Source organism: Festucalex cinctus, chromosome 1 (genome assembly GCF_051991245.1).
Source record: "Festucalex cinctus isolate MCC-2025b chromosome 1, RoL_Fcin_1.0, whole genome shotgun sequence".
NCBI lineage: Eukaryota > Metazoa > Chordata > Actinopteri > Syngnathiformes > Syngnathidae > Festucalex > Festucalex cinctus.
Genome location: NC_135411.1, coordinates 63,493,767 through 63,553,766, shown reverse-complemented (window position 1 = coordinate 63,553,766; position 60,000 = coordinate 63,493,767). Strand labels below are relative to the sequence as shown.

Genomic DNA, 60,000 nt, shown 5'->3' with positions numbered 1-60,000 from the left:
AAAAATCGATTCGGCGATATATCGCGATACTACATCGCGCGATTCTCGAATCGATTCAATTTAAAAAAAATCGATTTTTTTTTTTTTTTTTTTTTTTTTTTTTTTTTTTTTTTTTTTTTTTTTTTTTTTAAGAGCTCAGAATTGTTCATTCGGTAGTCTTACCGATTCAACGTCTTATCATCATTGCCTTTTTTTGTGTGTGTGTGTGTGTGTGAATCGATTTTTAAACTTCCATTTTTAATGGAAAAATATTCAACAAAACGTCTGACTTCGGGTTAGGATTCACACCTTGAGCATGGAAGAATGTTATATGAACGGAACATTCAGCCTTAATATTTTATTTTAATGCTGTTCAAACATGAAACAGATTACAACCTCTATAAGACTGAAATTTCAGATAAATAAATAATACATTTTCATATAAATCTTACACTCTACAAGCTTACTGATTAGTATTTTCTAAATTTGAATGAAAAAAAATCGCAACAATCGACTTATAAATTCGTATCGGGATTAATCGGTATCGAATCGAATCGTGACCTGTGAATCGTGATACGAATCGAATCGTCAGGTACTAGGCAATTCACACCCCTATTTAACAAGATAAAATAAGTATGGCTGTTTTTATTACAGTAATGTACAGAATAATATCTTAATTTATGTTAATTCTATTTAAAAAAAAAATCCACTCTTCAATAGTAAAGTGTTTGAAGCAAGCAAAAATAACCTCTGTTTGGGTATGCAAACTTATGAGCACAACTGTATTTGTTGCTGTTAGTGTCAAAATAAACTATACAGAATGTAACTGCGACCACAACAATCCACCCCAAACATAAATATGCAAGAAAAGAATAGAAATATACAACTGAAAGAGAGGCAAGTGTTGTGTAAAGGTTACATAGTAACCGTCAGCAATGTTGTATCTGCATTTGAAGAGACAATTAGGATTGTTTGTGTACATCCACCATTATGAACATTCCCAAAACTAGTTTTATTCTCCACTGTGCGCTTTGCGGCTGCTTAATAGATGGTTTTGTGTCCTTGTCTGTGATGGAGCGACTCTGCGAATCCCAACAGGCATTCCTGTTGATTGGATAGGCCTGGCTGGCTGACTTACTGGTTCAGCGTATGAATGCATGGCACATCTCGCCTCTCAGCTTCTTCTCTTTCAGCTTGCTCGCACAACAAGTGCACAACCGCATGTTGCACGCAATTCGTTTGGTTGGAGAATTCCACATGGATAGTGGATGCGTATTAAAGTGTGCACGTGAGCCACAAATGTCGGTAGCCTAAAAATTATCCACAGTTAAAGCTCTGTGCTGCAGTTGCTATGGCAACTATGATAGAAATAGACGTGTGTCTGCAAGGGAAAGAAATGCATTGAAGTGTTGTTAAGAAGAGAGAATTCAGCCTTGATTGATGGGTTAAGTGACCAAGTGAAGGTTAATTGTTATAACGACCATTCCCTGTTTGATTGCTGTATTTGTCTCTTCCTTAGTGGGTGGATGCATGTGTATGTAGTTTGTATGGTTCGTGGTGCAGTGTGTATTGACTTGTCAAAGTGACAGCATGCCTCGGCTCAGAAAAAAAAAGAAATCTAATTTTTTTTCTTACAGATTTCTCCAGCTGCTGAGTTTCCCCTATAGGGCATTTGACAAAATCTCCTTTTAGATCCCAAAAAACAACAACAACAACAACAACAAAACAAAAAAAAACAAAAAACATGAATACAAATCAACAAATAAATGAGAACTATATATATATATATATATATATATATATATATATATATATATATATATATATATATATACATATATATATATATATATATATATATATATATAATTTTCACCAGCTTCCTCCCATATTCCATGCATGTTAGTTTCAATGAAGACTCAAATTGTCAAAATTGTCACTGAGTGTAAGTGCAGCTAGTTATTAGGTTTTGTTTTGTTTTTTGGGGGGGTTTTTGTATATGCTCTGTGATTGGATAGTAACCGGTCCAAGGTGTACCTTGCCTCCTGCCCAAAGTCAGCTGGGATAGTCTCCAGCTCACAAAAGACCCTAATGAGGAATTAATCGATAAACAAATCAAATAAATAATCAAATAAAATGCTGGAAGGGCTTAACTGGGGCTAGATAGATTTCTGATGGGGCTATAGCACCCCCTAGCCCAAGCGTAGCGCCGCCCCTGTTCAGCTGGCAGTACATTATCTTTGTTCCAGCACAAAATATAGCACAGTAACTAATGCACTCTACCGTCTTAAATGCAAGCCTACATCTCCTCAATGGGTCATTTGACTAGATTTATTGATTTGAAAAAATTAACAATTAATTTCAACTGGATGGTAAAATCTCCTTCAGAATGTATTAGAAAGTAACGATGCAATCAATATGGCCATTCATACTGTATGTATGTTATATAAAAAAATCCACATTTTATTATTGTTTTCTCAAGTTGCTAAATATATAAATATAGTAATGGCAACAACAAAAAAAGAATCAATTTGGCATTTTTTTTACGGATAAGAAATCTCTCACAGAATGTATTGCACGCCAGTGAAGTTGCAGCCGATTTATTAACAGATGCAAAATACGTTTTTTTTTTTTTTTTTTAAATGTTTTTTATGCTAGAGCATAGCGCTTCTGACATGAAGAGGTGGCTTAAAGCAATGTTATTACAACGACCAGCAGGTGGCAGCAGAGTATAAGAGATCAGCCAGGGCCATGTTGCAACAAGTTGCTTTCCCCAGTGTTTTCAACAGGTTGTGAATAATGATGAATCTTAGCGATATTCTAATGCCAAGTGCTGTAAAACAGAAACAGAAATACATATATATATGTATATATAATTTTTTATTTTTATGTTGAAAGAACAGACTCTAATCTTTTGCTCAGTTCCATGTTTTTATAGCAATAGAACAGAATATTCTGTAGACCTTGCAAAATCAGTCAAAATCCAGTAAAACGGCTGGGAGCGAAGGGGGTTACTTCAGGGAAAATGGCTGGGAGTGAATGAGTTAATATGGTCATTATATGTTATATCAAAATGGAGCAAAATTTAAGAACCATTTTAAACCAAAGTTTAATGTAGTTGTCAGTACAGTACGTTCCAGCATAAATAAAACACAGCAAAACAAAAAACAAAAAACGAAAAAAAACAAAACACTGCAGTCTTACATTCTATGCAAGTCTCTCGTCTCTGCCATTGTACACTGATGACTAATTCACTTTCACTGAAGCTGGCACAAGAACGCAGGAGCTGTGGTGTGGAAAAATAACATCAGCATACATGAGAACATGATGCACTTAGTCCAATCTAATTTTTAATGGGAGAAATAGATGAAAACCTGAGTAATAACAAAATAGATTTTACTGTGATATGGAAGATGAGGGAAGGGGGTGCAGGGAATATGCGTGTGTTTTGTGTATGTATGTATGTGTGTGTCAAAGCGCTCTTTAAAACAGTCTTGGAGGGAAAGGAGAATGTAATGCACTCCAGGGACGTCGGAAAGCTTCGTAAGATCCGGTCGGAGGCTTGTGTGTTTCATTTTAGTTGAAGATAGGTGCAATCACCTCAGCAGCGTGTGAAAAGAAGGAGAGAGAGAGTGAGAGAGATAGAGGGGGGCGGGGGTGTACATAGACCTCACCGCTGACGGGACCCACAGGCACCCTGATTGTGCCCTGCTCTCATCATTTCTGGAGGTGAGGACAAAAGGGAAAAAGAGGGGGGGAAATCGGCAGAGAGGCCCGGCAACCGACTGTCGTGACGGCTCCCGCCCCCCCACCTCCCCGAAACTGGTCGCCGATGGTCGGGGTTTCCTGGACCCAAAACGTCTGCGAGGAAAAAGCGGCGTAGCGTTGGACTCAAGACTGAGATTGGGCTTTCCTGCCACAACAGCGGGATTGTCAAAAGGAGCCATTCACTCCAAGCAGGGCCTTGTGTTGCTACGTTTTCAGGTATGTGTTGAAGGTGTAAGCTAGCGTGCCCTCACCAACGTTAGCGCTTGAAAAACGCCAAGGAGGGTGATGCTAATTATCTCACATCACGTCGCTTGTTCATTTTCTCTACATGCACTAGCTAAAGCAGTTTGTTACAGCTCCACTGAATTGTGAGGGGGGAAACATCTGCACCTAATCACCCCAGTTTTCTAGCCAAAGCAGCTTTTAGCCTGCCGTGGCTGGCTATCGTTGTGTGTGTGTGTGTGTGTGTATAAGCTCTCAAATAACGTGCAAGAGCGTAATAAACCCTAATTAGCTGTCTTGCTAAGATGCTAACCACAGCTTGTAGCGTTGCTAGCTCCCAATTGGCTGTCTATGAGCTAACGCCAACATTACATAGCTAAAAATGCAGCACGACTAAGCTAATCGGAATGCGAAAAGCCTACTGTTGGCTATTGCAGCGACTTAAAAAACAAAACAAAAAAAAACAAACAAAAAAAACAGCATCATGTTTGCTATGTCAGTGGGTGCAACAATATAATTGCGTGTGCAGTTATGTCTTGCTGACATTACACATGCTGTTTTCTATCTGTGTTGTGTTGGTCGTGCTCAGTGAGCTACTGTGATTAATTAGTAATCAAGATACAAGGGTGGAGATCAATAGAATCTCTCCAACTGTACAGATTTCTCTCTAAATCAGCCTCCTAGACTCCAGTGGCATGCTTGAAGACACAACTGCATATGCACTGTTTGCTTTTGTGTCACTGCTCATCACTGGCTTATTTGTGTAAACTCATGTGCAATAGAGTGACAGACAGGGAAATGGTCACAGTTGCATTAATAGTTTAATAATGAGTTTCTTTATAGTGTAATTTACAAAATACAATTGTCCAAATGTGTCAAAGTGTAATTAACCATTCTGTTGGTTAAAAAAAAAAAAAGACAATGCAAGCTTGACACCACAGGCAATTATATGGGCCCTGACCCCATAAAACAGGGTGCAATCCCTCAAATTGTGAGCCGTTATAATTAAAAGAAGTTAACACAGTAACATTACATTTAGTGCCACTATAATGATGCTTGGCTTTATGAAGTTGCTTTATTTCAGCAGTTGCAGTGTGGTTGCATTATGCACAGTGCAGTTGCATTGTGTGACTGTGAATGTTACTTTATTTCCAGAGTTGCTTGCTCCCACTGCCCCACTTTTGTGTCCACCAAACTGGCTGTTTATCACTCAAGAGTGGAACGCTTAGGCATGCCTTTTTTTTAATGTCCAACCCCTGTAAAAACTGTGTCAAAGTCCATGACCAAATGTTAGTTTTCATAAGTGTCTACAATTATGTTCATATTTTTTAATTTGTTTCATGAAATCTGTACAAATCTTGTCTAATAAAGGCTTTTTGCATGCACCTATATTATGTATACACTTAAGTAGACTACAATAACAATTCCCTATGAGTAGACAAATACCAAGCCTACCTAGCATAACCAAATAATACCTTGTGCCAAGCACCACCATACAGCCATAGACTAATAACATTATGACTTGAACCATATAATTATCTAGTCTACGACTACAGCTGTGTCAAATACCCCTCTACCAATGTCAATAAAAACGGAAGATTAATTATTCTTAATCTTCCGTCTTTATAAAAAGCTGATTATTTGACACAGCTGTAGTCGTAGACTAGAGGGGTGTTTGTTTAAAAATATGTTCATAGTTATCCAGGGGGCTTTTCCCAATGTTTTTGACTCTTAAGCAACTGCATGAGGCCAAAATATTAGATACAGATTTTATTCACTACTGGAAACCTCAGGCACAATAATGAATTTTCCTAAAATTTAGAAAAAAATGATAAATGTAACAGTGTTGGTAAATTATGAATTTGACATCATGTATTCAACATGGCTTGAATCAAGATAAAACTGGGGATACTTAAGTACATAATGTTTGTAATATATCAATGTTTCAACAGGCATTAGTTCATATGATCACAGTAATAATTGTTTGGCATATATGGTATTATATTTTACCCCTCACATGCTGACTTATACATTTGTCTTTTGTATCTACAGACTTCTAAGCCTCTGGTCTGTAGCTGCCGGAAAATGAATTTATCTGCATGGAGTTACTGACGAAAAAAACGAGAACTGGAGTTTGAAAGGACTGAACTTGAAGTGGAATAAATGGATTACCTTCCTTTTGGGAAATAAAGTTGCCATGGAGTTTGGTAGAATTAAATGATGGTTGACAGAAAATAACAAAGGTAAGACGACTAAATGCTGAAGTACCTGGACAGCAGTATCAAGAGGAATCTATCCCCAGAAATAATGAAATAAGACACACCAAAGACAGTTTATCACCCGGATGACTGCATGTAGTTACAGGGGGGGGGTGGGAATGATATGAAATGAAAATGACCAAGAAATACAAGAGCTAAAGTGTCACACTGCACCCAAGAGTGGATAAGAATCTAAATGGAGTCCTGGGAAGTGTTTTGTAAAAATCTGTTTTCAGACCTTTTTGACTCAAATCCTCCAAGATAATTTTGGTTCACGTCCTGGCAAAATTTCACGTATTAACAGAAGAAGACTTTTTTTTTTTTTTTTTTTTTTTTTTTTTTTTGGTCAGAATTCTGTCTCAATGGAACAAATATTTCTGCACAATTGCAAATATATCTTTCCATAATCTTTATGTTCAAAAAGCTATGTTTGCTGGAGCTGTTATGGAACAGTATCTGCAATTGAGACTTTTGAAGTTGCCTTACATCCTGACGCATTAGTCATTCATGATATCATATTCTTGATGCCAAACTGCAGATGAATGACGACACATTTTTAAACCCACTGTGATGTGAGCCTTTTTATGTGGAAACAACCATATGCCAATACTACGTTGAAGTGAAAATATGTTTGCTCTTTGATACAACCATTATCTGCTGGTTACTTCAAGTATTCAGTTGTACATTCCCAGTGTTTTAGTGGATTTAACATTTAACAACACATTTCATTTTTAAATAGTTCTGCTCTCTTCTGCATCCATGGTTCCTGCAACCAGCCATTCATTTATACATGGGTTGCATTTCCCACTGACATCAATCAGTGTTGTCTTTCTTTAAGTCAAAGGGAAAACATGCAGAATTTTTCGAATAGCCCCACCCCCCATTCTCTTCCCCCCGGCTTTAGCATGAGGGGTGGAGGGGGACCTCCATATCCTCCTCAAACTGCAGACACCCAGATCTCCCCAAGGATGACAGAAGATTATGCAGTGATGCAACAGCAGAGCCTACACAGAGGCCAGCCCCACTCCAATCAAGCCAGCCCCATGCTTGCTTACAATGCTCGAAACAGAGGCATTGTCGAGCCGCCGCCCACACAGGGTAACCTTCACAGCAGCAGTAACAACCCATACAGGAAGGACACAATGGATTATTATTTTTCATTGGGCGGGAAGGACAAAAACAGAAGAGGAGGTCTGGCGTATGGAACAGGATTTGGTTACCCTAATATTGATGGCCACATACCTGCCCAGTACAGACATTCTGGCACTGGATCTGTATTATCAACTGGCATCATGTCACAATATTCTGTAGACTATGGGCCCAGCACTGGATCAGGTGGAGGCTCTGGAGCATTCTCTCCACACCAATACGGTATGAGTCAGAACGCTGCAATGCAGGCCATGCCAGCTTCTCAGACCCGCCAACATGGACAAACATTCTCTCCAGTCCACCATGGCCAGCAGCATCGGACTTATCCGGGCTCTGGGCATAGAATGAACCCTCAATACCCACAATACTCTCCACAGGCGGGAGCGACCACTGGGTCATCGGGAATGTACAGCCCCCCTCCACAGAGATATGTTGATGGGACTATTAACACCGGTTTTGATCCCAAAGTCAACAGTTCACACAGTGTCAACTCAAGTGCAAACTCTGCCTCTGGTTCAGCTGCTGCTAACAATATGGGGCCAGTGGAGAGTCTTCAACAGCGTTACCATGCATCAAACTATGGCGGATATATTCCGCAGACACAAACACTTCACAAGGATGGCACACTGCAGCACTGCAACACACAGCACAATTTAGGTGTGGGCTACGACAACACTCTTAAGATGCAGCACCAAGGCCCATCTCCAGGCACCGCCTATGGTAAACCTCACCAGGCCTCCACCCCCACTATACCTCATGCAGCATCTCAAGAAATAGCTAAATCCCCATTGCATTCTCAACAAAGTCAGATCAACCAAAACCTCAGCCCGATCTCCAACCCATCCCCAGCTGCCTCAGCAGTCCACTCCCCCGGCTGTAGCTCCACTCCTTCCCCTTTGATGGGTGTTTCAGAAACCTATGTAAACCCCTCTGGCCCTTCCCACCCTTCATCTACTGTCCATAGTAGCAGTCATGGTCATAGATTAATCCAGGCCGTGTCGCAGTTAAGTCCAACACCCAACTCAAACAGTAGCATCAGTAGTTGTGGTAGCAGTGGCAGTCACAAAGGCCATAACATCAGTACTGTTGGAGTAAACAGTGTGCCACCAACAAACTGCAACAAAACTGGTCTAGGTTCAGCGCTTGTGGCCCGAGAGGAAGGTCCCTCTGTTTATTCATCTCCCCCAGTTGGGAAAATGCAGGATACAGGACTAAGTAGTCTTAATGCTTTGAGCTCCCAGGTAGCTAATTTACCGAATACCATTCAACACATGCTCCGCACTGACAATGTGCTGTCACAAAAGAACGGCAAAGAGGGTGGACAGGTGCAACAAGCAACACACCGTGTTTCGACGTTGCAACCAAGGAGTAAAAATGCAAGTTTAGTCCCAATTAAAGATGGAACTGTTGTAGGAGTTGCGGAAGGGGCTGGTTTAGAAACTGTTGCCAATGAGGAATCCTCTTATATGTCAGCTGAGACCAAGATAGAGCAAGAGGATCATTTAATAGAGGTGGGGCATACAAGAGTGAGGCAGATGAGTGGTGCAAGCAGTGGATCTGAACAAATTTTTTATCATCCTCCTCACAGTCAACCCCAGCCACAACCTGGACAAGCATTAAATGCCAAAACATTCACTTACAAGTCACCACCAAACGAAATTGTCTCAAAAGCAAGTCTTCACATTGCTTCTGCATTAGCATCTCCATCTGAGTGTCAGTCGTCAGAGGCTGATCCAAATTTGCATTCAAAGCCTCCAGTGTCAGTTTCCTCATCCATCTCCTGTATTATTCCTCCCCCCCAGCAAAATCGTGGCTCACATCCTAGTTTAATAAAAAATTACTCAAAAGGTGGCCTTAAAAAGAGTGCCGAAATAAAAAATGAACAGATCAAAATCGAACACGAAGACGGGGTTGATAAAATGGAGAAAAACAATAGCCAAATGCTTCGAGATGGAGAAAGCAGCACAAAGCATGGACAGGACAAAGAAAATATGTTGCACGCTGCTTCTACAGCCCATGGAGAGAGTGAAAAAAAGCCCACATCTGAGGAACAGCTAAGTGTTGGTGTGATTGTTTCAGCTCGTTCTGAGGGGAGTCAGGTTGAAAAAGGCAAGCAACCCCAAGACCTCTGTTTGAAGGAGAAACAGTCACAATCCTATTTGAAAGAGTCAATGAGTAATAATGGAGAGGAAGGTATGGACCTAAGTCGATATTCATCTCAACACCCAAAATCAAATATTGAACAGGCTCACAATCTCAACCAGTTTGGATCACATAAATATGGGTTTGTAGAGTCAACCTATGGCTCTGATTTGTCACTGATGAAGAAAGGAAGGACTGGCCTAGCAGGTGTAATGGAGTCAAGTTCCAGAAGCTATCAGCAATCACACTCCGGTTGTGTTCCTGAACATTCAAAAGAATTGAGTTCTCTAACAGAGGCATTCGGAAAGAGAGGCCAAGCAGTAGGAACAAAAGCCCAAGAGGATATTTCTCAAATCCAACAATTCCCGAGCCTTTTACAAGAGGTTCTTCAGGGCTACAATTTAGATAGACGTTATGGAAGACCAGAACAGGCATTTCCTGCACATCTCCAAGTTCAACAACAATTTCAGGCAAGACACCCATATGGTATGACAGAAAATATAAAGATGGTTGAAAGTGGAGCCAATGACAATTTGGCACTCATGGGCACTACTGGAAAGCCCCACCATCAGAATCATCGACTTGGAACTAAAACCAATTTTGCCGCAGTTCTTCAGTCCTCAATTAAGGCAGATGTTTCCAACACCAAGATTTTGCAACATACTGCAAAAAAAGAAGTGGATTTCTCTGAGGATCATTTACCACGGGCCTCAGATGCACAACCAGTCCAACCAAAACATATCAATTTAGCTGACTATTCTCTTCCACAAAGAAAAACATTTCCTAATATGTCCACCTCATCATCTGCTGTACAGGAGCTCCTTTTGCAAGAGCCTGAGCCACTGAAAGGGTGTACTGGTCAAGCAGAATCTCAGAAATCAGAACGGCGTTCTGTCATCTGTGATGTGTCTCCAAATAGGCGTAGCACACCAGAGCGGGAAAGGGAAAATAACAGAGAGCGAGAGAAAAATCAGAGTGCCGCCTCTGTGATTCAGCAGCCATTTTCCTCACCAGCATCAGCCAATGATATGAGTAAAAAGGACATTTTAGAGAAGAAAGTGGTAAAAATTGAAACTGCATCCAAAGAGATCGGTCCAAACCCCGATTTTCATGGCAGTGGTGGAACTAACGACAATGAAATGGAATATTCTTCAAAATCTGCACATTCAGCCATTGTGCTAAATTCTGACCCCTATAGGCACCTGCCACCCCATTCTCTGAGCTCAAATCCTTTGTCAACACCGTCAAGACATCAGTCATATCTTCACGGTGTGGATTTAGCAACAAGCAATTCCAACAGTTTCCCAGGTTATCGGTTTGGAGACACAAGAGAAAACAATATGCCTCGTGGCCACCCTCATTTTCCTTCCCACCATCCATACCACAATATCTCACCCCAGTCTCAAACTACAAATAAGATTCAAATGTACCCTCACCCTCGTGGGCCTTTCCAGCATTCACATGAAATAAACGATTGGGTGAAAGCAATGAACAGGTCTGCTAAGGATATGATGATGATGCCAGTTTCTTCCCCAGGAAGACATAAAGTCAGCCAATTGGAGCACAGACAGAGAATGATCCCTCAAACAGACATCCACAGTGATCAAAATGCAGCCAAAACACTGCTGCATCAACAAAGCGGATACTATGACATGAAAATGTGGGAGTCGCCTCCCCCAGGCAGAGATGGTGTTCGAATGATTGAAGGTGATTCTTGCTATCGGACACAAGCACTTCCTCCACCATCATCTGTTCCTACAGGTTCACAGAGCATTTTGCCTCCCTCTAAGGCTCATGGCCTGAATACAGCTGAACTTGAGGGAACTAAACATCCCTGCCTTCCTCCTCCATGCAACTCTACTAAACCTCAAGCTGACACAACTTCTACTCAACCACAGATGCAGCGACAAACTAAGTCTGGAGGTCCTGGTGAGACAAATCCTCTTATTTTGAGAAGAAGAGTGCGTTCTTTTATCTCTCCTATTCCAGCCAAAAGGCTACTGCAGGATGCATCTCAGCAGAGGGCTGCCACAAATTCATACCCACCTGGGGTGCAACCAGAGTCAAACCATCGCAATGAAGATGAATCATCTTCTTCTGATATTCCATGTCTCTCTTCCCCTTTGCCTGGTGATAATACCTTTGCTAAATCTTTGTCCCCATCAAGTGTAAGTACAAAGGCCTTGCCTCAGAAGAAAGGACGTGGTTTGAAACTCGAGGCAATAGTTCAGAAAATATCACCAAGTATTACAAAGCCTGCCAGCAATGTTGATGATGGAACAAATCATGACCCAGGCTTTCCTCATGCAACAATCCCACCGTTTAGTGATTCACAGGACCAAGACATGATCCATTTTCCTAGAGTTGCAGGAGGGGATGATAATTATATTGAAGACACTCACTCATTAAATGATATGATGTCCTTCAGAGGTGTAGATGAGACTGGCCCATTGCCATTGTCTGGCTATCCATGTGAACCACAAACACAAACTCGCAAACAAAAAGACTTTGACTTTGGATTAGGAGTTGCTGTGGTGTCAGCATCTGGTGACAAGGAAGACTTTGCGCTGCTCGGACCCTTACCCCCTCCTCCGCCGCTTCCTCGTCCAGTTCAGGGTTCTCCACCATCTTCGTCTGCCCTGTCAGACATTCAACATTTCACCAATACTTACCAGCAGCTTGAGACAAGAAGAGGAGAGCAGTCTGCTGCTAACCTTCTTCGACAGAAACTTCAAGAGTCTGGCATGGGATTTGATGATTATACTAGCAGTGACTACTATAGAGCTACCTCACCCCATCATAGCCAGTCTCAAGGACATGTTTTGAGCAGACATCAGATGTCTTCTCCTCTGCCAAATCTGTCGACACAAGATTGTAAGACTCTAGATAACTCTGTGCCTAAAGGCTATTTTCCATCTGGCAAAAAGAAGGGCAGACCAGTTGGAAGTGTGAATAAACAAAAGCGTGTCCAAAACCCTGCCCAAACACAGATCCAGTCTCAAGGCCCAGCTCCAATCTTGAATCAGAATTCTTCTCAACTGCTACCAACTCCAATTACAACTGCCCCTACAATACCCGACACAGTTCAAACTACAAGCAGCACAGCCACCTGCATCTTGGAAAACAAAAGCACTCCTCCTCTGACCCCACCTATTTTAACCCAGGTAATAAAAGTGGATATTGAGAGTGAACCAATTCAACCAGAGATTGAAGTCAAACCTGTGAGACGGCGGCGCAAAGGTCTGAAAGATGAAGATTGCTCACCAGAAAGAAGAGGACGTCAAAGAATTAGAAGAGGAGGGGCACCAACATCACAATCAGCAGCTAAAGATAACCCAGAAACATTGCTGGGGGCAAAAGGGCCTCACATCATAAATAAAACATTCCTGGATCCAAATCTAAAAGGCCTGTTTGTGCCACACATTCATGTAGAGAACAAGATACCAGAGCTTGGGTCCGTGTGCACCATTGTAAATGCTGAGGATGACAAGTTGAAAGGAGAGCGTAGTGCGATTGGAGGGAAAACTGGTGGGAGTGGAAATGAGTCTCTACCAACCTCAACTCTTTACTCACATTTATCAAAGAGAGAATCAGAGATGAGGGAGACGGACCAGGTGGAAACTACACTTCAGTCAGGAAAAGCACTTCCTTCATCCGGCTATGTTGTTTCTGGACCTGCTGTTACAGAAACTAAACACTCTGGCCGTCAGCTTTGCTGTCTTTGTCAAAAATGGGCCAATTACAAACACCTTGGAGATCTTTATGGACCATATTATCCTGCCGAATATGCTGCTAAGCTCCCCAAAAACCAGCCCCAGGTTAGACAATGTCATACAACCACAGGTGCAACCAAAACTGGACCAAACTCGCAAATTGGCTCAAATGCTTTAGATGTTTTGCAGAACTTACAAAAACATGTTCCTTTGTCCAGACCACCGGCTCTAAGTAACTGCATCGTAAGCTTGGATTCAAATATTAGATCTCTTTCCGCCATGGTAAGAGGCCCTCCCTTAGCTTACAGAGAGGATATGGTTGGTGAGTGCAGTGCCATTGCCTACTCATACCCTGCCAGTAAAACCCCATCACTATCCTGGGACATGAACCTTGATATCAGACCTATTCCAGAGCTAAAGAGAGAGCCGGAATTTGACACTGAGCAGCAGTTGCCAAAACCGAAGCAAGAACAGCCAGCAGATGAAGGCCAACAACGACCACAACACCGAAAGCTGACCTCACACCCGCGCTTTAAACGCAGGCATAAATCCAGCGAGGACTGCCCCAGAATGGTGCCGTCCAACAGTAAGGCTTCCCTGCCCTTCCAGCCTCCACCACCAGCTTTGGACTCCCTGGGACCTTTGGCACAACTTGCCCAGTTGCCTCAGATGCCCATGGACCCAGAGGAGTTGTGGGTTCATGAAGGATGCATCGTGTGGACCAGTGGAGTATACCTTGTCAATGGGAGACTGTATGGCCTGCAGGAGGCACTCGATGGTGCCAGAGAAACAGTAAGTATGTGGTCTGTTTAAGTATGTTTCATTTTCCAGTGAATATCACTTTTTTTTTTCTAACAGTATCTCAGAAGCTACTCAGTTAAGTAGTTGTTGTCATGATTGCTCATGTACATTTCTGTTTGTGTGTCTTAGAGCTGTTCATACTGTGAGATGGTTGGCTCCACCCTGGGATGCTACAGTAAAGGCTGCATACGGCGATATCACTATCTTTGTGCCATTGAGACAGGTGAGCATAAGGCTTAACATTGACAAAGCAGAAAATTCAAATAATTCATGTATCATGTTCAGAATGGTATTAGCTGTTATTTTTCATATCCCAGTCACTTTCATGAGACACATCTGGTATTCTTCATTGATAAGTTTTGTATGGCAGCCCTGTTATGGATGGTTATTTTTGCCTCTCACTTACAGATTGTTCTCTCAACGAAGATAACTTCTCACTGCGGTGTCCGAAGCACAAGGTAAAATAGCAAAGTTAGTTTTTATATTCAGTGGGATTTTACCCATTTCTTCCATGTTTCAGACTAGTGCTGTGCGATATACAGGTCACTTTAAAATGATATGCATCACATTATAGTATTTTTCCCTAAAATGACATGAACCAGAAATGTTTACTTTTCTCTATTTGTTTAACTACTTAGCTCGAAAATAGCATAGAGTAATAGATAAATAACAGCTAAAATATAAATATCCATTCCAAATATTTGAAAGTACAACCATTTTAAAGGAAAGCAATCATGCAAAGAATTAAAACAAAAGCAGTTAAGCGCCTCAAGTAATGTTCAAATACTGTATGCGTACCATTTAACCAGTAAATTGACTTTTAAATGAATGTGTTCATTGGTTGAATATTTGGAACACGTTTGTCAGCTTCTTCTGTCATCAAATGAAACCTTTTAAAATAACTTCTTTCAGGCTTAAAACATGACACTTGGTGTCAGGCCAAAACCTTGTGCCTCCAAAATTGTCATTTTTCAGGAAACTATAAAAAGTACATGTTTTTTCAAGCATTAACATCAAGCATGATCAGAGAGAACAAGCCATTTTCAACACTTTATATTGGTCAACAACTCCCAAAAATGTCACCCACACATGTGGACTGAACAAATGTATATATTTTTGAAACAATATTAAATTTGCCAAATTGTGACTTGAGGTTGTGGCCCGATGCCAGACATATGTACAGTATAGACTATATGTAGTGTTTAAGTAGAGTTAGTGAGTAATGTAATGTTGGTGCTTTGAGCCAACTTCACGTTTTCTCTGCAATTCTTCATATCGCATCTCAAAAGTGGTAGAAATGATTCAGTGTTTTTGAGTCGTGATTAAATGCAAGGCATTTTGCAGATGACCCTTTTCTGCTTGCTGTCTGACCTTTTAAATCCAAACAATGGAATTGTGGTTCCTGCTTTGCAGCATCAACTCCTCTTTGTGCTGTTCTCACTTTGTTTTGTGCTAAGGTCTCTGCGTCTGGCATGTTGTTTACATTAATGCTCCTCTAGCAGTAGCGTTATTAAGGAGGAGGTTTTTCCCGTGTGATTTTAAAAAAGCTTCTGTAAAGTTGCATTAACCTTTATTCATTGTTCATTCATAAATTGTTACTCTAAACATGAGAATAACAATACAAAGGTTATAGGGTTATATCGTACAGAAGATGTCTCACACAGCATGTTTTCATACAATTATTGGTTGACCTGTTTGGTCAACTGTTTCCCCCTGCAGGTTACCCAGAACCTCCGGCCCGTCAAGTCGGTGTACCTGGAGCAGTCTGAGAGAGGCTGAGACTTATTCAGTTACTTGGGAAGCAGTAAGTTTATTTTCAAGACTTTCCATTTTCTAAGATTACATACATTATGTCATTCACTTCCTTGTTCCTTTTTTAATACTAATCGTATCCACTTTCACAGTTAGGTTCACTTTTGGCCAATTTTGAATTGTTCATCTAGATTTAAACCAGTGCTTCTCAATTATTTTCTGTCATGCCCAAGTAAGAAGAAAACATCTCACGCTCCCCCCCACCCCTGCCCCACGTGACTATAAATAGTAGCATTTGTCTATAAAATTGTTATAAGCACACCTCTGCATAACACTGTATCCGTATTAACGTATAAGAGAATTAAAAAAAAGAAAGAAATATGGACCAACTTCCAACAAAGAATAGCTTTATTAACTGTAACAGGGAAGATTTAAAGTGCATCTGAAATTCACAAATAAAATTAAATCTTTAATTAAACTATAATCATTATTTGACTGACCATGTCAAACCATATGATACGGAAAAATAAAATTACATAAAATCAATAAATAATAATGCATTCAAAATTATCATCATAATTAACTCAGGAGCACAATATTTTAAAAAAAGAAACCTTTAACCTGCAAAACAAAAATATATAAAATAATTTGTGCTGACGGTGGTTGAGTGGTTAGCACGTCCGCCTCCCAGTTCTGAGGACTCCGGTTCGAGTCCAGGCTCTGGCCTTCCTGGGTGGAGTTTGCATGTTCTCCCCGTGCCCGCGTCGATCTTCTCCGGGTACTCCAGTCTCCTCCCACATTCCAAAGACATGCATGGCAGGTTAATTGGGCGCTCCGAATTGTCCCTAGGTGTGCTTGTGAGTGTGGATGGTTGTTCGTCTCTGTGTGCCCTGCGATTGGCTGGCGACCAGTCCAGGGTGTCCCCCGCCTACTGCCCAGAGCCAGCTGAGATAGGCGCCAGCACCCCCGCGACCCTTGTGAGGAATAAGCGGTCAAGAAAATGGATGGATGGATGGAATTTGTGCTGATTTTTTTAATTTGTTTTTTTTGCTGTGTGCAAAGCGTGCATGCTCAGTGCAAACAAAACCCCTACACCACTGAGCAAATGCTCCCTGCGCACACTCTGCCAATAATGAGAGTGCCACTGCACCCTAATGTAGTGGCGGTGCAATTGCACTTTATTCTAGGACAGTAAAAAAAATAAAAATAAAATGAAAAAGCATGTTCCCCGAGGTCAAACGCGCCCCCATTGATGGAGTCTCGCGCCCCCCTGGGCGGCCCGCCCCACTATTTGAGAAGCACTGATTTAAACCAAGTTCTGTGGTGACTTTCCAATTTCACGACAGTTAATATACATATTGCCACTTACTTAAATTAAAAGCGAGGATGAAAGCTTTGCGATGCACTGGAGCTGTCAAAATTAATCGACAAGTAATCGATTATCAACAACATCTCAACAGTAATTGTTCACTGATTTCTGTAGTCCTTCATGAAAGAAGATGATTAACTTGTGTGTTTATCAAAATAAGACAAATTATTTGCAAACATTTGTTTTGACTTTGGAAAACAATAACCAAACCAGTAACATCAATACATCAGTACAACATCAATCCCCTGCCCCCACCCCTCTTTTTTTTTTCTTTTTTTTTCAATCACTATATGGCTATGAAGTATGAAATAAACACAAATCACTGGTTAATAAACTGTAATCAGGGAAAAACACTTATGTAATTCCCATCCAGTGCCGATCCCCAGCTTGGAAATAAACCGGGTGGGTTTTGTCAGGAAGTTCAAACAGGTCCAAGATCACAACACCACGACGTCTTTATTTGGTTTACCTGTCATTATGTCATAATTTTGCCAGTCATGGTCTGACCTGATTATTTTATTCATCAGTTTGATTTGATTGAGATCGCTTTCGCACCTCAGCCGAATCTTGTTGTGTTCATTTTAGCCGTACTACCTAATAGTAGTCTGCACCCAACATGGTTCTGTGCTGAAAAACAAACACGAGTTTGATTAATTAATACAGTCTCAAGGTTGAGCATATAAATACCTGTTGCCAAGGCAGCCAGCACTTCGTTGCTGTTATGTTTATTTCATTCTTATCCATGCCTGATCCAGGTACTACTGTTTATTGTTTACCAATATTTTAATTTTCTTCCTATGTGATTGATTAGGTTTTTTTCTTCACATAATCACCTACTTTTGAAATACAAATCTTAATTCTGTTGACGATGGGACATGGTTGTGTAATGCACATGTAACAGAATACAATGATTTGCAAATGCTATTCCACCTATATTCAATTGAATTCTCAAATTCACTTCAAAGACATTTAATGTTCAAATTGATACACGCCATTTTTTTCCGTTTTTTTTTTCACTCATTTTGAATTGGATGGCTGCAACTAAACTAGGGATGGACAATAATAACAGATAAACCAGATAATAGAGAAATCCACCAGTAATTGTCGGCAATTATCAACCAATTTGACGCCACACAGATAAATCAGATAATAAAGAAATTCACCCAAAATTATCGGCAATTATTGACCAATTTGAGTTCATACAGATAAACCAGATAATAAAGAAATCCGGCAATAATAATAGCCACGTTGGTCCATCTGTTGTGGTTGTGGCTCATATTGATAAAATTCAGCTTCATGATTTCATGGCCAGGGTTTGAATCCCACCTTCACCAGATTGCAGTTTGTTTTCTTTTTATTAATTTATCATTCAACTACCAGTTATTACTTAGTAATTACTACTGTTGCTACTACTACAACTAGTAATTAACAGTTAATTACTTTATAACGTTCACGTAATGTATCCTTCAATTTTATTCATAATCATTCAGCTTAGCATTCAGCTCTTAGCATTCAGCTTTCAGCATTCCCACACAATTTCTTCAGAAATTTCACTTCGTCTAGTTTAACATGGGGTTTTGACAGTTGCCGTCATATTTTCAGGACTGAAGCACCGTACTGGATAGTTCCGACCCCATATCTTTTACTGTTCCAGCCCACTTTTACCCCAGGTTTTTATTGACATTTTATACAATGTTCCATCTTCACTAGAATTGAGGTTTGAAATACAATGAATAGTTTCCACACTGCACCGTGTGTTTGTGTATATGTATATCAATGTTTTTTTCTTGGTGTGCAGGTTGGGACAAGAGTCGGCTAAGACACGAGACTTGTCGTGAAGACGACTTGCAGCAGGGCCGAGCAAAAAAAGAAGGGAATGTACAATTTCAACAGGAATCGGCATCATTTCCATTCAAGACATTACAGAAAAGAGGCCGCCGCTATTATTGCTTTTTCACTTCAAAGCAGAGCAAGATAAAAACACGCAGCTTAGATGAACAAAGCGCAAGAAAAGGACTTTTAAAAGGAAAACACTAACTGAGATCGAAGTGGAAAAGAATGACAGTGGAACAAAAGAACTTTTCAGTCAAGAACAAAAGAAGCAAACTTCTTCTCTGGGCTTACTTTCATTTTCTGAAATACCCTCTAAGTGTTAAATTCTTGTTATATCATCACCTATTTTAACATTTACATTTTTGTCCGGGTATTCTTTTGTTTTGAGGAGACCTGTTGGGAGGAAGTGGTGTCAAAGTCAGAAAAGAGAGATTTTATCTCATGATATCAAGATGAAGAATTAATATTTTAGCCATCATTTTTATTTTTGTATCCTCATCAGTATTTACCCATAATGATGAAATGGATGTATTTCACTTTATATTCAGTCAGAACGTTAATTGGCTGCTGTTTCCTCCCTTCTTTCTTTCATTCCCGGAGAGGGAGGAGCCAAATTGATGTCCTGGAATGTCAGGGTCAAGTTTGCCACAAAGACATGTATTGCCTTGGAGAACGGACATTTGTTGCCTTTCAATGGAGTGTGTTTGTGTGTCTGTGTGCGTGAATGAGTGAGAACGGAAGAAAGTGCTATACCATTCTGGTCCTTTTTGAAAAGTGTTCTTATTTTTCCATCATGAGCTTTTTACGGTACAGCAAGTATTCCTGAAAAATCAGATGGACACAGTCTTATTTTTGGAGTACAAATGTGCACGGAGAAGGAACAACGCCGGCCCAATGTCCAAGGCCATCTTTGACCAGGCAGAGCGGACTAAGATGAAGGACATTGAGCGGTCCCGTGTTGTGGAACTGTGTGCAGGACGCTAATGTTCTACGTAGGAATTGGGACTGTCGGGCGTCAGTCACGCCAACAGTAAACACTTAAAGGAGACGGACAACATGAGTATGAGGATGTCGGCTGTGACTGGCCAGTTGGCTGCACCGGCCAATGGGGACCAAGCTTCACCAAGTGGTTTTCCAGCGGGAGATTGAAAATCCATTCAAAAGAGGTGTTGCCATCCGATTTGAAACTGTAAGTCGTACACGGTGTTGTCTTGATCATTTTTTATTATTCTTGTACAAAAAAAAAAGTTAAAAGACGGCAGTAACACTATCAGAACCATGTTGTATCACAAAAGTTGTCAATATGTATATGAATTATGAATACACTTAAATGCTTCAACTATTCTCTTTTTTTTTCTTTTTTTTTTCCCCCCCCCATACATATTTTACTTTCCTCTGGGGAATATCCATGCACAATTGATTAATTGCTATTTTTCAATATTTTAAAAGGGGTGGGAGAATCTCTGAATGTCTGAGCTTCTGTTTCCGTGCCGGTGTTGTATTAAGCCAAGCAATGCCCGCAGGTCTTCGTGGATGTATCTTAACTTCCATAACTTCGTGCATCTTCAGAACTACAGTACTTCAACAACGCCTCTGCAGGTTACAGCTGAGTCCTGCACACCTTTTTGCTTCAATTGCTTCAAAACACAATGACTCAACAGTTAATACTGAGTTCCTAATGAATAATCAACCAATAAATAGATTATGCCACCCCTTATTAAAAAAAAATAATAATAAATCAGTTTGCGTTCTTTTTCTTTTTATTTTTTTTATTATTATTTTTTAAGTGTAATTCTCATGTTCAGGTTTACCACATATTTCTCTTTTATTCACAAGTTGGGCTGTCTTACAAAAAAAGGAAACCAAAGTCCTATAAATATATGTAATTTAAAATAAAATTAAGTAAATCTGGACAATCAGTTTCCATTTTGTTAGTGGGTCACCGTGTAGTGGTTACTAATAGTGTTAATTTTGTCTGCCATTTTTAAATTTAGTCTTCTTTTTTTTTTTAGTCCTACTTGTCACACTTGTTCGTTTTTATCACAGTACGTCAACTTCATCCCATTTTTATTTAGTCCATTTTTAGTTGACTATAAATCTAGCATTTTAGTCTTTATTTTAGTCCAAAAAAACCCGTAATTCCTCTGTTTTTTGTTTGTTTTTGTCGCCAGTCTATATGGAACCTTTTTGGATCTAAAACTATTTACCATAAAATGTTCTCATCTTTTGATGAAAAACAACTTAACACACAACTACAGTTGCTACTATTGCTCCATGCAATGAGTTAGTTACTAACTCACAGAACTTACTAACTGTTAGTAAGTTAGCCAGCTAGTAAGGTAGCCAGTATTAGTTGGCAGTTACATTAACATTATTTTGGAACGTTATAGCTGTTTGGATTAATGTTAAGTTAGAACTATAACTTACTTTTTTTTTTCTTTTTTTTTTTTAAAAAACCTTTCACCGTGTATCCACCTCCTGTCTGTCCCATGAGTTGCATGTTGCATTTTCTAGCTGCAGATGGGAAAGGGGGTGTGTCACGTGACAGTGTCAGACATGACAGATTAGCAGAGACAAGATTTTACAAAATCATATAATTTTCATCTCGTTTTTGTTCATGAACTAAAATGTCCATAGATTTTAGTCCAGTTTGTATTAAGTGAAGTACATTTTTGTTTAGTTTTTATTGACAAAATTAACACTAGTTACGAAGGCCTCCATTTTGTCTTCTGATGGATAAGTGCAGTGTTTTTTTCAACTGGTGGGTCATGGACGTGCGTCGTGGGAAGCTAGCAAAAGTATCTGCATGAAGGCTACCAGAGGTCCTCAATTTAACATGTTTAGTATGTATGTACATGGTTGGTTCCCTCATTTGTGATTAAACTATCGAGTTTTTTTGTTTGTTTTTTAACTCTAGTGTGTGTTTTTGCTTGAAAAGAAAAACTCACTTATTGCCTTTTTTATTGTAAGTACAATCAAACCTCGGTCTTTGAACATAATCCGTTCCAGAAGGCTGTTCCAAAAGCGAATTGTTCGAAATCCAAAACAAATTTTCCCATTATAATTAATGTAAATAAATTTAATCCGTTCCAAGTCTTAAAAAAAAAAAAAAAAAAAAACTTTTTCCAAGTGTTTATTTTATTTTATTTATTTTTTTTTTATTTTTTTTATTTTTACTATTTTACACCATAAACTGCACTGTATACTGTTTACCACAAGTAGAAAAGGGTAAAAATAGACACTTTTATTTTAGTAGAAGATATCCTATCTAAAATGATGGAAAAAAAAATAATGCACTTGCTTTCTTTGGACCCATGATTAGGGGCCAATACACGATGCAAAACTAAAAAACAAAACAAAAAAAACATTTGCATAAATAACAATGAACAGGTCTGCTCTGAACGAACTTTGAACACGAATGTGCTACGAAGGAAGCATCCTGGGCATTCGAGTTAGCTCGGCTCCCGAGTGAGTAGCATGGTACGCTTTGCTTTTTTCAGTTTGGTGGAGAGCCGATTTTTTTGACGAGTTCTGAGACATAAAATTCTCGAATTTTCTGGTCGAGAACAGATGCGTTCGAAAACCGAGGTTTGACTGTATTGCTTTTGGAGACATCTTGCTCCGAAGCAACTATGTTGAAGTGAGTTGAGGAGCTCCATTTAGTACTTTGCCACGATCTTGTGGCATTTATAGCAATTATAAAACTTTTGGAACACAACACAATACTTGTATGCAAAGGCTCCTGCCACTTGTAAACAAATACAGTGCAGCTCAGCCTCTGGCGAGAGCGCACCATGGTAAATGTAGTGAAGCTGGCATTTTAAAAAAAAAATCTATTTAAAAACTGGATGGTGTTTATCATTTCATCAGCTTACTTTGAAATGTCTGAATTTGGGAAATGCAGTCATCATATCCTGTGCAATGAAAGTAGAGATTCAAGACGCAAGCAACCACTGTGTTGTTTCAGAGCAACGGATGCCCTATTCTCCGCTGAAAACATCAATCTTTTGATTGGAATGAGTGCACTTGTCAAATAAGTCATCTTTGGGGCTATCGCTTGGTGTCGACACCGTTCAAATTCAAACGCAGTAGTAATCAAAGGGAAACGATGTCAGTGAAAAGAAATGTCCATGTAATACTCTATATTTGCAATGTTTTCATCATGTCAAGGTCACGCTGATGTTCAGATCAAAACGGCGAGAGACCGGGGAGGTGGCGGCGGTGATGAGGAGGGAAGATGAATGGAATAGTTGGAAATGAGTTGCAGAGCCAAAATGAAAACAGATGGAAAAGAGTTGTCTGTTTTGGATTAATATGGATTAAAGAAGAGGAGTGTGTGTGTGGTGTGTGTAATATGCACAGTTGTGTCTGACTGCCTTCCTCATTTGGCACTCCTCATATGTGATGAAGCGCAGATGGAAGTGGAGCAGGGATGACAAAGTAACCCCTGGAGAGACTGAAGGAGGTGAGTGCATTTTTTGTCTTATTTTTAATTAATCAAACCTTGTTTATTGACATGTGCTATGCATGTCAAATTGAACTTGGTGAAAAATTGGACATTTTCTCTTTCACCTACATGACCCCTAATTATCTGAAATTTGCTATTTTTCTGTTGTGGTTTTCCTGTTATGCAAGACTTTCAATTGTGTAAAATCCTGTACCTTTTAAAACACACACAAAGCTTTGCTTTAGATAACGTATATCTGTTTAGCATAATGCTAAGAAGATAGGCTTGTGTATAGCATTTGTGTCACAGTGTTGTAAACCTTTAAGCAATGGATAATTGAACAAAAAATGTGAGGCAATAGTTACAGGCATATATTCTTTATCCCCTGCAAAAAAAGACAAATTTTGCTGTGGCTTACTGAGGAGTTTTGAACAGGTCCATGTGTATCTGTGTGTCCGTGTTATACTGCCCCAAGTGGCCAAGGTGCACACACCAGTTTTAATTGTCAAGATTTGTACCTTTTTCTTTTTCCTTTTTTTTCCCCCCTCTAAACTATTTTCTGATGGTCATCCCCATATATAAAGAGTGCTGGGCCCCTATTTGAAATGTTACAGTAAATCACACATACAACATGAATAAAAATAGAAGGCAATATTTTGCAAAATGTTCAACCAATATTTCATTGAATACACTACAAAGGCAGGATTTTATGTTCAAATTGATAAACTTGATAGGTTTTAGCAAATAATCTTTAACTTGGAATTGTATGGAGCAAGACATTCCAAAAAAGCAGGGTCAGGGTCATGTTTACCACTGTTACATTTTTTGTTTTTTTAAATTATTTTTTACAACATTCAATAAACATTTGATTCATGATTTATAAATGAAGATGAACACTCTGTAGCCAGGGGTCTGCAACCTGCGGCTCTGGAGCCACATGTGGTTCTTGAGTCCCTCTCCTGTGTTTTTTGAATTCGTTAATGCTTTAGTTAAAATTAATAATTAAATATTCAAAAAATGTCAGAGTCTTAATATTTAAGTTATCAGAAAAAGATAGACAAAAGGTAGATTAAAAGGTTTTTTGAATATTACCTAAAAATGTCCAAAAAGGAAGACGAGAAGCAAAAATGAACCATAAAATTCCACAAAATTGCGAAAAATGTGTGAGTTGAATTTAAAAAAGAAAAAAAAGTCAGAAAATAAAATGTTCTAAAAATAATCATAAAATGTCCAAGAAATTCAGAAAATTACCATAAAATGTCTTTGGAATTGGGTATTGTCCAAAGCCTTTTTTTTTTTAAAGAAAAAAAAAATAGAACATCCATCCATCCATCCATTTTCTTGACCGCTTATTCCTCACAAGGGTCGCGGGGCTGCTGGCGCCTATCTCAGCTGGCTCTGGGCAGTAGGTGGGAGGCACCCTGGACTGGTTGCCGGCCAATCGCAGAAAAAATAGAACATTTTAAATGCAACTATAAAATGTACAAAAATACAAATTACCATAAAATGTCCATAAATGTGCACCCCTCCCAGCAAAGAAAAAAGAAAAAAAATAGCAATAAAGGCAGGAAAAATCCAAAACCATAAGAGGAAAATTCAAAGAAAATGATCATGTTCAAAAGTTTTGCAGCTTTAGACAGATTTTGTTATTTATTTGGCTTAAAATGGCACTTTTGACAGTAAAGGTTGCTGACCCCGGTGTAGCCTCAAACCTGTGTCTTCTTCACCCAGGCATGATGGCGTTCCTTCAGCAAATGCGCTCCCCTGCACTCTCCTTCGTCCAGACTGTTGTGTCTCTCTGCCTGGCTGCAATGGCGCTCACGTCCTCCTACTGGTGTGTGGGGAAACAGAAGGTGCCCAAGCCTCTGTGTTCGCCCAACAAGCATAGCAAATGTATCCCAGTTCCCGGCATGTCTAACTCGTCCAGCATCCAGTTCTCCTGGGAGACGGGAGACGACCGCTTCGTCTTCCCCGTTTTTCACACGGGCCTGTTTGTCATGTGCGAGGAGAACATCTACACGGATGAGTGGGGTGAGCGTTCAAAACACAACACATGATTCAAACGGTGAAAGGATGCTGTGACATGTTGAGAACGTTGAAATAACAGCACAAAGAGCATTCACAGCCACAATATTAGGTATGCTTTTGGTACTTTAGTTCCAATGTTTGTTACTGCAAAGTACAGGTACGTGTATAGATGGAACCCTAGTAAGTGCTCCAGCACAGGCACTTTTGCCCCAGATGAGAAAAGTGACCATTGGCTTCAATTCAATTCAAAATTTTGATTTCATTCTATATAAATGAAAGGGGACAGAAAGAAGTGAAACTTAACACATTTGCCCCTGATCAACACAAGAAAAAAAATAATCATAATCAACACAAAATAAATGACAATAAGCAGTCAAGATGCTTTCAAGGTAACAATTAAACAAAAATGATTCAACAGCAGGACCTTGTGCTATATATATTTTTTCCAGTAATTGAGCTTTTATACATTTGTTAAAAAATACAAATGGACTTAAATGATTTAGTTTTATAATCCAGATTCTTCCACAAACTGATATCTTGAGTTTGTTATGTTCTGTATTTAGGTTTGGGGGAAAAAATATCTGTTCCTCTTAATTTGTACTCGCTTTCCCTTTAAAAAAAAAAAATTGATTTGTATGTTAATTGATAGAATTTCATGATGGGCTTTATACATTATTTTAAGGTGGTTAAACTCCATCAATTCATTGAATTTTAAAAGTTTTTAGTTGTATAAATATTGGATTAGTGTGGTCTCTGTATCCACATCCAAACACGACACAAATAGCACATTTCTGTAAAAGGAAAATGGGTTCAGTATAGGTTTTGCAGGCGCACCCCCACACTTAAATGCAATAAGTCAGGTATGGAACAATCAATAAATGATATAACAATAACAAAGCATTATTGTTCAATGATTCTTTAACCTTGTGTAAAACGGCTACAATTACCTTAGATTTGAAATGTTCTAACTGCGCTTTCCATGTTAAATGTTCATCAATCATAGAAACATTTCATTAGTCCTTTCTATTTCTATACCTTGCATAGTCAACATCTATATTTCTGCAACTGAAAATCATAAATCTTAAGCCCATTTTTTACATTAATACTCAAAAGTGTTATTTTCAATCCATGCCGTAGTCATGTGATTTCCACTGGTAATAATGTGGGTGCAGTACAGCACTATTATCAAGGTGAGATGAGGAACCACACAAACAGGAAGCGAAGGCACCAAATTGGGTCATAGAGGGAGTGGAAATCCAAGGTGATAATAGGGGCTGAGCTCCCAGTCTGTGTTAGTTGGAATTTGTGTGGGTCAATGTCTGTGTGCGTGTGCGTGTGCATGTGTGCTTAGGCTAAGGGGATTAACTTAAGTGTGTGTTCTGCTTGTGGAGATTTAGTCTTCAGCAGTATGGCTCAATCATGGATCAGAAATCTGGAGAGCAAAATGTCAATAGGATACATAAACACAGGCTGAATATTATCTGATTATTATTATTATTATTATTATTATTATTATTATTTATTGGTTGAATGGTGCTGATTAAAGTGGTCATTTACGCCTCCCTTTATGAAGTGATAAGTGAGGTCAGTTCTTTTATTTTTGCTATAAAATGAAAACATTTGCGTTTGACATCATGATTATGAAACAAGAAATCAACATTTCATCTTATTTTTAGGTACAGAATTTATATCTGCATCCGATATCAACTTAGTTGTGAGCAACTTAGCATGGTAATATGTGGTGGTGGAGGAACATCCTTAAAGGTGTATTCAAGGATCTTATGTCTCCGTCTTCCGGGTGGATCAGCTTAACAATTGGTTCTCGATCTCGTCAGTCAATCTGCCGTAACAACCTCGTGCGTGCTCGTTCTTAGCTGAGCATGCGCACCTGCCCCCGGCCCCACCTCCGCGGACGAGCAGGCGAGCTGGTAGGATGTCTGCCATGCGCATTTTTAAAAAGTGACAAACGGACGTTTGGCTTCTACTTTTTGAGAAGATCCTTGAATACACTTTTAAAGTGGAAGTCAATGATAAACATTTCTTGACAATAATATGTAATATGTGACCTCACGAGTCTAAACATGACATTCTGATTAATATTACATTTATGGAATATGAGTTCTGAAGCAAAATCCAGCCGTTTTTATCAATCTAAGTGAATGGCCATTTTGGCACTTTCTGTCAACTGAAGATGACATCACAGTTGCTCAGGGCTCAGGCACCAATCAATCACAGCTCACCTGTTTTGTTACCTGAGACCTGAACTACATTGAAGTCATCCTCAGTCGACAGCAAGTGGCAAAATGGCCGCCCCTGAGATGGATAACAACTGCTGGATTTTGCTGCTTGATTCATATTCCACTAACACAATATTAAACAGAATAACATATTTAGACTAAGTGGGGCTGCATAGAACATATTATTATCCACAAAAAAAAAAGAAATGGGGTTAACTTCCCCTTTTACTCATTCAAGCGATACAAATGTACTTTTTTTCCTGATGAAAAAAAGAGACTCTAATCTTTCTTTTTGTAGGTTCCATGTTTTTATAGCAATAGAACAGAATATTCTGTGGGCCTTGCCAAATCTGTCAAAAGGTGGTTTCTTCAATAAAAATGGCTGGGAGTCAATGAGTTAAATGAGCAAAAGTATAGGAACATTTGACTGACCTCTGTGTTCTATAACATTAATTAATTCAATGATAAATAGTGCTGAATGTCCCCACTCAGTTTCAGAAATGGGTTTGGCTGTGAATATTACATTTATACTAGTTTTAGGCAACAAAAATAATCACCAGAGTCAGAGAGCTGTTTGGGAGTTCATCAGGAGAAAAGTGGAAGGTGGTTGACTGGCCAAGTGAATATAAGGACTTCAAATTTTATCTAAAGGCAATAACACGTGCCAAATAAACAACTTAAAGAGGTTCTGCTGACAGACTAGAAAAGCATCACTAAAATTTGGGATATGCAGCTAAATATTCACTTTTATTCCCTTTTAAAGTCTTTCTGTTGCAATACTTCTTCTTCTTCTTCTTCTTCTTCTACTACTTCATCTACTTCTACTTCATCTACTTCATCTTCATCATCTTCTTCTTTATAATTGTCGACATCCAAATTGTATGACATGTAAACTTTTCCAGAGGAGAAGTGTCGAGGGTTCTACACTTTGACTCCAAGTTCTGAAAAAGGTAACTTGCATGACATCCTGTGGTCACTTAGCAAATTGCTTGTGAATTCTTGATGACGCTTGCTTGGCCATTCTCTCCTGTTGCCTCTCAGCCATGATGTGGCTGTCGCTGTCCTTGGAGCTGATGTACGTGGGTCTGCTGTTCATCAGCTGCATCCTGCTGTCCGTGCAGTTGTGCATCAGGACCTGGTTCCCTTCCACGCAGCGATGGGGCCAGCTGCTCAACGCTTTTGCTGCTGTCTTCACAGTCTTGGGAGGTGCAGAGCTAGTTTTATACACAATTTGATGCATGTGACATTCTGCGGTATTTCATTTTGTTATATTGGCTCTTCTTGGGGCTCCCCAGGTCTGCTTGGAATGGTGGGTCACATGATGTTCATGCAGGTGTTTCAGACGACCGTGTCCATGGGCCCAGAAGACTTCAAGCCTCACAGTTATGCCTATTCTTGGGCATTCTAGTGAGTCCATTACACAGAAATAACTCACAAGGACGGCAAAAGTCTTAAAATGGTGACACATATACCTATTTTTAACATATTCACAGATATTTAAAATAAGAGAGAGACCCTCACATGATGGCGGGCAGGTGGGAAATCGTCATTTTGACTGCAGTGAATAACTAAAGAGATACACTCAGCACAACCATTTGCTCCTGTATTTCAGCGATAGGTCTCTTCCTAATTCCTTGTTGGCACAAGTTCCCGACTAGGGGGGGGGGGGAAATCACTCTTCACACCATCCACACCATGGGGCAATCTTTCAGGATAATCTTTTAAATAGATCCGATAATCTGGCCTTTACTCATCGGGAGGGTGGAATTACGTTCAAATTAGGCCTGTTTATTGGTGTGCCTTGAGATATGAATTTCCCAACTTCTAAGTGTCTCAATACAAGCTGTCGTTCAACTAAATGAGTCTGCAAGCTATTCAATTACATTCCCACATCCCCATACTGTCACGCTGAACGTAAAACTAAGGGAATTGCAAGTTGTGTATTTTTAAAACATATACCTTATGGAAAGTCTGCTTAGCTCAGCGCTAACAAACAATTCAAAACACCATTGACATGGTAATGGTTCGCATCGATAGTTGCAATTTTATTTCAAAGCAAGCGATGGAGTAACACATTTGGACTTGTTATACTGAATACTCAGATAGTCTTGCTATCTATATTTTTCATTTTCTAATATTACTAATATTAAAGTATCTTACTGAGTCACAGTAGTAGTAGAAGAAGAAGTCTATTCTTCTTCCATGTCAACAGCACGGCTTACAGTATTATACTGCCTCTGTGTGGCCAAGGCAGACACACCTGTAGGAGCAGCAAAATGGGGGTATTAAGTTTACAACTTTACATGATGCTTTCAGCCTGAAATGGAAGTGCTGGATGTTTGCAATCTTTGCAGTAGTTCATATCTTCCCTGTATGTTTTTCCTTCAGTGTGGCCTGGTTTGCCTTCACTGTCTGCATGTCAGCCGGCGTCTCCACCCTGAACAACTACACAAAGAAGGTCCTGATGGTGGGAGCCCGACTTAACTCCAGCCTCAACCCCTTCAACTTTGTGGGGCTTCTGCCCCCGGCTCCTTATTTCTCAGCGCCGACCTCTGGCATCGCCCACGCTTTTCACCAATCCCACGCGCAAATCTCCCATTTGTCCCCTTACTATGAGCAGCCGTCAACCAAGTCACCATCGCCCGGTAAGAATTCCCACTTTGTTCCTTTACCCCACTCTGTGTCCTTCCCTCCCCATTCCTCCCATCCCGCGTCTGCGTCCCCTTTGCATCGATTGTCCCTCCCACCCCCATCTCACACGCGCACATCGCCTGTTGTCGTCCGCGGACTCCTCAAAGGTCACCAGGAGAACGTGGTCCCCCTTTACACACCACAGGAATACTACAGCCCCCTTTGAACTTTTATGGTGAAGTTCATTTGGTCAGGTGTGAACACAGTCATACAACTCAGGTGTGAACCAATTCAACCAGTGGTCTGGTTACGGTTCCAAACAAACTTTGGTGCATTTCAGTTGTAGTGAGAATGACGTCCAACCTTGATTTATTTATTTTTTGCCGATTTACTGTAGCTTATTAGACTATACATGCAGTCCTTTTTGATACGCTTACCCTTTTGAGGGTCACAAAGAACTGGAGTGTATTCAGAACACACTCTTGATTGGACTGAAGTTGAAAAAACATTTTTGTTAATCAAATAAAGTAAAAACAAGAATGCTTTAAAAAAAAAAAAAAAAAAAAAGACAATAACTAACTGAAACTACATTTAATGTTTTTAAAACCATAACTATAGCAAAAATGTCCTTCATTTTCATAGTTGTCAATTTCATACATGAGATTTAGGGGTTTATTTTTAAAATATTCGTTTAGGGATGTTCAATATTTTATTTTATTTTTTAATCTGATACCAGTACGAGTTCTAACTCCTGAGTAGTCACTGATACCGAAAGCACTAGTACGATTAAATTTTTCAAAAAAGCAATGAGAGATCATTTTAAAAGAAAGACCTCATATCTTGTTTTTTTTCCTTAAAATTTGCATGAAATTAATGGCAATTTTCTCATTCCTAGTTCCTGATCATAAAACGGCCACAAGAGGGCAGGCGATGCTGGTATCGACCACCTCTCCGAGTACTGATAGCTTGAAATAAGGCAGGGTATCGGCAGATACAGATAGCTGGTATCAGTCCTCGCCCATCCCTAATTTTGATATGATTTTATGGCCATACAAAAGAAAGCCAGTCGAACAGTTGTATGGGAATTGTAGCTTACTCTACTTTATTGCACTATACTTATTGACTTTTTTTCTTTTTTTTTTAAATCTTGTGTTCTTCAAAAATATATGTAGAATAAAAAACTAAAAGTACTAACTTTCTCCAGCTTGTTTTTTTTCCCTTCATCTTTGCTTCAACCTTTTCTGTGATGCAATTTGACTCATTTTGTATATCTTTACCATGTGAAAAGAGGCTTAACCATGTGGGAAACTTTACAAGCCCATTAAGCGATTTAGACTAGAGAAAACATATTTGTGAAAACATTTAATATCCACTTGGGTGCAACGGAAGTACTGTTGATGACAGGATGCAGCTACCAAAAGATGACTCAAGAAAAAGTTGCTACCATAATGGAAATGCTGCGCAAGATAACATCCTGGTCCAACAAAACCCTCAAATTACAATAATTGGTTGGAAATCTTTTTATTATAGTAAAAATAATTGTCACTGTCATCCATGATGAGAAACAACAAAACAGAACAGCATTAGATATACAAAGCATAACAGGAAACATATTTACATTTATGATGTAAAGGCAGTTTTATGTGTCAATTCCTAAGTCAGCTATGACATATGGAAGGCAGTGAAGGTTTACATTTTACCATAATCGGTTTAATTGTGCTTACCTGATCAAAATGTCCATGATTTATAGTTTCTTAAAGCACTCAATCCAAAAGATCATTTTGAAGGGACTTAGATGACTGAAGATTTAGCATCTTTGAAAACATGACTGTTAGACTCTAACATTAAATAATTCCAAAACGAGCACAATGTAGACATGATGCTTTAAAAATATATCATAAAAATATATCGGCATTGCATAGTCCTGTCATTGAGTAATCCTTAAATCTACATGTCATTATTTGGGGGCAGCACCAGAATCCAGTTTACGAACACTTGTCATAAAGCAAAATCATAGAAAATAAATGTCTTTAACTTGATAATCTTACAATAAAAATAATGGGAAAAAAACTGAAAACTAATAGACTCACCCCCTTTTTTATTATCCACTTATATCCATATTTAAATGTACGTACAATGATGATCGCTGATTTTACTTGTTCAAACTTTTTGTTGCTGAAAACAATGATGAATCTGACTTTCTTTTAGCGCCATGTGCATAATTAGGCCAAAGTGTATGGAAATCGTATTCCACTCCAATACAACTTCAATTGGTTGTGCCTCTCTTTTACTGCCATCGTGGAATGTTACAATCTTCTATTGCTCAGTAACTAAATATCAAGTTTTTGCTAAAAGAACAGATCCAGCCTAACCTTCGTTTGTTTTTTTTTGTTTTTGTTTTTTTTTGCTTGGATGGTGTTATTTCTAGTATTGTTCTCATCCAGTCTTCTTGCGTAGCACAAAGTAAGTGACGGCGGAGATGAATGTGAGTGCAAAGGAGATCCATGCGAGGATGTAGCAGTGACCATAGGAACCGATCGCCTCATCGAGATGGAAGCGGTCTGTGTAGATGGAGGCTGCGATCATGATGCAGAGGCCTGCGAGAGAGGACGAAGCCATTTGCTAAGTTATCAAACGGACAGAGAAGGTGCCACCAGAGAATGGACTCCAACTTACAGGCTAGAGCTTGGAAAACGCCAGAGATGGTGAACCTCTGTCCCTTGTTCAAAGTGAAGAGCTGAGCTACAAACACGAAGATTCCCAGGATGGAGAATATACAAGCAAGTACTGAGGTGGCTTGCACTGCCTGGAGGTAGTCTGCAGGGGGGTCAGAAACGTATCGGTTAGGTAGAACAAGGCTTGTCACAATAAATCCACAATTGTGTTGAATCCATGTTCAAAGATGATGTAAGACTAAAATATGTATCGCACTTGGCTTAAATATTAAAAACGTCTGTCAAACAACAAACGTTTGGCTAATGTTTAACAATGTTGGGGGAAAAAATGCTATGCCAATGCGCTGGAGAAATCAAATGAGGTTTGACGCCGCTGTTGGTTTGGAATAGAACGCAAGCTTGATTTGCACACAGGGAAGTAAAGTAGCATGTGTGCACACGAACAGGTTCTCCCTATGACTTACCCTGTGGGTAGTGCGAGCCTGTTGGAAGATCAGTGTAGTTCCAAACTCCATTTACGTATATCCATCGGGCCCACACATCAGTGGACAGGTGTTCAGCCACCCACCAACCCTGAGGAAAACATAGACAATTGTTTTGTCGTACTTGACGGAGGACTTTGAGTAACTTTGTGATCAAGTTGTAACTCAATATACTCGTTCTCAAATCAATATTGTGTGTATTTGGTAAAGAAAAAAACAACCATGGTGTGGCATGTGTGGCTTAAAGAGGCTTGGCCTGGTGAGTGATGTCGGGAACTTGGCCGGTTAGTCTGTATGAGTGTCTGGGTGTGGTTTTTGGCCTCCAGTAGCTCTTTGCCGGTGCTCTCCTTTTGTATCTGCGGGTGTGACTTTTTGTCCATTTCAGTAAATCCTTTTTGTCATAGACAAATTCAAAATTGTGTGTTTTGAAAGGGACAGTGTGTAATATTTACACACCATCTCGTGGTAAACTGATAACTCATTTTAAAACAAGAATTAATTTCAATAATACGTAAAAAAAAAAAAAAAAAAGCATATCACATCAAGGTACTTTTTAAAAAAAATATATAACTGTAGGTCTAGTAATCGCTAATTATATTACAGGAGGCTGACATGTTTTGTTGCCATCTTTCTGCTACAGATACCCGAAGGAGAAGAATTTTCCGAATGTAGTTAGCCTCTGGAGGTAGCTACAGCTAGTGTCGAACACAATGGATTGACCGCCGCATACCTTTGGTGGTCATCGCTGAATCCCGTGATTCGGGCTTTGCTAGCTTCTCCCACTAGCTGCCCTCGTTAGCCGTTCAAGCTAGATCTTGCGAGCCACTCTTGTTAGCCGCTCACACTAGCTCCTCCTCTCTCACTCCAAATAATAATTGGTGGTAGGCTTGTGAAGTGTGGTCTGTCTGCGTGTACATGCTTAAAAATCATTGTATTCTATTAGTTCACCACTAGATGGTACTAAATCCTACACATGTACCTTTAATAAGGGCCAATGAAGATGATTCGGATTCCAAATGATGTTTCATAACTTGAAAAACTCATAAGATGAGACACTGGTAAGTCTAAGTACCACTTGTAGAACAAATTCATGCATAGTGTAGGAAATGTGTTGAGGAAGTGATTACTTCTTGAGTTGAGACATGTTTGGAATTGAAAATGGTGTCGGTCAGTGTGGCATTCCACAAGTCTCAGTGTGGTATGCGGCGCTCACTACAGCACAGGCAAGCATGTCACATATTTGTGAGTGAATGACAAGTATGTGCAGGCACATCTCCCGCAAGCGTCACCTGCAGTTTAGAAGCAATAACAGAGGAAGACAGCCACGTGCTTCATGAGCCATATGTCAACTATTATAACCCACTACCACCCCACCCCCCTGCCCCCACCCCTCCCTCAATGAGTAAGACAATGGGCAACAACAGCCCAGAGTGAAAATGAAGACTGAGTAATGAAAGCGTTGCCAATCAATCACTCGTCAGGGCGTCTTTTTGCTGTCACCAAAACATACTGCAGACATTTTAAAGTCTGCTGTGGTTTGGCATGCCTTGAAGCCTGACGAGGAAGCTTTGCGTGCATGTGTGTGCGTACACACAGGTATGCATGTATGTATGTATGTATGTATGACCTCAAACACTTACATTGTCGATGGTGGCCACCAGCAGTAGGATGATGCCGATGATGTGCAGGGCAAAGATGGCGGCGAGGAGAATCAGCATGATGGCGGCGCTGCGTGAGGCGAGGACAGAGACACTGGTGAAAAGTTGTTGTGCTGCTGCTAACAACTTTTTCATTAATTTGTAACTGAACAAGAAGGCATTAAAAGTCAAACATGGCTGCTAGCTTTGTGAAGATGAGCCAGTAATGTCAGCACCAAGACACACGAGCCAAGTCCTGGCTCACACTCATCTGTTTGGTTTTTAAACTTGTAATTACTTTGAGTTATATCCAGCGCACGAGTGTTGCCGTTTATTTGTGACAAGCGAATGCAACAAACTAAATCTTGAATACGCTTGAGGAAAATTTGAGTGTGTTAAAGGAGGGAAGCTCATGGCGGGAAGATGAGTTTGGACTTGCCTGCTGACTCCTGCATGAAAGCTGCCACTCCTTAAAAATAACTGTAAAGAATATTCCCCCGCGTGACTGCGCCTAAACTTATCCCTCCTCTCGTTTGAATTTCTGCACATGAATACTCACACTCACTCACACTCACTCCCAATGCACAAAACCACATTGGAACACTTCAAGTACATTCAAGGCACATTGTAATGTCTGTAAAGAGGTGGCCACTCCCTAAGTGAGAAATTTTTCATTAAAATTTGTTTATTTTATTTTATATATTTATATTTTTACAGTGGCTCAACTGGGTGTGAAGTATATGGAAGAGTCACATCTGGAATGTGCTGCTTCTCTCCACAGTAAAAAGGAGTGGTCAAGGGTTGGGCCAAGTCCCTCTGTCTCACGCACACGCGGACTCGCACGCACGCATAGCCAAGAGCTCTTAATTTAATGTGGACGCCGAAACACGTGTTCACGCCCGACACTTCTACATAAATGTTTTCCCACCTTTTATCTGCCTCGCACTGTTACAGTGAAACGAAAGATTGGGCTCCCAAATATTTGCGTTTTATAATCTCTGCCTGAGGCGATAAGAGTGCAAACACAGACGTGCTCTTCAGCTCTCTTTCTGTCGGAGGGTAATATTTTAGTGAATTACTGGAAAAGGATATCAAAGACTAGCAATGCCAAGAAGTTGGATACTTGATATGGAAAAACACACACGCACGCAACATAGCCTACTACATTTTCTTCTACGCTTGGTTTCAACGAAAACACACTACAATGCATTAAACCAAATGTCACAACCATAACTGACTTTTACAGAAATAGAACAGTTGATAAAACAACCTAACTTGACATTATTTAAATTAAAAAAAACATATATATACATATATATATGTAAAGCGCTACCAGCTGCACGTAATCACACTTTCTTCTCTTTACAATAAGCAACAATTGATCCAACTTAATAATTATTGTTGTACAGCGTTAGTAAATTGAAGTCTTCAACTTACTGTTTGCTGGCTGGCTGGCTGGCTGGCTCGAACACTAATTTCAGAGTCAGCCTGGCAAAGTACAAACACGAGAGACTACCCGTCCGCCTACTTTTGCCCCACCTTCTTTTTCAAGTCCACACCCCTCCCTGTCTCGTCAGACTCAAAAACCAGCTCGCTGCCTCCACACCCCCACCCCAAGTTCCTACTCGCCCCTACAACTCCCCGCTACCGGCCCAGCCCCTCTTCTTTCTGTCCACACACATACACACGCACCCAGGGACTCATTTACGACATACTTTCCTCCTTTGGTGTCTCCTGACTTTGTCACTCAGCTGATGGTGATTTGGTTCTGGGAGGGCAGCGGATGACTCACTGAGGTTTGGTGGGGGAACTCCCTAACAGTGGACATTGATGAATGTACACTGGTTGCCATGGTGACAGACTGGCCAAATCATAATCACACACTATAAGGGTAAAAGTATCCGTCATTACACCAACAGAAAGATGGCGGAAATTAAAGAGAAGTTCTTTGCTTATGCATACTGGAAGACTTACTACTACAAAATGGTGGGGTGTGTCTCTGGGATTTTTATTTTTTTTTTGTCCATCGGGACCACTAAAAACTACTGAAAATTGTGTTGTGCATCACTCTTCCTGTCGTGGCCAGTCAGTATTTTATTTTATTTTTTTAAATTCATGTAATGTATTAATTGCTATAGATATAAACACAATCACAAAGAAACATAAAGTTCCAGTAGCATTTCTTCCCGATCAACACCCTTCTTTTCCTGCTTTTGTTTCAGAGGAAGGAGTTTCAGGAAGAAAGAATGTTGGTTGCAATCGAGAAAGAGGTGGGGGCAAATGAGTGCATGTCACAGCTTGAGTGAGAAAGAAGGAGAGAAAAAAGGGTGGGGAGGAGACGGGTGGAGTGAAGATATAGAAGCAAAGGTAATGAGAAGTAAAGGAGCCTTCTTCATACGATTAATTTATTATTATTCCGCATTGCTGGTTTATAGCTTGTGGTATATGGTTTTTAATGTTTCCAGTGAGTCAAAGTCATCTGCCCCTGAACCACATGTAGCGCCGCCACATTCTTTTAGTAAAAGGGAAAATGTAATGACCAAAGACAAGTTATTTTAGACAGATATAAACAGATAAACTATTAATATATTAAAAAAAAAAAAAAAAAAAAAAAAAAAAAAAAAAAAAACTTGTTGGACCTGCTTGTGCCCTTTACAGGGAATGACTTAGAATAATTGCCGCTGCAGGACTGATAGATTTCACTATTCACCTCATGTATAAGCTAGCTGGATGCTAATCATTCTAATCATGAGCCAAATATTAAACAGCCAGGAAAACAAACTCAAGAGTGACTGAAGGCAGGTCAGATAAGTGCATTCATTCTGGAGAATGAGGACAGGATCTTCGGGGCGGAGGCACTCGACACCAGAGATGAGGATGAGGCAGAATTTTTGGAAGGGCAACTGGCATCAGAGGATTCAGCTGCAGGTCACGTGAGGAAGGAATGCAAGAAGCACAGGCCAATGGCTGCATGGACAATTGAACGGAGTAGTAATATTTGCCGAAGATTGAGGTCGACTGGGGAATGGGCTGATGCACGGAAATAGTGAAAGAGATGTGCAAGCAGTGCTGCGCCTCAGAGCTGAGGGTGGGACTTGTGCCTTGCTCAGGGGCATGTTGACAGCACTCCGGAAGCAGACTAGCATCTCTCCTGAAATTTGTCAATAGTGGAACTTGAACCACAACCCTTCATTTTTACAGCCCAAGTCCTTCCAGTTAAGCAACTGCCACCCCATTATTTGTTATGCATGTGGCGGCTCATTTTTTTTTTTAAATGATAGAAAATCCATCATAATCACCAGAAATGCTAATTATTAAAGGGGAAGTGAACCTTAAACATTTCCTGGAAATAATATATGTGACCACACTAGTCTAAACATGACATTCAGATTAAAATGACATTTGTAGAATATGAGTTATGCAGCAAAATCCAGACGTTTCTCATCCAGCTCAGGGGCGGCCATTTTGAAACTTGCTGAAGACGACGTCACAGTTGCTCAGGGTTAATGATGCATTCGAGGATGGTCGGAAGTCGGATATATCCGAGTTGGTTTTCCCTGAAAGCGTTTGAGGCGAAAATTAAACAACCAAAATGGCGATCAGTGGTAAAAAAAAATATTTTTTTTATATTGGGTCTCAAAACTCATTTTGACCTCCAGCAAACATACCTTCTCGCAATTTTGCTTCATTTATTGTTTTTATCTTATTTCATAATCATTCCATACAGTTCACTAGTTGATTGTATAATTTCATGCAGGGAGATAGCGGCAAACTGTCACATACGTTGTGTTACGTGACATTATGTCAAATATTTATGAACGAAGACCGCTCTCTAGTTTTATGCTCAAGTAAACTGTGTTTTACCATTCACGGTCTTTGTTTCCCAAGGGGTCACCATTGTAGAGTGACGTCACTTGTAGTCCGTCGGTGAAGTCGGGGTCCTTCTTTTTTTCCGACTTTGCAAGTGGAATTTCCTAGTTCAAGGGGCGTTCCTTTACACACTTCCTGGTTTGAACTCGACTTCCGACCATCCTCGAATGCAGCATTCGGCAACGACCAATCACAGCTCACCTGTTTTCTGAAGTTGAGCTGTGATTGGTTGTTACCTGAGACCTGAGCAACTGTGATGTCATTTTCACTCGACAGCGAGTCACAAAATGGCCTTCTTCTGATATTGATAAAAACTGCTGCATTTTGCTGCTTAACTCATATTCCACTAATGGAATATTATCCAGAATACTTTATTTATACAAGTGGGGCTGCATAGAACATATTTCTGTAAAGAATTTTTGGGGAGATTGACTTCCCCTTTAACTGTATTTAGTTAGTTTTGCTTATGACCAATCAGTAAATGCTGATATCATTAATCACCAGCTAGCTGTGAAGTTGAATCTGATATACCTATAGATTGAATAAATTAAAACAGTTTCATAGAATAAATATTGCAACAAATGGTTGTAAATATAGGTCAGGCCTTCTGATAGCTGTGGTTGTTTATATGGTCTAGCTAGCATGCTATATCATAGCATAGCTCTGCTAGCATTATATTTGAATTATCATAGTATTGAAGCATTGCCAATGTTCAGTGAAGGCTTTTGAGAATTTTTATTATGAATGTGTTACAAACACATACAGTGCAAACCATATATGAATACAAACACAATCACTTCCCTCAATGTAAACACAGTGCTGATATCATTTCTATGACTTCTCAAGTTACAATGAATATTCTCTAATCATACTACAGCATAGATAGATATCGCTTCACTCATGTTACCATGGAATATAAACACTTTCATCACCACAGAGAGCTCGCATCACAACCTTGAGATTAAATCAACCACATGGTGATAAATCTGTGATTAGAATTGCCTTGAATATCATGTGGAGTGGAGTGTGAAGCAGAAAAAAGAGTGCGACAAGAGAGAGACAGGACAGGATAGGAGAGAATGCGGTCGAACCCGATCGCGTCCTGGGCGTGTCGACCCCACCTTTAGGTGAAGTAAACCAAGAATTACGCCGTACCACACGTTCAGTGTGATAGGAACACTCCCTGATCTCTTTTCACCGAATAAAACTGGTGGGCATGTTCATTTTTTGGGCACTTGGATGATGCAAGATGTGTTCTGCTACCAATGTCGACTAAGGGGGGCGGGGCAGAGACTTGGCCGACAAGACGCTGTTTTCAACCAAGCACAAGTCAACTAATCACATGCCTGTGTAACTATTGAGGAGACCAATGGGGTAGCTTGCTCAACAAACAGCTCTTTGTCATATTGTAATGCCGATGCATACCGGAAAAACCAGAATCATAAAGCATCGTTTGAACAGTGTGATATTGTGTGTGTGATAGCAAATGCCACATGCACATGTAAAAATGGTGAATCCATGAAATTAAGTGCTCCCAAGCACGCCCGGTTGAGGGTGGTTCTATTAAGTTCCTGTTCGGAATTTATTGTGGGATCTTATGGGAGGCGAACGCAGGGCACAATCCCCTATTCAACGCACACAACTGAGCTATGCAACTCTGACATTTTTATATTTCCCCAGAATGAGTTACATGCCCTGTCACGATAAGAATTCCAGCAGCTTTGAACAATGAAAAACACCCTTATTAGAGCCAGGCTTCTCTTTTTAAACTGTGGCATTTTAATCACGAATGTGAGATCTTCATCTCTTTGACGCAAACACCAGCTCAAGTCTGATTTCATTGACATCCAAGGCCCGTAGCATGGCTTTTGACAAATGTTTGCTGGACGATAATTCCTTGATGAAGGTGTTTGTGAAGGGAGGGAGCCTTTCGACATGGCTGTGGGAAGTAAAGCAGTGTGCACATGCCAGACGAGTGAGCCCGACCACAGCCAATAAGATTGCAGCATTACACAATAGTAAAACTCCTCGTTAGCGGTTCCTTCTTCAATCCACTCATTCCTTTGCTGCCTCGCACGTCACACCCTGCCCAAAGACATACGAACTTTCATGTTAAAACGCAAACAGCAACGACATGGTAGATTGAAATATTTTGGATTTGGAGGTTCTGAATTGGAAGGGCCTTCACGCTAAGGTTCAGTTAGCGGCGCTTGCTTCCGGTGTGGGCGAGCTGCTTTGGAAGATGATTTGCTACTACACGGGCATGCTCCCCGAGTGACACATATGCACGTTCTCATAACCTTAAAGCAACATGTGGAATACACATCTGGCTCGTGACACATCAGCTCCCGAGACAAACAAAGACAAACACTTACTCACTCGTTAAGGGAGGGACACCGAAATCTTTTTTTAAACTTACTACAGTATGTTTCTCAGGATTGGTCATCGGTTTTATTTCTCTGTATCTACGCCTTGTTTGTTTATGTTGTTGACCTCTGCTGTATGAAAATGTTGAGAAAACTTGTAGTCATTTATTTGTCAATTTTGCTGTAATGTTTACATAATGTTTTTGAGTACGCATGCTAATTTGGGGGCATATTCGCATATTTAGAATGAGTATAAAAAGCAGAAATCAAAAATGTTTTAAATTTAGCCAGATATGGTTCAATCACAGTGGATGTGGCTAGCAAGTGTACCACACAGTCAAAGATTCTGGGTTGATGAAAGGCCTCAAATGTGTCTCATAAAATGAAAAGAGCACAGACGTGAATGTTTGGTCAGGTGGACTCTTCCAACTGCATCCTCCCACTGCTTTCTTAACTTTGTTTAGGAAAGGTTTACCTCACTTTCTTCATTCCCACTTGGTTGAAAATGAAACCAAAAGACGCACAGTATGGCATTTTGTCTCCTTTTCCCTGACGCTAGTAGTATTTCACAATTATTTTTGTTTTGCTTGGCAAAGGGCAGCAATGGAGGCAGCAACCATATCATGTTGTGATCCCAGAATGCATTGCGCATGTGAAAACATGGCAGTCGCTGTACAGTACATCAATTGATGTTGTGAAAGAGATTATTTTTAACTCACAAGAAATTATTTTACATTTCTAACAATGTTTTTTAATAGTAGAAGTCAGCGGTTGTATTTTGAGACCCGTTTGTTGTTATGTTTGGGGTTCCTTAAAAACTCTTTGACTGCCAAAGACGTTTAATAATGATTAGTAAAATTCCGATGAATGGAATGCAATCTTTCATTTAGTAGCCACATTGTATATGTAGTAAAGGCAAACGCTATTCTTTTTGCCTTGAAAGATGAGTTAAAATGCTCAAAAGCGGCTGGCACTGTGGATGTTTTGGTTTTGTTTTTATAACGTGTGGCAGTAAAAGAGTTAAATAAATAAATAAATAAATAAATAAATAAATAAATAAATGAATAAATAAATAAAGACCCAGAAGATGTGACCGATGCCATATAAATCAATAAATAAATCTTCCAGATTTTCTTGCAGCCCTAAAATTTGAATCACTCTCCTGCAAAATGACAAAAACTACCGCACTCCAGTTAAAAGTAATTCATAAATATTTCTATGTTAAGAGCAAAGCCCAAAAATTGATTAAAAGATAAAAGCTTTACAAACAGAAGAAAAGCTTGGGTGAAAAAGCAATAAAACTCAAATTTAAACATTTTAAGCAAAGCAAATGAGGGCCTTGTCTGATCATCTGCGTGTCTCCTGTTGGCTGCTTGCCTTTGGGCTGAAGAAAATAAGAAAATTGGGGAAGGAATCCATTAAAAACAACAGGCTTGGTGGCTATTGTGGAGCTGACATAAGGTACTTATTTTGTGCTACATTACGGCATCCAGTGGGGCAAAGGGGAGACATCCAAGCCACTGTTTACATTACGTTTTTTTTTTGTTTTTTTTTAAATGCCCAGGCTGACCCGTTTCCATGGTTACTAGCCAGCAGTTTTTCATCCCTCACTATATCTCACCCCACTACTGTGTTTTTCTGTGTCGGCATAACTACATTCAACTCCAGTTTCTCCTCACGTGAATTGAGTCCTTTTTGGGAACATTTCTGCTCCGCCTGTTTCCGGCCAAGCGCCACCCTTGTGTTTAGCTGTGCCCACAAAGTCTCTCTCTCTCTCTCTCTCTCTCTCTCTCTCTCTCTCTCTCTCTCTCTCTCTCTCTCTCTCTCTCTCTCTCTCTCTCTCTCTCTCTCTCAATGAAATGCAGACAGGCACACTGTATTCTCACTTCAATTCAAAAGAAAACAACTCCAGGCTGTAGCTAGGCAACTCTAAAATGTGAGTCATCCAACTGCCGCACCCTTCGTCTAGTGATCACCCCCCCCCCCACCCCCCAAACCGCGCACACGCACATACACACGCACGCGCGCACACACACAGTTCAGGTTTGACATTTATATGAAGTCTTCAAATGTAGCCAAACTCAAAAAGTACGGCCGTAGTTGTCACTCCCAACAAAATGGCATGATCGAAAACAGGGCCGGCCCAGGCTACAGGCGAGCTCGGCGGTCGCCTAGGGCGCCATCTTGTGGAGGGGACGCCAAATTGCAGAAAGGAAAAAACATTTTTTTTTTTTAAACACAAACACAAATGCATGGATGGATGGATGGATGTTCAATATCTCAATAAACAGAAGAACAATTTCCAAAATATTGACAAAATGTTTTCTGTAGAATACGCACTTGACTCACAACATGAAAGTAAGGTTGTAATAGGATGCATAGATTACAAAATCTTCAATTTAATCAAATTAACTAATGCAAAAAAAAAAAAAAAATGCAACCCACAACAAAAACGACTACATCTAGTATTTTCTATGAGCTCCATGACTGTTATGGGTAGCAACATGTCTGCTAGGCCTGGAATTAACAAGCCTTTTTCTCGGGGTCTACTTATTAATATGTACTCTCATAAATTAAAAAAAAAAAAAAAAAAAAAAAAAAAACTCTTAGCAGAGATGCAGTTATTTCTTACCTGGCCAAAATCCAATATGTCAAGCATGGAACTTTTAGTTTTTCTAGAGGAGAAAAAACTTCGAGAAATCTATCCCAACATGTGGGTAGCACTCAGAGTGGCTGCTACCATATCAGTGACTGTGGCATCAGCTGAGAGATGCTTTTCCAAGCTTAAACTAATAAAAACTATTTAAGGTCTACCATGTCACAAGAACGGCTAACTAGACTGGCACTTATCAGCATCAATCAGGAAGTATCCAGGCAGCTATCCTTTGACGCACCAATTGATGCCTTTGCTGCAAGGAGGTCCCGGCGTGCACTATTTTAACTATTTGCCGTTATGTTCCTAAGTTATTTAGTGAAGTTTTTTTGCACACTATTCACATTATCTGTGAATCACCTTATTGCCAAAGTTTTACGATATATCAAAGTTTGTATATTGATACATTTACTATTTTTTGTATCTTACACAATTATTAATGTACATAGTGAAAACATTTTGAGGTTTTAAATACTGTCATTTTGCAAAAATTGCAATAAAAAGTTGCATTGCATTGTACTTCTGTTATTTTTCTTATTTTTATTTGTTTGTTGAATTTGGTATTTATTGTGTGGTGTGCTATTAAATATATCTATAATTTTTTTTGTGTGTGTTTTTTTTTATGGGATGGGGGGGGGGGGGGGGGGGGGGGGGCTACCATGTACATTTTCGCCTAGGGTACCAAATCATGTAGGGCCCTGATCGAAAATGACACATTGGAGCCATGATGACAACAGCATGATCAAGGCTTGGCTGTGTGTAATTGTCAGATAGTGGAAAGCAGTGATCTTATAAAGTTCAATGCTCTGCTAATGTAGAACAGCAATAATTTCCACTGCATGGTCAATGGGAGTTTAATATCCCAAATTAACCCTTTTTACCTAGAATATGTATGCATAGCGAGAGAGAGAGAGAGAGAGAGAGAGAGAGAGAGAGAGAGAGAGAGAGAGAGAGAGAGAGAGAGAGAGAGAGAGAGAGAGAATAGAACACAGTAGAGTGCCCTCTAGTGGATGGAAGGGCGCATTGGATCTCGTAAAATTGTGCACGAGTACCCTGAGGTTACACCAGTGATGTGCGGGGGGTCCTGACTGGTGAGGCACTAACCTATCTAGAGTCGTATTTAAAAGATATGAACCCCAAATAGAAGGTTTGCCTATATTTCAATTTGATATACAGAGAGAGAGAGATTACACCGAAAAACAGGAACAGCAACACCTTGGAATTAACGCGAACCAGGGAGCATCAACGAAAATGACGCAACATAATGAGAGACACAAGATATATTCCCCACCCACGAAAAGTCAGTCAGTTCACAAATGTAGGCAGGCTATGGGAACACTTTGTTTTGATGGAGCGTTCAGACAGTGATATTTTTTTTTCCTTCTCAGTATCTGAGCACTGTGCAAGTTAATAAAGATAATTCTTTTAGTGATTATTTTTTTAAAGTATGTAAATATTGTATCTGTACTTACATAAGAGAGGCAAATATGGGCAAATAATACATGAGAAAATACACTACACTGCTTTTTTTTTTTTTTTTTTACAAGTTTTTTAAATAACATTTTTTAAACTAACATTTTGTCAAAACAACCAAATGTCCAAATTATTTTCATTTCCAACAATAGAAGTATTTAAACAAGCACATTGTATTTGCTTCTGGTCACATGGTCAATTAAGGGCCAATTGGCGAACAGGTGTGTTGCCAAGAGGTCATAAATGCTTTATCCTCAAGGCGTCTGATCCCCAGCGTTTTGATGCACAGAAACTCACCATGGCAATGCATTTGAGACACAAAAGATATCACATGGCTGTCTTCCAGATTTCCACCATCTTAATAACAACTCTGCCCCATGTGATCTGCAAACCGACCTCTTCTGACCACTTTCACCCCAATTTACAGGGGAACCCAAACAGTGCAACACAGAAAACCTCAAAAATAATTTGAGCCGAGAAGATGCAGAGCGACAACAATTACGTTCAAGCGGGCAAGTGGAATTCTCTGGAATATCTACAATAATTGCAGACGACGATGAACAATGGATGAACATGGAGACAAAGTTTTAACCAGGAAAATGACCAGCAGTCCAAACACAACATGGCGTCGTCTTCTGAAAGGGACCACACTTTTAATGAACCACGTGACAAGGCAAAGAAAATGGAAAGAGAGGAGACTGGTGTTTCAAATAAGGACTGCAGCTCGGGTCAAATCCAGCATGTGGTCTTTGGGAAGTTTTTCATCACTGGTCAACTTGAAGCAAACATTCCTCATCGTCATGTGGACCGTCGGTCTCATTCAAGTCTTACAGGTATGAACGGAGAGAACCATTTTTAATAGCTTTGACTGCAGTGAATTCTGCTGACAAATCTTGCTAAATATTATTTCAAACTAATTAGCCAACATTGAGTGTCCATCTAGCGTGTCCACATTGGGTGCTATTTTTTTGTCCTCCCTCATAGGATAATTAAGCACAATGGTAGAATGACTGTGACTTTCTAGTAAAGTTTTCTGTACTTGTATCCCACTACACTATTAGTTCCAACTAGAGCTAGTTGCATGTGTCAAAGTGAAGGAAAGATATTTTATTTAGGAGACTTGTAATTTCACTGGTATGTGTGCAAATGTTTGGTCACTTTTAATAAGACCTCAGAGTTTTGTTTTTGCTCTACATTTTCATGATGAGTCAGTAATTCTGATGACATCCAGAAATGTCATACTGTGCAGCCACACATAAAGTCATGGAAAAAATTGAGACCGCCATGTTTTCTTCAATTTCTTGCTCATTTTGTCTGGTGCCACTAAAGTGTAACAAGTGGCTAAATGACAAAAACATGCAATGTCTAAAAGTACTGTTTTTGACAGTACAGTGTCATAGCTATTTATGCAGGAACTTGTGAAGTGATTTTGGTTCTCAGAAAACCTTTGGAAAATGTCTTGATCAGTTCTTGAATTCAACTGGTATGCACAGTTTTTTGTTGTCGTGGATAATACTGGTCCACACAAATCTGCTTTTTAGTTGTACTTGGTACATTATTTAAAATGAACAGGGAACTGAAGAAATGACAGGGTCATTCCATGCCAAATCAAATCACACAGTGGGTTGAACCAAGCGGATTTTGATTTTTATGAAACTTGCTGTATATGTTGAGAGTGATGGTGCAACACAAAATCTCAAATTTTTGAGAATCAATCGGAGCTAAGGTTAGGGAGCTACGGCCTGCCAAAATTTTAAGATTTTTGTCAAAGGGGCGTGGCCACCTTCCTTTTGAATCCCAGGAACTACTGGGTTGATCTTCATCAAAAGGTATTGTTGGAAACGGAGTTAAGTATTCCAAATCTACATTAATTTAGAAAATTGATGCATATTTTGTTAACCTTTTGACCTTTTGTTAACCTTGAAATTAACCTTGTGGATATCACATGGCTAAAAGTTTTCATGAAATGTAATCTCTCACATGTTCTCTAAAAAAAAATCAGTGGTACGTTTTTTGTCTAACAGCAATAAGGAGTCGTTGAAAAGTGAATATTTGAGGATATGGATACTGTAACTCCTTTTTTGCTGCTAAACAGAAAAAAAACTGATCTGAAACTTGAGGATTTAGAGCTCATGTGACAGGTTACATTTCACAAAAAAATTGCTGAAGTCATGTGATCCACAATTTCAACTGATGGGTCACATGACTAAATTTTTCATGCAATGCAATTTCTCACTTACTTACAAATATTCATAGTTGAAAGAGTTAAATATTCATTGAAAGTTGAATAACCAATACATATCTGAATGTATGGACACTTTAACTAATTTATTTTATTTTTGTAATTGCTGCTATACAAAAAAAAAACAACCTCTGAAACTTATGCTTTTCAGAACATGTTAGAGACATTTCAACGATTTTCTTTTCAAGTCATGTGATCCACAAGGTCAATTTCAACATCAACGTCAAACAAAAGGTTGTAAGGTGACTAAAATATGCACCAATCATCAAAATGATTGGAGATTCGGAATCCTTGTTGAAATTCCTATTCAACAATACCTGTTTTGTTTTGTGAAGATATAACTGGTAGTTACTGAGATTTAAGGGTTCAAATGAAGGCGGCCATGCCCAGTCACAAAAATATTCAAATTTGGTGGACCATAGCTCCTCCGATTGACCTAAATATTGAGATTTAGCGTTGTGATATCACAAAGTACAGATCAAAATCAGCTTAGTTTTAAAATGTTCAGATTTTTCAGGTGATTTGGCATGGAATTATTATTATTATTTATTTTTATTTTTTTTTAAATCTGGTAGCATTTCATATAACCACCACTTAAAGAGACCAAAAACGCTTTATAGTTATTTTGACCCGTCATCTATGCATACTGAAATAATTATCATCTGTTTACTCACAAATTGGTGGTGGTTGTTATTAGTATGACACAGTTGTTCTACAAGAGTGCTCTAAGCTGGATCTTCTCAATGCGATTTTATAAACGCTCAAGCTAACCACAGGGCATATGTAGACAAACAGCCATTTAGGTTAACACCTATTTGTGAAGTGGGAGGAAACGCATACAGACTTAACACATTGAGGATGACTTGTTTAGTAATTAGAAACCACCAGGCCAACCTTTTAATATGAGTCTTTTGTTACACCAACTCCAGTAAGGAGGTTTTTAATATCATTTGGACCTACTGCTATTGACTCAAATTCTTAATCTGGCAGAATGGTGTTTGGCTCTTTCATAAATTATTTGTATGCATGAAAGCTAAATAACTATTGTGAGTTTACGTTTGAGCAGGGAAGTAACTTGACACAAGTGCAACACTCTGTTGCTTGGCAGTCCACTCACAAGGAAAAGGTAAAGAGAGGATGGCAAGTCAGCGGCTCGAAAGAGGTCTGGCAGAAGCTTCAGCCTGAGGTGGATTGTGGAGACACCGCCATGACCCTAACTGTCCGGAGGAGACAAGCTGTACAGCTCCTGGTGGACAGAGGTGAACTCACAGCTACTTCCAGGTTTAGTCTGAGATTCTTTTGAAACACACAAACGTGTACATTTCTTGCATACAGTATTTTTTGTTGAATTCACATTGTTTTTTTTTCTTCTTCTGTAAAGCAGAGAATGAATCATCCATACACCTCTCCCAGCTGCCACCTCATTGTGGTTACTCTGTGGAGACCACATGGCGAGACCTCAGCTTGATAGCCCAGTATGATGCCTGTCATGTCACACAACAGGTACAGTAGGTTTTGTAGAATAGATTTTCTATACAGGATGTCAGTGGGAGGTCCCTTCAAAAAAGTTCTGTATTTTCATTTTGTGTTCTGCTTGCTTGCACATGACCAATATAATGAAAGTTTTGCAATGACTAGGGAGACAGTTATGTGCTGCGTCAGCTATGGAGGGGGACTCCAGTCAAGAGGTCATGCCCGGTGTCTCGTGTCAAGCCTTCCATGATCCCCTTGTCACTTTGTTGCTCCCTTCATCATGGTATGGATGTCAGACTCTCTGCTACACAAGAATTGAGGATTAATGGTAAGCCATATTTAAGGTAGACACATGAATGAAATGTTTATTTATGACTTGTTGATAAGTTTCTTGACTTATGCAGTTGGTGGAGAATGGACCCCAGTGTTGTTACTGGTGCAACAGTGTGGCTATACTTGGGACAGACAAGATACAGATATGTTAATAGCCACTCCATTCATTACATGTGGCATGACAGTCAAGGTAGGCTCTATTCTATATTGTTTTACACACTTGATATTTAACAGCGATCTCAATTGTTTTCTGCACTTATCCAATCTAATAGGATTCAAAGTAATGTATTCCAAGTTCTCGTGTAGCATAAATAACGCCCAGACATTGTTTCAGAGGGAGTTATTTTATCGCGGGTTCATCTTTTGTGTTTTTTTTTCACAACGTGCTTTTTGGTTTTATTTATGTATGTATGTATGTATGTATTTATTTTATTTTATTTTATTTTATTTTATTTTATTTTATTTTATTTTATTTTATTTTATTTTATTTTATTTTATTTTATTTTATTTTTGTCTTTGCACGGCCGTATCTCTCTAACCCAAGGTCCGACGGCGGCCATACGGGCATCCATGGATTCGTATTGACGAGAACTTTCCGACAGTGTCAGTCCCGATGCTCCACAACATTGCATTCCAGAGATAGAAAATATATACTGTGCTGTATGACAAGTAAATTTAAAAAACATACTTTTAATGGAAAAAAAAATACTGTCAATGAAGAAAAAAAAACAAATGAAAATGATGAATAAAAAAGCATTCATAATAAACTAAAAATCATACCAAACCAAAAACATGCATAATGAATGAAAAAAAAAAAATACTGTGCTGTATACTGTAATAAGTAAATAAAAAAACAAACATGCTTTTAATGGAAAAAAATGAATGTAAATGGAAAAAAGGACATATATGATGAATGACAGGGCATTTACAATAATGTAAAAATTATACCAAAATGAAAAACATATATTATAAATTTAAAAAATATATATATTTAACGAGATTTATTTTTATTTTTTTAAATTAACGCGGATTTTCATTATCTCGGGTAGTTTGTGCAACGTAACACCCGCGATAAATGAGAGAACACTGTATGTGGTGTAAAACTGCATTTCATCCAAATGTTAAAAGTTTCCTGTATTGACTAGTGTTGTTCTGATACCATTTTTTTGGCCCTGATACTGATTCCAATTTTGCAGTTGCCAATACCGTATTGATACCTAGAATTATTATTACTTTTTTAAACATCCAAAAAGCTGCCCTGCCCTTGGTTCAGAGCATTCAAGGACCAATAGGATATCTTGGCTTGGCATGCAGTGAAAACATCACACATCTGTGAATGCCGTTCACAAGCAAGGTACAAGATGCTGCATCCAAAGTCCTCTCTTTGCTGGTGATGAAGCAGAAGTAAACTCTATGGATAGAAAGTCCATGCCTGCAACTCCTGCCGGTGTCCTCCCTTCTCATGTCCATCTGCAATCCGACGCTCCTCCTATGTATTTTAACCAGTCTTCCTTTTCTACTCAGTTGTCTGGCCATCCTTCCCCTCATGTATCCAGGGCCGGCGCTAGCCATTTTGGTGCCCTAAGCATAAATGTTTTGTGGTGGTAATTTATTTAAATTATTATTTATTGTTTTTATAAGGCCATGTTAAATGAAACAGATTAATGTAACTGCAATGGATTCAATTCCTAATGTAAATATTCATATTCTTAATAATGTATTAAATTAGAGCAAGAAGTTTCTACTCTTTGCAGCATTGGTACTTTTGACTGTCTAAAATATGTGCTGCATGAATTTCTCAACTGAATCGAAAATCGTTGTGAATCATGAATTGAATCGGGCCCTTGTGAATCGAATTAAATCGATTCTGGAAATCTGAATCGATACCCAGCCCTACTTGTAAGTGTCAATATTGAAGTTTTATAAATGTTCACAAAAATAAGTGATATATAATAAGTCTTTATAAAACTAACAATGACACCAAATACTCAAATAAATAAAGCTAAATGAATTAAAATAAAAAATAAAACTCAATGCCACTACTATTAACAAATAAACATCTGGAAATAAACAAAGTGCAAGCAAGTTAGTAGAGGCCCTACAGAGGCACATGTCTACATTTCTGGGCTGCAAAATCGGCTATCAGGTCATCATATGACAGCTTTTGTGCAATTTCCGCATTTATGTTAGGGTATGAAATGCTCCTTGAACATATTGAAGCATTGATCCTGTATTCAGAAATACAAGACAATATTCAGGGATTCTACAATGAAATATGGTTTTGAACCAACCATGGTACAAACATTTTCTAAATTGATTAGGATTATGGTATTGTGCAGGCCTATATTTAAAACACAGGTACATGAAAATTTTAATAAGAAGGACTGATAGGGCACTATGTAAAAATTCTGGACATAATGTTAAAACTATGAATATGAAATGAGGAAATCTACTTAGCCTTAAGATGATTATTATTATTATTTTCAAATTACACTTTCACCAGTACATGCCGCTCTTGGCCGTTCCATATGAAACAATATTGTCTCGTCACATTCTATTTAACATACCGTATAATGAACGTGCTGGTCACAACCATTCCACTGCGGTGGTTTGGAGTTTTTTTTTTTTTTTTTTTTTGCTAACTGTGGTCATGTAAACGTAGCTGCTACAAAATAAACAAATTGTCATTGTCATACCTGCAAGTGACACATCGAGCATCATCTCATTGTTTTTTCTTTTCCTCTTTTCCGCCCCCAATTCTTGATGCCTTTTTGATGACATGTCCAGATATCCAAGAATAAACTTCTGCCAAATTTGCGATTGAAGCATAAAGTGCACCCCACCCCCCTCCCCCTTTCCCTAGTACAGTAGTTTGCTCCGTTGGAGCAAAAGTGCACCCCGCAGCCCTCCCCCTTTCCCTAATAGGAACAAACTACTAGGGGAGGGGGGGGGGGGGGGGGGGGGGGGCACCAACGTAGACCAGCAATACCGCTCGTCGAGTAAATAATGCTACGTTATTTTTTGTATTTATTAACATGCTTTACAAGCTTTTATTTTAAATATTAGACACTGATATTATAATTACTAATATGATTATTTTTACGGGCTTTATTTGTTTTTTGGTGCCCCCTTAAGGCCTCAGTATGCTTCTGCGAGAGGCTCGCGTCGAGGCGTCACGTTGGAGCTCCGCTCGTGCGTTTGCCTTCCGACTTGTGCGCAATACACATCGGTGTCTGCTGGAGTTTCACACCAAGTCCCGCTGTCGCTATGGCTGGGCCGCCACAGAGTGGCGATTCTTCTGCATTTTATGACGGATTCAGGAAGTTCAATTTAATTCAGAAACACGAAACAAAGCCTTAAAACTTAAGCCTAATTTATGCCTCCACGTTTGCTCTTGCGTCGATGAATTTTAAGTGCCGCGTCACTCGTGGCCGGCCGACGTGCACACGTCGCCAATCCTTGGACGCACGTCGATGGCGGGGCGTCGCTCGCTTCTGATTGGTCCGTTCGATGGCGTTTTTTCTTTTTTTTCTCTCTCTCTCTCTCCCCGCCCCCCGCCCAGATAGTTTCCGTGAAGGCAACTGGCGGCGCAAATCGACTTCCCTGCTCGGAGACCACGGCTGTGCATGTGGATATGTGCCTGGGACGAGAGGCGGAAAACAACAATAACAAAAAAACAAAAAACAAAACTGTGTTCGCTAAGCGCACGGCTGTTGTGTTTTGGCGAGTTTACGGCCGACACCGGTGCAAATTGGCAATAATTAATTGCCACGGTGATGAACTTACTCTCCCCCCGGCTTTGTTTCGTGTTTCTGAATTAAATTGAACTTCCTGAATCCGTCATAAAATGCAGAGGAATCGCCACTCTGTGGCGGCCCAGCCATAGTGACAGCGGGACTTGGTGTGAAACTCCAGCAGACACCGATGTGTATTGCGCACAAGTCGGAAGGCAAACGCACGAGCGGAGCTCCAACGTGACGCCTCGACGCGAGCCTCTCGCAGAAGCATACTGAGGCCTTTAAAATTCATGGCTCGCGTCGATCATGTGATCGACGGCGCTCATCGACGCGAGAGCAAACGTGGAGGCATAAATTAGGCTTTAGGCTTGAAGGCCTCAGTATGCTTCTGCGACGGGCTCGCACGGGGGGGTTACGGCGTTGCGCCGCTCGTGCGTTTGCCTTCCGACTTGTGCGCAATACACATCGGTGTCTGCTGGAGTTTCACACCAAGTCCCGCTGTCGCTATGGCTGGGACGCCACAGAGTGGCGATTCCTCTGCATTTTATGACGGATTCAGGAAGTTCAATTTAATTCAGAAACACGAAACAAAGAGGGGGGGGGGAGTAAGTTCATCACCGTGGCAATTAATTATTGCCAATTTGCACCGGTGTCGGCCGTAAACTCGCCAAAACACAACAGCCGTGCGCTTAGCGAACAGTTTTCTTTTGTTTTTTTTTTGTTATTGTTGTTTTCCGCCTCTCGTCCCAGGCACATATCCACATGCACAACCGTGGTCTCTGGAAGTCGATTTGCGCCGCCAGTTGCCTTCACGGACACTATCTGGGCGGGGGGCGGGGAGAGAGAGAGAGAGAGAGAGAAAAAAAAGAAAAAACGCCATCTAACGGACCAATCAGAAGCGAGCTACGCCCCGCCATCTACGGCGTCCAAGGATTGGCGACGTGTGCACGTCAGCCGGCCAAGAGCGACGCGGCACTTAAAATTCATGAGCGCCGTTGATCATGTGATCGACGGCGCTCATCGACGCGAGAGCAAACGTGGAGGCATAAATTAGGCTTTAGGCAGTTGGTGCCCTACGCGCAGTGCGTGATAAGCGTATGTGGAGCGCCGTGTCTGTGTATATCCCTACCGCCCTGATCGCTATCCAATGTATCCTGTGACTCCACCTTCATCTAAAGACCCTGTTGACCCACCTAAACATTCTCAATTTCAACAAACTACGACACTAATAACTACAGACGAGACGGATTATGTTCATGGGTTCCAAGCACATCCTTACCTCCACCACTTCTACCACCTTGTCAACTCTGAAGGAAGCACAAACTCTGAAAAAGGAACTGCCTTATCAGATTATTGGCCTTTGTACATGTATCTCAATTTTATTGGACAGCAACATCCATTTAACAAACTTTCTGAACAACCTGATGGGGAAGAGGACAAGCTTTTTGAAAGGTTTGGTAAGTCAGTTTTCCCCAGCGGCCATGTATGTCATGATTGAGGATTCAGACATTGATTGCTGTCGAAAAGACTTTTGCCGTTTACAACACTATTTTGTTTGTATTCGTATGAATCAACATAGTCGTGTAAATTTAAGTATCTGTTTTGATGTCGCTACATCAGATCTCCACTAGATGGCAGAACATTCTTGACTCTTCAAGTGCCTTAAACATGGACGTGCTTTTGTTACCTCTGATTAGAAAACCGGTTACACTAATAAACACCAAACCATGCGAGATATCTTCCTGAGCTTCAACTTTCCCTATATAGGTCTTGATAACATATGTTAAGTCATTAAAGGAACTTTCCTAGAAAATCAGCAAGTAAAAACGGAGGCCCAACCAAGAAAAAAAAAAAAAAAAAAAACAATGCAAAAAAATTAACATGTAGTTCTTTCTTTGTTGTCTCATGTTATGGTTGAAATGGCAAGCTAGCAGGGTGTGTGTTCATGATCATATATTAAATTACAAGGCTTTTATTGACCTCTGAATTTAATGAAATATGTCTTCGTAGAGCGTGGACTGGGGGTTTTTCTTTCGATACCAGACCCTTTAGTGGAGCTTCCAGCACCCCAGTCTTCTTCTCCTTCACAGGTCAATGTGCCCTGCTTACTGCAGATGGTGACATCTGACCTGAATGTTTACAAGGTGGCCCTGGGCGGCTGTGATGTAAGAAACCATGTAATGCAGACATAGGCCTACTGATGATTCCTCTCCCTTGAATATGGAGTGAATTTCCAACATCCTTGTTAGGATTCAGGTCAGGTGGTGCTGGAGTTCCATTCTCTTCAACAAGGCAGCTATTACGGTAGCACGTACATCAAGGTACAGTATTGTCAAGTTGTCACTCAAGACATTTTAATTAGTGATGGGGAAAATAAAGCTTCATGAAACAAATTTATTTATTTATTTACTTATTTATTCATTTATATTCTTCTATAGATGGTTCTCTTGGTTTAATTGTAAAGGCTAGCGCAATTGAAATTGATTACATTTCCACTGCATCTTTACCAAGAATTCCATCTAGAGAATAAAAAAAAAAAAAAGTGCTTCACTAATTTTAACATTTTTCAGTGCGCTTAAATATTCACTTTTATTAGAATTTTGCTGTTGTCATACAATTTGCATAAAATAGTCTTCGACCACAAGTTTTGTTGAACTCATGCAAATGTGCAGAAGGCTGCAGTGTAGGCGTTTGATTTTGCATTCAAAACCGTCATTTGTGTTTAACGGAAATGTTCATCTTTCCATTGTATCTAAAGTTGCCCTGGCCAAGGAGTTTCACAGCTGCTTCCTTCTCCACACATCAACGCCCACCAAATCGGGAGGGTTTTGAACCCTCGCTTTGTTTCACTACCCTTCCACGTTGCCTCCATCGACTGGGGCATGCCATCTCAGCCTAAGGACCCAGAGGTATCCCAACCAAAACATGTAACAGACAACTGTCAATGTAGTACAGTATTTTAAACTACAGACAACAGTACAAACAATGAAAATCATTTTAATATGACCACAATTATAAATGAATGTAATAATTATGTTTTCACTTCTTTCCTTGTCCTTAGATTTCTTTTGTATGTCTGACAGGAGTGTGCTCTGTTGCAGAGGTTGACTGCATTGTAGGCAGTGAGTTTAAAAACAAATCTGACACATACCTATGATCACAAATGAGCAACTGAGGGTGTGGGGCGGGTGGAATCTATATTATGTAAAAATAATTTTCTTTTTATCATCACAGGTCCCAATAGTGGTGTATGTGCTTTGAAATAAAGACCCTGGTGTACAATGCTGCAATCTGTTCCCGCTGTCTTTAAGACAAAGTACACAAACCTCTTGAGAGTTACTAAAGGCAACAGTCATGACTTCATGACTTGTTAGCGTTTCTTTATCCCAACTATTACTGGCTGAGTAGCACAAAATATGTAATGTCTACTTCAGCAAGCTAGTACTTGATAACTAACCAAGAAGATAGTCACATTTAGTGCTCACCTTTATATGGTAAGACGGAATATGGCACAATTAAACCTTACCATGTTTGCCTACTGCCCATAGCCAGCTGGGATAGGCTCCAGCACCCCCCCACGACCCTTGTGAGGAGCAAGAGGTTGAGAAAATGATGGATGGATGTTTGGAGTACATTGGGCCTACGCTTGTAAAATGGCTCAAACTAGTAGTCAATTAACTCTTTGACTGCCAAAAACGTTTAATAATGATTAATACAATCACGATGTATGCTGCCATAAATGTGAAATGACGTCATCTACATTTTTTGTTTTTGTTTTTTTTCGTCAATGGACGGAGCAACGTCTAAATGCAGCGCTGCCCGGTCAATGGGTTGTGGAATCAAAAACACCACCTAACTATGGCCAGCAGATGGCAGCATTGTGTCTCTTTTCAATGGGCTGCTGGTGTATGGAATTACAATGAAATGTGACGGAATTTGATGCAATCTGATGAATGCTCGTAATCAGCAAGATGGCACTGTGCAGGGGTTGGATTTTTTTGTCATGTGTGGCAGTAAAAGTTAAAATGTTCATGCAAAATTCTAATTATTTTTCAAGTATTACATCCATGAGGATATATTTTTCTCTCCAAGCAGTTACGTATTTTTGTAAAAGCACACTTGATCTAAAATATTGAGCTTTTGTAATTAATCAGCACTTTTGACACAAAAATCATTACCATAGCATAACAAAGTAGTTTATTTTATTTTTGAAAAAAGGTAACGTCTGTCACAGGTTTTAGAACAAAAATCCAACACTGTCCTTAACAAATCTCAGGTAACACAAAATAAAACAAGTTGTCTAGCTAGTACCAAAGTGTTACAGGTGAAAGATTTTTGGACAGAAACATTTGATTAATTTTCAGTGACAAACAGTAACACTGACCAGTTATTAACCGAACATATTTGTTTCTAATAAACTGAAGTTTCAATGACTGGTGTCTGATATGGTACGACACTGAACACCCTATTGGTTGAGCTGTGAATGTAGCTTCCCTTATGTAATCTGAAACGTAAATCCCATGTTGATATGACAAACGGTGGTTCAAAGCAAGCACTTGCAAAAAAAATAGCGTCAGTAGTTAAGATAACGGCACACGTGGCAATGATATTTTGATGCTGAGTCAGGAATGAAATTGGAATCCTCCACCTAGCTAGTAAACAGCGGAGTATCGGACAGCGGCGGCCAGCAGGTCTTTCTTGATCTGTTTCAAGAGGGTAATGGCGCACACCAGGGCAGTGATCTGTCATGCGGACAGAGAAAGTAGAGGGGAAATAAAGCAAGGGTGAATGAAGCAATGAATGACACCCTGTGGGCCCCATGGCAACTAAGATTAAAACTGCAAAAGAGTGAACATATGTCTTGCGTATTGGATATAATGTGGCACTGGCCAGAAACAGAGTGGAGTGCTATCAGAAGAAAGGAAAGGAAAATTGCTGAGTTTTGAATGGAAATGAAAGAGTTTAATCTGAAGATCGCGCCACACACAGTTTTTTTCCGTTCAATTTCAAGCTTTCAATAAACATTCACTAAAATGTCAAAATAATGACCAGGACATATAAGGCATTAGTATACACCAATTCATACATTTTATCAGAAAGAGAGTTTTAGTGTTTAATATCCCTTCAAACCTGCATTACAAGAAAATGACATTGGTCAACTCCCGACAAGAAAAACAGCCTTTTTAATGACACTAGTGTAATTTGTTTTATCATGGTCACTGTGTGTTGTACATAAAAAAAATAAAAATAAAAATTAACGTGTGCTAAGTAAAAAGTATGTTTTCATTGTGGAATATAGTGAAAAAATGATAAAGTAACTTGAGCAGACTAAGTCTGGACCACAGTTGTGTTGGCCGCTGTGAGAGGAGTGAAGATGACTGGTTCTTGGGCAGGGTAAGGGCTGGAGACAAGTTCATTCTGAGACACGTTAGGCAGGGATGGAGAAGCATTGGTCAAGATGATGTACTGAGGAGATGATGAGCTGGACACAAGCTTCTGTCTGAGGATCGTGCTGCATATTAGAGCAGTGATCTATGTGCGTGCATGTGTGTGGAGGGAGGGGGTGATCAAAGACAATAAAATGTGATTAAAATGGATGAAAGGAAAGATGGAAGACAGAGTTTCAAGTGGTTAGAACTTTGAACATGACCGTAAGCTCCACCATAAATTCTTTCTATAAAAACATGTCTGTCACTGTTTTTCATAAACATTTTTTTCCCATTACATTTTGAATACAACCTACAAAATATCTTGAAATGGAAACATTTGAGCAAGTCAAATGTGGAATAAGCTTTTTTGTTTTCTCTGAGTTCTTCTAGACAAATTATCTTACACATTGAATTTACATCGCGCTGGTCAAACATTTGTGCTCAAGGGCCACATTTGATTTTTAGATGAGATAAAGTATTTGGGCTATGTCATTTGTAGATGAGGTTTAAAAAAAAAAATCAGAGATGGATGCAAAATATATAAAAATGTGTTATGTTACCCTAAAAGCAAAATGGCAACAGACACCGCATACTCATGGTTCAGCACTCACGGATTTGCATATCTTCTTTAAAAAAAAAAAAAAGTTTTTGTTTTTTAAAGGGTGGCTGCCTCTTCCCCCCGTTTTTCATGGAAAGTGCATACTGAATTATTGATCTTTTTTTTTTTTGTAAAGAAATTTTGTGTTTTAAATTTAATACATTCCAATGAGTGTAAATTATGCCTGGATTTGCTAGACTGTCCAATCTCTATTCCCTATTTCCAAAATCAACAATGTATTTGTCCTACTTTTATAGCTTGAATTCATCCATGCAACCCGAGATATAATTTGCTTGATTTTTTTTTTTTTTTTTTTTTTTTAAAGCTTTTTTCTTACCAACAGAGCTCCTGTTCCAATGAAGATGGCCATCACCATTGGTGCGTTGTTGTTGAAGAAATCCATGATAACTCCAGGACATCTCTGAAAGCAAATACCACAAACTGAGCACACATGGGAAAAAGATTTTTGGCCAATCATGACACCTAAAATCTCTGAAGGGGGCATCTTACAGGCATGACGATATTCTCCAAAAACCCTTTTGGCTTAGGGCAGGTCTGTTGAATAGACTCCAAAATTGTGATCCCTGTCAGGCCGCAGCAATGAAGCTGCAAGATGGAGAAGGATGTGGGTGCGTTAAAACAGATGATGTCTATAATCACTGTCAAGTGAGAAAATTTGAGCAACTTATTTCAAATATTTCCT

At 39.6% G+C, this 60,000-nt stretch overlaps 5 protein-coding genes across 8 annotated transcripts in view; 3 read left to right on the top strand and 2 right to left on the bottom strand.

The window, feature by feature from the left end:
• The first annotated feature begins 6,558 nt into the window (after positions 1 to 6,558).
• Positions 6,559 to 20,325, top strand: tcf20 (transcription factor 20). The gene is given in 6 exon segments (XM_077501270.1): positions 6,559 to 14,023; positions 14,162 to 14,255; positions 14,441 to 14,490; positions 15,752 to 15,809; positions 18,953 to 19,002; positions 19,004 to 20,325. Coding segments are annotated over 6 exon segments (7,344 nt in total). The 5' UTR covers positions 6,559 to 7,078; the 3' UTR covers positions 19,151 to 20,325.
• A 2,943-nt stretch (positions 20,326 to 23,268) lies between these two features.
• On the top strand, positions 23,269 to 31,748 carry gsg1 (germ cell associated 1). The gene is made up of 6 exons (XM_077501244.1): positions 23,269 to 23,451; positions 25,165 to 25,464; positions 28,601 to 28,648; positions 28,740 to 28,904; positions 28,994 to 29,105; positions 30,087 to 31,748. Exons 1-6 carry the CDS (start codon positions 23,391 to 23,393, stop codon positions 30,553 to 30,555), a joined length of 1,155 nt encoding a protein of 384 aa, XP_077357370.1. The 5' UTR covers positions 23,269 to 23,390; the 3' UTR covers positions 30,556 to 31,748.
• Positions 31,749 to 31,834: 86 nt separating this feature from the next.
• On the bottom strand, positions 31,835 to 36,698 carry emp1b (epithelial membrane protein 1b). Its single transcript, XM_077501257.1, has 5 exons — positions 36,561 to 36,698; positions 35,127 to 35,214; positions 33,469 to 33,577; positions 33,006 to 33,146; positions 31,835 to 32,926 (listed from the first exon to the last, which is right to left on the bottom strand). The coding sequence occupies exons 2-5, from the start codon at positions 35,202 to 35,204 to the stop codon at positions 32,766 to 32,768; spliced, it is 489 nt and encodes a 162-aa protein (XP_077357383.1). The 5' UTR covers positions 35,205 to 35,214; positions 36,561 to 36,698; the 3' UTR covers positions 31,835 to 32,765.
• A 9,038-nt stretch (positions 36,699 to 45,736) lies between these two features.
• On the top strand, positions 45,737 to 56,398 carry LOC144004186 (uncharacterized). Of its 3 annotated transcripts, none has more exons than XR_013279233.1 (8): positions 45,737 to 46,318; positions 48,836 to 48,986; positions 49,112 to 49,230; positions 49,366 to 49,528; positions 49,605 to 49,723; positions 55,281 to 55,435; positions 55,520 to 55,591; positions 56,029 to 56,398. XR_013279233.1 is itself a non-coding variant. In XM_077501206.1 (8 exons), exons 1-6 carry the CDS (start codon positions 46,049 to 46,051, stop codon positions 55,320 to 55,322), a joined length of 909 nt encoding a protein of 302 aa, XP_077357332.1. In that variant the 5' UTR covers positions 45,737 to 46,048; the 3' UTR covers positions 55,323 to 55,435; positions 55,520 to 55,591; positions 56,029 to 56,398. The 3 variants fall into 3 exon arrangements, 2 of the variants coding, with proteins under 2 accessions (XP_077357332.1, XP_077357338.1); XM_077501206.1 differs by having other exon boundaries at positions 48,794 to 48,986; positions 49,109 to 49,230; XM_077501212.1 differs by having other exon boundaries at positions 48,794 to 48,986; positions 49,109 to 49,230; positions 55,281 to 55,447.
• A 1,054-nt stretch (positions 56,399 to 57,452) lies between these two features.
• cd9r (CD9 molecule related) overlaps positions 57,453 to 60,000 on the bottom strand; it is a 13,311-nt gene continuing 10,763 nt past the window's right edge. The window contains exons 7-9 of one of the 2 annotated variants that reach the window (XM_077501229.1): positions 59,808 to 59,903; positions 59,635 to 59,718; positions 57,453 to 58,802 (exon numbers count right to left, since the gene is read on the bottom strand). In XM_077501229.1, coding sequence (XP_077357355.1) covers positions 58,599 to 58,802; positions 59,635 to 59,718; positions 59,808 to 59,903 — 384 coding nt within the window. In that variant the 3' untranslated portion in view covers positions 57,453 to 58,598. The remainder of the gene's footprint in view (positions 58,803 to 59,634; positions 59,719 to 59,807; positions 59,904 to 60,000) is intronic. The other variant, XM_077501235.1, reaches the window with a different exon arrangement.

Excerpts from the sequence above, each read along its gene's own strand:
- gsg1 (XM_077501244.1), top strand. The coding sequence starts at position 23,391 with ATGAAGCGCAGATGGAAGTGGAGCAGGGATGACAAAGTAACCCCTGGA. Across the intron at positions 23,452-25,164 it reads CCCTGGAGAGACTGAAGGAG|GCATGATGGCGTTCCTTCAG; the intron begins GTGAGTGCATTT and ends TTCTTCACCCAG. Across the intron at positions 28,905-28,993 it reads TGTCTTCACAGTCTTGGGAG|GTCTGCTTGGAATGGTGGGT; the intron begins GTGCAGAGCTAG and ends GGGGCTCCCCAG.
- emp1b (XM_077501257.1), bottom strand. The coding sequence starts at position 35,204 with ATGCTGATTCTCCTCGCCGCCATCTTTGCCCTGCACATCATCGGCATC. Across the intron at positions 33,578-35,126 it reads TGGTGGCCACCATCGACAAT|GGTTGGTGGGTGGCTGAACA; the intron begins GTAAGTGTTTGA and ends TGTTTTCCTCAG. Across the intron at positions 33,147-33,468 it reads AGGCTCGCACTACCCACAGG|ACTACCTCCAGGCAGTGCAA; the intron begins GTAAGTCATAGG and ends ACCCCCCTGCAG.
- LOC144004186 (XM_077501206.1), top strand. The coding sequence starts at position 46,049 with ATGGATGAACATGGAGACAAAGTTTTAACCAGGAAAATGACCAGCAGT. Across the intron at positions 49,231-49,365 it reads CCTGTCATGTCACACAACAG|GGAGACAGTTATGTGCTGCG; the intron begins GTACAGTAGGTT and ends TGCAATGACTAG. Across the intron at positions 49,529-49,604 it reads ACAAGAATTGAGGATTAATG|TTGGTGGAGAATGGACCCCA; the intron begins GTAAGCCATATT and ends TGACTTATGCAG.